This window comes from Coenobita brevimanus, chromosome 44 (assembly GCF_032717465.1).
Source record: "Coenobita brevimanus isolate Jiangsu-jjx chromosome 44, ASM3271746v2, whole genome shotgun sequence".
In the NCBI taxonomy this organism is placed as follows: domain Eukaryota; kingdom Metazoa; phylum Arthropoda; class Malacostraca; order Decapoda; family Coenobitidae; genus Coenobita; species Coenobita brevimanus.
Genome location: NC_136997.1, coordinates 5785416 through 5857504, shown reverse-complemented (window position 1 = coordinate 5857504; position 72089 = coordinate 5785416).

Below are 72089 nucleotides of genomic sequence, written 5' to 3'. Positions count from 1 at the left end.
CATATTAGCTATTAACCTTCATTTCCGAATAATTTAATGAGATACTTGCTTCACCACCACTCAAAAGTTCAGCCAATCACGTTCCACCTTTACACAGGCTCCAGGTTCTGAATAATTCATTCATAAGGATACGTGGGCTTATTACAGGGAACTGCCAGATGTCTCCATTTACTCCAATATTTTTCGCACTTTCTCCTTGCCCAACTGTACATGTGCCTAGTCTTTTCTTAGTCTGTTCGCAAGACCTTTCCCAGTCTCCCCAGCCATCATTACAAAGTATACCATAAATAACAATGTTTTCATTAACATTACTTTCACCTTTATCCTTCACTAGCTGTGTGATCTTTACCTTTGATGAAGAAGCTATTCTTAATCCCACTTGTTGTAAATAATCACCTATTACGGAAGCCTTGTCCGTGTTGGGGCGGATTTGTATCTTTGATTCTCATTATTTGCGTCTATAATATAACCCCTCTTCCTCTTCATTATCCTTTGTGCTTTATTTTTGAGACTTATAACCCAACCTTCAGGGTAAAATGACTTTTAAAATGCCCATGTTATATACTTGCAATCCCCCTTGAATAATTCTTCACAACATATCCTAGAAGTTCTCAAGAAAGAAAACTGGCACTACGCCTGATGATCACCCGCCTAATCAAGGCGAGGCAATATAGCCTTTGTCAGTGTGTGTGTGTGTGTGTGTGTGTGTGTGTGTGTGTGTGTGTGTGTGTGTGTGCGCGAGCACCTCACCTTCATTACCTCCGCCAACGAAGATGGGGGAGGCTATGTAGTATTCACCAATGTTTGTTTGTCTGTTTGTCCAGACGATATCTCCAAAAGTTCTCAATGAATTTCAATGAAATTTTGTGGTCGTGTGGGCCATGGGCCAAGGAAGAAGTGATTAAATTTGGGGGCGGAATCGGATAAGGAGTATCGTGCACAATATCTCAAAAAGTTCTCAACGCATTTCAGTGAAATTTTGTGGAACGCTGGGCCATGGGCCAAGAAAGAATTGCTTACATTTGGGGGTGGATCCCGATCCGGATCTTATCTCCACGGACCCGAATCCGGATCCTTTTTAATGGCAATGGCTCTGGCGGACGTATGCGCACTCTGAGTGCTTTGTAATTAATGTTTGAATTAGTCGGATATCACCAAGAACTGTAGTCTTGTAGCAATGTAGTCATGTTACTTAACACTTTCATTCTCCTATGAGGTAGCTGAATAAACATCATTTGGCGATACCTGGAAAGCAAAACAGAGTTTTTCCGACCATGAGAGGATTGTTGGAGACGTCATAAAAACAGGTATAGATGGATCACAAACAGGTAATTAAATTATTTGGTGCCAGCTGGAAGTCAGTACTGGAGTGGATCCATTCACGACAAGGCTGGAGTTACAAAACAGACCGAGATTTAGAATGCAACTCTAATGCTACACACCATAACAACGGCTATCTTTCTATCTACTGCCAACTTCTGTACACCCTTTATGCCAACCTTCCTCGATCTAGGCTTAAGACCAGATACCAACAACATTTATATATACATATATATATATATATATATATATATATATATATATATATATATATATATATATATATATATATATGTATATATATATATATATATATATATATATATATATATATATATATATATATATATATATATATATATATATATATATATATATATATATATGTATGTATAAACATTTGTATGAGAGTGCTTTTGATTGGTAATACGAATGGTAAAGTAGGGAATGTGAGGGTGGATGGAGTAGTTGGTGAGTGGGGTGTGTCTGCTGAGATAGATGAGAATGGCAGTGCTTTAGTGGACATTTGTGCTGGGAGGGGGTTGGTGATATCCAGTACCCTCTTCAGGCACAAAATGATCCACAGGTATACATGGCAAGCGATGAGAAGGGTGGGTGGTGAACTGACTGAAAGGAAGGCAATGATTGATTATGTGTGTGTGAATGAAAGGATGCGAAGATGTGTAATGGATGCAAGAACATACAGAGGTTGAACTAGTGGACTTTATGAACCACCACTTGGTGGCGGTCAGAATCAAGGTCCAAAGTAAAATGGAGAAATAGAAGAAGGGGAGGACGGGAGGAAGGAGTATATGCAAGGAGAGTGGGAAGGTTACAAGAGGATGAGAAAAAAGCAGAATATAAGAGAAGTGGAGAAACGATTGGGTAAATATGAACTGGAGCAGATGAGAGACGTGGAAGGTGTGTGCAAGATACTCACAGAAGAAATATCCGCAGCATGTGAGGTGGTGTTTGGGGTGCAGAGAAGACGAAAGTGGGTGCAAGGAACAGCATGGTGGAATGAACAGATGAGACAGACTGTGGCACAAAAGAAGCAAGCATATAATGAATGGGTGAGAAATAGGAGCGCGGAAGAAGTTGAGAGACGGAAGAGAAAGTTATATGTAGAAAGGAAGAGAGAGATGAAAAGATTAGTAAGAGAGAGTAAGAAGAGAGTGGGTGAGGAATTTGAAAGGATTTTGAGTGTAAAGTGGAGGGAATGTGAGAAAATGATCTGGAAAGAGGAAAAGAGAATGGCAATGAAGTTAGTATGGGAGTGAAAGATAAAAATGGTAGATTACTAGTGGAGAAGGGAGAAAAAAAGAGCAGATGGAGAGAACATTTTAAGGAATTGTTGAACATAGAAAATGAAAGTAATGCGAGTGTAAGTGGCTGGGGAATGGCTGGGAGAAGGAGGGAGGTGAGAAGACAGGAAGAAATCAGTCAGCTGGAAGTTGTGGAAGCAATGAAGAAAGTCAAAGTGTGGGAAAGCCCCAGGAATTAATGGAGTGTGTGGTGTAATGCTGAAGCATGGGGGAGAGATAGTAGTAGAATGGATGTGGAAGATGTGCAGATTGGCCTGGGAGGAAGGTAGAGTGCTGGAGTCAGGTATAATTATTCCCTTGTACAATAGTGTGGCCAGGTTGTGTCCCCCCCCCCCTGTGGCGGGGGGACACAATCTGGCCGCACTATGGGGTGGTACAACTACTCTGCGGCCAGGTTGTGTTAGGAAGAATACTGCCACCGCATTCCCTGCGTGTCGTAAAAGGCGACTAAAAGGGGCGGGGTGAGGGGACTAGGGGTCCCCTCCTCTGTTTTTTAGTTCCTAAAAAGAGACAGGCCAGAGAAAGGGATGGGGGATGGAGTTATCACCGTACCCTGAAGATTGGGTCTATGAATGTGCGTGGATGTAGTACGATTGAGGTAAAAAGAGAGGAGATTGGGAGAATATTTGTGAGAAGTTGGATGTGTTAGCTTTGAGTGAAACGAAGATGAAAGGGAAGGGGGAGTCTATGTTTGGAAGTGTGAATGGAAGATTGTCAGGTGTTGATAGAGGAAGGGCAAGAGAAGGTGTGGCCTTGTTAGTGAGTCCGGAAGTACAGCAATGTGTGATTGAATGGAAGGAGGTGTCATCGAGACTGATTTGGGTGAAAGCGAAATTTGAACGTGAGTTGTGGGTGTTTGTGAGTGCATATGGGCCTGGTAGTGAAAGGGATGAACAAGAGAGGGAGTCTTTCTGGAATGATGTTGATGAGTGTCTGCAGAGTTTTGGAGCGAATGTGAATGTGGTAATGATGGGAGATCTGAATGCTAGAGTGGGCAATGTAGCAGTTGAAGGCGTAGTTGGTATGCATGGTGTGCCTGGAAGAAATGAAAATGGGGAACGAATGATAGCGATGTGTGTTGAGAGAGAGATGGTGATTGGGAATACGCTGTTTGAGAAGAAAGATATTTATAAGTATACATGGGTGAGACAGGAGGGTGGAAGGGTTGTTGATAGAGCTTTGATGGACTATGTGGTTGTGTCTAGGAATGTAATAGGAAGATTGTTGGATGTGAGAGTTCTGAGAGGGGAGGGTGGAGGTATGTCTGACCATTACCTGGTGGAGGGAAAGTTAAGAGTAGGTAAGAGATGGGTGAGAGCTAGGAGGGTTAGGTGTGGCAGGGAGGTTTTGAAAGTGAGTGAGTTGGATAAAAGAGAGAAAAATATAGAGTGTCAGGAGAAATTGAAAGATGAGTGGAACGCAGTAAAAGATCGGGAAAATGGCAGCATGGAGGAGGAATGGCAGTTGTTTAAGAGTGCTGTGGTGGGGCATGCAGAAAAGGTGTGTGGTGTGAGACGCGTGGGTGGTGGTGTAAGAAAAGGAAGTGAATGGTGGTGCGAGGAAGTAAGTATGGCTGTGGCTGAGAAGAGACATGCATATGAAGTGTGGCTGCAGAGGAAGGATGAGATGTCATATGAAAGGTATAAGGAAGAGAGGAATAGAGCGAGAAGGGCTGTGCGTGATGCTAAAGTGGCAGCAGATGAGAGGTGGGGTAGGCGGCTGACAGAGAATTTTCAACAGAATAAGAAAATGTTTTGGAAGGAGGTGAAAAGGGTGCGAAAGGGAGAGTCTGGGAAGGAAGAACGAGTAAAAGCAGAGGATGGAAGGATGTTAATTGAGATGGATGCAGTAAGGAAGAGATGGGTGGAGTATTTTGAAAGATTGTTAAATGTAGAGGAGGAAAGGGTGGCTGAGATTGTGGCGGATGGAAGTGTGCAAGGAATAAATGTGTTGGGAGAGTTGAATGATTCTTTGATCACGAAGGAGGAAGTGGAGAAGGCAGTAAAGGAGTTGAAAACAGGGAAAGCTGCAGGTATGGATGGGTGTGCTGTGGAATGCCTGAAGGGTGGTGGAGTGACTATTGTTGACTGGTTAGTAAGATTGTTGAATGTGTGCTTTGAGAAAGATATGGTGCCAATTGACTGGGCAAGTGCTTGTGTGGTCCCGTTGTATAAAGGCAAGGGTGATAAGTATGAATGTACTAGCTTCAGAAGTATAAGTCTGTTGAGTGTTGTAGGTAAGGTGTATGGTAGAGTGTTAATTATGAGAGTTAGAGAGGGTAAAGAGAGAGTGATTGGCGATGAGCAGTGTGGCTTTAGGAGAGGGAGGGGATGCGTGGATCAGGTGTTTGCTGTGAGACAAGTGTGTGAAAAGTATTTAGCGAAAGGCAAGGATGTGTTTTGGGCATTTATGGATTTAGAGAAAGCGTATGATAGAATTGATAGGGAGGCTTTGTGGACTGTTTTAAGATTGTATGGACTTGATGGTAGGTTACTAAAAGGGGTGAAAAGTTTTTATGTAAATACGAGTAGTAGAGCGTGTGTAAGAGTGGGAAATGCTGTGAGTGATTGGTTTCCTGTGAGAGTTGGGCTGCGTCAGGGATGTGTGATGTCGCCTTGGTTGTTTAATATTTACATGGATGGTGTTGTAAGGGAGGTGAATGCAAGAGTTTTAGGTGGAGGTCTGAGTCTGGTAAATGTTGATGGTGGAGAGTGGAATCTGAAGCAGCTGCTGTTTGCAGATGATACTGCACTGGTGACTGATTCAGAGGAGAGATTGAGACAGTTGGTAGAGGAGTTTGGAAGGGTGTGTGAAAGGAGGAAATTGAAAGTAAATGAGAATAAGAGTAAAGTGATGAAGTGTACGAGGTTGATAGATGGTAGGGGGATGAATATAGTTTTGAATGGTGAGTTGCTTGAGGAGGTAGATTGTTTTAAATATCTAGGGTCACATGTTGCTGTGGATGGAAGAATAGATGCAGAAGTGAAGTTTAGAATAAATGAAATAGGAAAGGTGCTGGGAGGAATGAAAAAAGTGTTTAGATGTCGTTCGCTTAGAATGGATGTAAAGAGAAGGCTGTATGAGGGTGTTGTGGTACCGACTGCTTTATATGGAGCTGAAACATGGAATATGGGTGTAGCAGAGAGGAAAAGTTTGAATGTAATGGAGATGAGGTGTCTGAGGAGTATGTGTGGAGTGACGCATATGGATCGGGTGCGAAATGATGAAGTGCGAAGGAGAACTGGAGTTGTTCGGGAGATGACTGGTAGAGTTGAGCAGAGGGTGTTGCAATAGTTTGGGCATATGGAGAGAATGGATAATTAGCGATTGGTGAAAAAGATAACTAGATCTGATGTGAGAAGTGTAAAGCTGTGAGGAAGACCACAAATAGGATGGATGGACAGTGTGAAGAGAGCGCTGGATGCAAGAGGGATCTCTGTTGAGCAAGGAAGAGTGGCTGTGTGTGACAAAAATGGGTGGAGAGAAATTGTGAATGAATAAGTGATGACGCAGCCCTGAGGAGATATTCTCCCGCATTTGGTCTGATCAGCTAGTCAGGTCAGGTGCGGGTAAGGGGATGAGTCTGTTATGATGTGGCAGGGGTAAACCAGTTCTGCTGTCGGGCCCTGCTGCGGATGTCACTGATTGCATTGCGCAGTTGACCCTTGTGCTGTGTGGTGCGGTGAGGATCTGTCCGTTCTCCCCTTTGGGGCTAAGATGCGAATGAATGTGTTTGAATGGATGAGTAAATGGGGAGTGTGTCGTCCCGTCTCGGCTACCTCCCTTTCATTGGGGGAAGCAGCCTAGGTATATAGATAGATAGATAGATACAAAAGGAAAGAAGAAAAAGAAGTGTGTGATAATCCTATGGGTATTTGTCTTCTCAGTGTAATAGGAAAAGTATATGGTAGGATACTTATTGACAGAGTTAGGGAAATAGCAAAGGAATTAGTTGGAGAAGAACAGGGAGGCTTTAGGAAGGGAAGAGGTTGTGTAGATCAGATGTTCATTCTTTGATCTTTAGTGGAAAAGTTTCTAGAGAAGGGAAAGAAGTTGTATGTGGACTTCATGGATTTGGAGCAAGCATATGATAGGGTGGATAGACGAGGATTGAGGAAAGTATTAAGAATATATGGAGTAGAGAAGTTGTTGAATGCTGTGAAGAGTATGTATGAGGGATGCTAAGGCTGCAGTGCGTATGGATAGTGAACTGAGTGAATTAGGATGAAACAGGGATGTGTCATGTCTCCATGGTTGTTCAATCTGTACATGGATGGGGTTATAAAAGAGATACAAGGCAGGGCAATGGAAGTTGGGGTGGCCCTAATGAGAGAGGGCAGTGTTTGGAATCTCCCTGTTTGCAGATGATACTGTGTTGTTAAGTGAAGGCGAAGGGTAGCTGCAAGGCTTGGTGGATGAGTTTGGGAGAGTGTGTAAGAAACGGAATCTAAAGAATGTAGGGAAGAGTAAAGTTATTGTCTTCGAGAGAAGTGAAGTCAGTGAATGTACAGTGAGGCTGGATGAGGGGGAAATGGAATATGTGAGTACTTTTAAGTACTTGGGTTGTGTGATGAGTAAGGATGGAAGTTTAGAGTGTGAAGTGCTTAAACGGGTACAACAAAGAAAAAAGGTTGCTGGTTCCTTGAAAGCAGTGATAAGAAACAGAGAAGTGAACATGGAACAGAAAATGTTACTACATGACAGTATTGTGATACCAACTCTAACGTATGGAAGTGAAGCTTGGACGTTGTTGGAAGGACACAAGTCAAGAGTGAGAGCAGTGGAAATGAGTTATTTGAGAGGAGCCTGTGGAGTCCAATGGAGACACAGACTGAATATTGAGCATGTGAAGAAGCGTTGTGTGTGGATGTGGATGTGATAGGAAGCGTTAGGAGATACACACTGGGGTGGTTTGGCCATGTGGAGAGGATGGAGAGTGAGAGACTGACGAGGAGAGTATATGTGAGTGAGGTGGAGGGGGAGAGAGGGAGGGGGAGGCCAAGGATGAGATGGAGGGATGGAGTGGAGAGGTATATGAGAGAGAGGTGTGTGAATTGGGAGCAGGGGAGTGAAATAGCGGGGGACAAGGCGACGTGGAGGTGATTTGTTTGTGGCCACCCCGTATGGGATTAAGGCGTCTGGCAATAGATAGATAGATTTGTATCACCTTTTTTCCCACCTGTTGTAAATTTGACCAGTATCAGGTTTCATATTTAGTTGCCGGTTTAAATATCGAGAGAGAGAGAGAGAGAGAGAGAGAGAGAGAGAGAGAGAGAGAGAGAGAGAGAGAGAGAGAGAGAGAGAGAATTTTGTAATTTTTCAACAATACAGAAACAGTGAACAAATTTGTCAAATTCCTACATGCATAAACCAACAAGTTTAACTTGTATACATTTGCAGAATGCGCTTAAAGCTAATAAGACGAAGGTTGTTTCTATATTCCTTTTGAGGTAGTATTGGAACATGAAAATGCCAACGTTCCCAATTTGGGAACACTTCAGAATTACATACAAATTAATTCTTTTCCTTTAAATTCTGCTTGTAGTCTGAATAGTTTTTCAATATGAGCTTACATTCTAAAATACAAGACATCTGGATCATTTTATCATAGGTCAGTCATTAAAGGGTTAACCCCACCAGTCCATCAATTGTCATTTGAGCTGAAACTGCTGATACCACGAATGAAATCAAGAGCTGTTATCGTACTGAAGAGGATAATGTGGATAATATCATCTTAGTTGTTACTGATAGGGACGTCTTTACATGGTGATACCGATATAAGCTGGCAGTTATGCTGCCGTTTCATACAGTACTTACCGGTAGGTCACTGAGTTCCTTATCTCCCCCACCTCCTCGAAAAGATGATGGTGACTGCAGGAGGAGGACAGTTTCAGCCTTCAGTCCACTGGTTTGAGGTTAATGAGTCTGAGACCACAACAGCTGCAACATATTGTTAATATCTTTTTCACTAGCTGTATTCTACGATTTCAGACTCGTGGACTACCGTGTATTGTAGTCGGCATTGTTTATCTGCTTTGCAAAGGTTAATCTTGTATTTTTTCTTACTTCTCATCTACAGCAAGTACTGATTCATCTGTAGAGGTCTTGACTGATCCTGATATTACAAAATACGGAATAACTGTAGTGACTGAGCCTCCAACCGTCGTGATTATAAGGTATAACATTCTGCCACTTGAAGACCATATCCACACATGCATATATACTCCTGCTTTATTCACAATACCATCTTCACCGTCACACCCACCCGCCAGACATTCACTCCCATACTTAGCACACCGTCACACACTACATCCTGACACCCGCCAGATACTCTCTGACGCCCACCACAACCTCATACGCATGATATACACACTCATATCACACCCAACACATCCTCATTCACCACACCGTCACATCCATCACATCCTCACACACTCACAACACCTTCACACCCACCACACCCTCACATCCATCACACAACCAACACCCTCGAACCCACCACACTCACCACACCCTTACACCCACCACATCCTCACATCCACCACACCCTCACAATCACCACTCCCTCACGTTCACCACTCCCTCACATCCGCCATACCCTCATAATCACCATAACCTCACATCCACCACACCCTCACAATCACCATTCCCTCACGTTCACCACTCCCTCACGTTCACCACACCCTCACAATCACCATACCTTCACATTCACCACACCTTCACACTCACCACACCCTCACATCCACCACACCCTCACACCCACCACACCCTCACATCCACCACACCCTCACATCCACCACACCTTCACACTCACCACACCCTCACACCCACCACACCCTCACACCCACCACACCCTCACACACACACACACACACCAGACCTTCACAATCACCACAGCCTTACAATAGCCACAACCTCACATTCACTTCACCCTCTCAGCCACCACATCCTCACAATCACCACACCCTCACATCCACCACAACCTCACACCTTGTCTGTGTATTCTCCCTAACCACTGTGAAGATGGGCTAGCCTTTATGCTTACTGACTACACGAAACATTAAGGCAACAATTAGTTTTTGCACAGTCCTAGTCTACCTCTGATACATAAGCCTCAATAGCCGATGATAAATGTAGGTCCCCAATTATTCTTCTAGGTGAATGGAGGCACGGTGTATACAAAAATTTGCTAAATGCTTGACCGACCTGAGAACTGACTCGAATTCTTCCAGTTACGAGCAGGATTTAGTGACAAATGCAGTACCAACTCCCCTTTAATTCCCACCCATAGCACTTACCCACTCACTCTGTCCTAACCAGTTGTGTATTGGTTAGCATATCCTGCACATACTTTCAAGAACCTGTGTTCGATGTGCTCTTCAGCTTTATAACTGGATAATTGGATATAACATCTGCTGTAGAAGGCCAGTGGAAGATGACAACTAACCCAAACTGACTGTCTGCCCTAATATCCCCTGTACATCAGTAGGCACAAAACATAAGCCTTCTTCTGCTCCAGCTTAACTAACCACACTCAAATTTCATTAACCCTTTTCTGTGGATTCTCTCTCTCTCTCTCTCTCTCTCTCTCTCTCTCTCTCTCTCTCTCTCTCTCTCTCTCTCTCTCTCTCTCTCTCTCTCCATTTTAATCAGGCTGTCATCAGACGATTCTACTCAACGTTAACAGGGACCTCTGTCAAGGAAATGGTCAATAAGCTTCTAACTGTCCCCTCCAGCTTAGAAAGTTTGCCTTATCTGAATGACATCGTCTGTAGGGTAGCAATAGGAATAAATGCGTCCTTGGCCAGAAGGGGTAAAGAGAGCCTTGAGGTAGAGGGGGTGATGCTGGTATTGATTGCTGGAAGGGAGCCTGGGAAAAAAATGTGTTCGGAAAATAGAATACTTCCCTGTGACTTTTCTTGGACTTAACCAAGAAAAATCCTAACCTTTTAGAAAATGTAAAGCCAGACATTGATCTGGCAGGGATATACCTTGATCACACGGGACTCAATGAATACTTGCTGTATGTGTCATGGCTCCTGCTTCTTTAATCCAATGACGTAATCTCCAGAAGATTTCATGCAAGTAAGGAAGGACCGCTTGTACTGATGGAGATAATGTAGGCATTAACTACCATGTTCCGACAAATCAGTCCTAAAGTAAACAAAATTTGTAAATACCAAGGACAACATGGAATTTACGTCGTCCGACTGAAGGAATTAAAGATACTGTTCATCACGTCTTAACTCGCGTTAACAATATATATATATATATATATATATATATATATATATATATATATATATATATATATATATATATATATATATATATATATATATATAATTCTCTTATCATATATATAATTCTCTTATCATAATTATCAAAGAATCGTTATATATATGACGTGAAAGGTGTGTGCATGGTATTCACACAAAAAATCTGTGCAGTATACATGTGTGGGATAAAGAGAAGACGAAAGGGGGTGCAAGGAACAGTATGGTGCAATGAAGAGTTGAGACAAGCTGTGGCACAAAAGAAGAAAACATATAGTGAGTGAATGAGAAGCGGGGACATGGAGGAAGTTGTGAGACGGAATAGAGAGATATAAGCAGAAATGAGGAGAGAGGTGAAAAAATTAGTAAGACAGAGTAAGAAGAGAGTGGATGAGTAGTTTGGAAGGAATCTCAGTGTAAAGTGGAGGGAAGTGAAAAATATAAAAAAATGGCAGATTGCTGGTGGAGAAAGGAGAAAAAGTTAGCAGATGGAGAGCACACTCTAAGACACTGTTAAACATAAAGAATGAAAGAAAGGCTAATATAAGTGGTTGGGGAAGGTCTGGGAGAAGGTGGGAGATGAGCAGGGAGGAAGAAATCAGTGGGACGGATATAGTGGAAGCAATGAAGAAAGTCATAATGGGGAAAGTACCTATTGGAGTGTGTGGTGAAATGTTGATGCATGGGGACGAGGAAGTAGAATGAATGTGGAAGATGTGCAAGGTAGATGATAGGAAAGCAGAGTCTCGGAGGATTGGAAGTCAGGTGTAGTTGTTCCCCTGTACAATGGAAAAGAGGAAAAAGAAGTGTGCGGTAATCATGGAGGCATTCGTCTTTTTAGTTTCATTCGTAAAGCATATGGTAAGTTACTTAAAGAGTTAGGGAAATAACAGATGAATTAGTTGGAGAAGAACTGGGAGTTTCAGGAAGGGAAGAGGTTGTGTAGATCAGATATTCATCCTAAGGTTTTTTGTGGAAGAGAAGGGAGGGAAGTTGTATGCTGCCTTCATGAATCTGAGGAAAGCATATGATAGAGTGGATAGAGAAGGAATGTGGAAAATATAAAAATATATTTAGAGGAAATGGGAAGCTGTTGAATGCCGTAAAGAGTATGTATGTGAGTGTTAAGGCTGCAGTGTGTGTGGATGGTGATCTGAATTAATTTTTCTCTCTGAATAACTGGACTAAAACCGAGATGTGTCATGGCTCCATTGTTGTTCAGTCTGTATATTGATGAAGTTATAAGGAGATACAAGGTAAGGCAGAGGATGCTGGAGCGGAACAATTAAAAAGGGCAGCTTTTGGAAACTTCCTGTTATGCTCCTTCAGATGATACTGTATTGTCAAGTGAAAATGAAAGAACACTGCAAGTCATGGTGAATGAGCTGGGGAGAGTATATAAGAAACGAAACCTAAATATGAATGTACGGACGAGTAAAGTTGTGATGTTCGAGAGAAATTTAGTCACTGAATGCAGTGAGGCTGGATAGTGAGGAAATCGAAAATGTGACTCCATTAAAGAACCTGGAGGGAAAAGGTTGAGTATGAAGTGCTTGAAAGGGTACATCAGGGAAGAAAGCTCGCTGGTTCACTGAAAGCAGTGATAAGAAATAGGGAAGTGAGCACGGGAGTAAAAAAGACGTTGCATGACAATACTGTGATATCTACTCTAACGTATGGAACCGAAGCTTGAACCTTATTGGAAGGACACACATCAAGAGTGAGAACAGTGGATATGAGTTATCTGAGAGTGGTGTGTGGAGTTACATGGTGAAACAGACTGACAAATGAGGAAGTGAAGAATCGTTGTGATGTGGATGTGGATGTGATTGAAAGCGTTAGAATAATTACATGTAGGCAATTTGGCCTTGTGGAGAGGACGGAGAGTGAGAGACTAATAAAGTATATGTGAATATGGTGGAGGGGGGAGGGGGAGAGAGATCGAGAATGAGATAGAGAGATTGAGTAGAGAGAGAGGGCGGTGTAAGCTGAGTTGAGGGAAGTGAAATGGCAGGGGACAGGGGGACATGAAATCGATTTGCTGGTGTCCACCCCTTACAGGATTAAGCCGTTTGGCTATAGATAGATAGATCGAAAGATAGATAGATAGACATGCGAGCCCTCATATTCAGATGGTCATTGATGGAGTAACTGTGGTCAATAGATACCCTGCATTCCTACTTACAAAGTGCATTACAAAAAAGTAAAAAAGAAAAAAAATACACCAAACTCTCACAGTGGACCTCATATAGGACAGTCAGGAACTGGGTGGTTGTCTATCCCTTGACGCACTCAGTTTTATTATAAGACTTTCTTTGTATATATTCCCATTCACTTGTAAATGGAATGTAGAATTTTCTGGTACAGAGCTTTGAACTCTTTGTAACTGTAGCATCAATGAATTGCATCATGTAAGTCTGACAAAAGTAGGTAGATCAGTCTGTTACGCTATGACTTACAGAAACCACTAATTGTTGTCATATCCTATTTAATGTTCCATTCATTGTTCCACAAACCTGACACCAGCGCTCGCGAGGCGAAGCAGGTTTTATGCGCGCTCGCACATGCTTGCGTGTGTGTGTGTGTGTGTGTGTGTGTGTGTGTGTGTGTGTGTGTGTGTGTGTGTGTGTGTGTGTGTGTGTGTGTGTGTGTGTGTGTGTGTGTGTGTGTGTGTGTGTGTGTGTGTGTGTGTGTGTGTGTGTGTCTGTGTTTGTGGGTGTGGGTGTGGGTGTGGGTGTGGGTGTGTGTGGGTGTGGGTGTGTTTCATAATTAAGGATTAATCCGATTTTCACCAAACTTGTTGGATGGGTTGAGGGTCCGCCACAGGGTTGACCTACCGTTTTTGTAGAACAATGGTCTGAAGAATACGATCACAGTTTGACCTAGCAAGGACAACATGAGTATTATTATTTTTATTATTTTTTTACAAATAAGTTCAGACTTGGTGGAATGGTTTAAAATAAAGCAGTAAAGAGATCTGATTATCAGAAGAATCACCTGCAAGTCAAAGTCCCAGGGCAATGCCAGAGTTAGACCCGCGTGTGTGCGTGGTGCATGTATTGAATGGAATAACAATAATAGTTTTGAGCTCATATGGACCAAAAATGTTGGACGGTTTTATGCTCATTCAAGGGGTTGATCTATTGTCTTCAAAGCTCAGGGTCACATGACAAAACCATTTTAAGCAATATTTATTCCATTCTTATCAGACTTTGTGGAATATTTGAAGGTATAGCAAGAAATAAGGATCAGGTGTCAAAGTCGCATGGAAAGGTTAGTTCAAACAGTTTAGATCCTATCTGGAACAAGCCTGGTGGAAATAATGTGGGCCAGACAAGAATGAAGTAATTCGATATTTAGAGAAATCGGTTGAAAGTCAAGGTCTAAATGTAAACTCAAGTGTTTGGTGAGCGGGGTCTAGCATTCTATTTGTTATTGTTGTTGTTGTTGGCAATGGTGGTGATGGTGATGGAGTTGCCTTATGTACATCTAGACGTGAACACAGTGGACAGCTGGCTGAAACTGTACATTCCCTGCAATCCACTATCTAAGAGAGGGAGTTGAAGGATGGTTGTATAACCGGGCAGCCAAGTTGCCCAGTTACATCAGGGCCACAGCTCGAAGGCAACTCTCACCATGAGTTTAGGAAGTAGCCTGTAGTACCAGGCGGACAGAGCGTTACTCCCATTCTGGACAGAAAGCTGATGATAGGGAGAGCTGGAGCTCAGGTTTCATCAGCCCTTGGGACTGGATTCTAACCTTTCTCCATTGCTGAACTTTGTCCTTGTTTCAGTAACACAGAGAGTAGGCCAGCATGCATTCCAGTACAATTTCCTCTAACTCTCAACACCAAACTTCATGCACATTACACGCTATACTTCCTATTCAAAATTTTACTAAAATGGCATCCTATCACAAAGCCTCAGTCTCCATGGGGTTAGGGGAGACAATGAAAGACCCCACCATCCGCCCCTCTACCAATGACGACCAAGCGAGATGCCTGGAACCACTGTTTGACTTACTTTTTCGTCATTTCTGCAACATTCGCGGCCTTTCCTTTAACTTTCTCTCTGTTGAGCACCACTTCTTCTCCACTAAACCTCACAATTCTCTTCCTCACTAAGACTCAATTGTCTGAGACGACTGATAGCAAGCCCCTCTCTGCATCCTCCTACTTTCTCTAAACACATTTAAAAGCCAAAGATGGCTGTTGTGTTTATATGTACGCAATGACATATCTTGCTCTCGTGTTCCTGAACTTGAATTTTCTGTATTCTCTACTCTCTGGCTTCGATTTTCCTGTCATTCTATGACTAAATATATATGTGTCACTGACTTATCCCCCTATTCTACTGACTATGAAAAATTCTTCGACTATCTTCCTTCTAAGATAGAACACATCCTATCACCTTTTCCTTTCCATGAAATCTCCATTCATGGAGATCTAAATGTTCACCACCACCTTTGGCTCTCCTCTCCTGTCACTGATCCATCTGGTGAATAAGCCTATATCTTTTCTATCTTTAATGATCTCGAGCAGCTTGAACAGCACCCTACCAGTGTCCCTGACCGCCTTGGAGAGATTTCCAACTTACTTGACCTCATCTTTACCTACAATCCTTCTGCTTCAGCTGTTAATCTTTCCTCCCGATTGGGCTCCTCCGATCGCATACCTCCTTAACCTGTCTTATGACTCCAGTAAGGCCTGTGGACCCACCGAAGAATCGACAGTTGTGGCATTTTGGAGCTGCTGATTGGGAGCAAGTCAGGCAGTACTTCTCTGATTTTCCCAGGAATGATTATTACTTCTATGGCCGAGAACCATCTGAGTGTGCCTTGCTCATTCTGGAGGTCACTCTCTCGGGCATGGAAGCATACATTCCTTTCTCATAACGTATGATTAATGCAATAATAAATTGGTTTAATCACGCTTGTTCTGATGCTGTCCACAACAAGGAGAATGCCTACAAAAGGTACCGGGGCCAACCCACCCCTGAATCTCGTCTCTTACATTTCTTCCTAGAATTGTGCTAAGTCGGCTATTCGCTGTGCCACAAAAAATATCATTCGTATCAAATGCTCTCAACTCTCCAGCTAGAATTCTTCCCGCTCCTTAGGCACCCTACCAAAAACCTTTCTAAGAACTTTACCTCATCATCCTTCCCCCCTCTTTTCCACTGATGGCACTGTGGCTATTTCTTCTACTGATAAAGCATAACTCTTCTCTCAGACTTTCTCTTCCAGTTCCACCTTAGACGATTCCCGTGCTGTTCCTCCATCACTTCCCCCCTCTGACTTCCTCTTGACTGACACTGAATTTTCTTCAGTTGATGTATTTTCTGCCATATCTGGCCTCAATACTAACAAGGCAAATGGGTCTAATGGGGTCCCTCCTGTTGTCCTCAAGAACTGTGCTTCTGCGCTTACACCTTGCCTAGGTAAACCCTTTCGCCTTTCCCTGTGAAGTTGTACAGTACCTGCTGGATGTTTGCTCTCAGTAAGTCTGTCCCAAAGAAGAGGGACCATTCCTATCGCTCTTACTATCGCCCAATTGCATTAACATTCTGTGTTTCAAAAGTTTTTGAGTCTATTCTTAGCCAAAAATAAGTAAATTAAATCAAAGCACCTTTCCTATTACAACCTTCTTTCTGATCGTCAGTGTGGGTTCCGCCACGGACACTTTGCTGGCGGTCTTCTCACCTACCTTTCAGACTCCTGGTCATCCTCCTTTCGGGACTTTGGCGACATTTTGCCATTGCACTTGACATCTCAAAGGCTTTCGATCGAGTCTGCCATAAATCTTTAATTTCCAAGCTACCCGTTTACGGTTTCTATCGTTCTCTCTGTGCCTTCATCCCTAGCTTCCTTTCTGGTCGTTCTATAGCTCCTGTTGTAGCTGGCCATCCTTCTTCACCTAGAGCTATCAATAACGGTGTTCCTCGGGGCTCTGTGCTATCACCAACTCTCTTCCTTTAATTCATCAGTGACCTTCTGAGCTGCACATCTAACACTATCTACTTATACTCTGATGAATCCACCCTTCACCTTTTCTTTCTCTTCCCGCAGCGTCCATCTCAACCGTTCTTCAAGAAATAAGGGATGAGGCTATCGCACACTTAATGTCTGACTTGGCTCATATCTCCGACTGAGATAAAAGTAATCTTGTTTTTAATGCATCAAAAACTGAGTTCTTACATCCATGAAGCCTACATAATCTTCCATAGGAGTATCCTCTATTTTATTTATTTATTTTTTTAACTCAGTCCTGCATAATCTTTAAACATACGTGGGATTTCATTCTCTCGGGATTTATATTGGAAAGATCATATTACCTCTCTTGTAAAATCTGCTTCCAAGATATTATTTTTGATAAGCCAATTCCGTGCGTCCTTTACCCCTGCCTAGCTGTTGACATTAAACACGGATTTTATTCGCCCCTGTGTCGTGTACAACTCTCACGTGTGAAGAGGCTTCCCACATACAGCTCTTTTCAAGAAGGTGAAGTCAAAGTCTTTTCGTCTATTTAGCTCTCCTTCTCTTACTGGCTTTCTTCAACCTCTGTCTCTTCACTGCACTGTTGCAACTTTATCTCTTTTTTTTTTTCGTTAGTTCAATGATCACTGCTCCTCTGAACTGTGTGTTTGCATCCCTCCACCTCTACGACGGGCACGTAGCAACCTTCTACCAATAAACTCTTATCCCTTTTCTGTCCAGCTCTCCAACACAATAGTTAGCCGTTACTCCCAGTCCTTCATGTATGCAACAGGTCAGCTCTGGAACTGTCTCCTTCTGTCTGTATTTCCTACTGCCTATGATCTCCAGTCTTTCAAACGGAGTGTGTCTAGGCATCTCGAAATGAACGGATCTTGGGTTTGGCTCTCAGTTATCTTGTTTTAGTTTTTTCTTGGAAGGTACAGTTTGCGGGCTCCTAGCCTTTGGGTCCTTCTTCCTTGCATTTTAAAAAAATCATATCACCGAACCGGTTGGGCACAGTTTGTGTACACCTTGTCCTTGTTCACCCAGCATCATCTTGATAAGGATGTAACGAAGGAGCTGACGTAAATAATGTTTTATTCTTGAAACCACCAGAGGATTAACATAGCTTCTGAGAGACGTCTCGAACTTTGCTTATTTTGTTAATACAAGCGGTGATAGTCATTATCTTTCACTCTGCTTAAAGAAAATTGTCCAAACTATTCTCCATATGATGATTGAGTTAATGTATAATGATAACTGAATGTTTTGTTATGAGTAGAGAAATGAATCCCCCTTGTAGGAGTTCGAACATATAAAACAGAATACTTAAGTCTACGCACAACAGTTAGTGTGTTTCATTCTAGCCACACGTTGCCTCTTACAACATAAGCACTGCCTGCAGGCGCTGCCTCCCATTGTTGTGATTATTTCCTGATCATGTAGTCGTGTGGTGACTGTTCTGCATTGTGCCCTCCTCCCAAAATCACCTAATCCACAGTTCTACGGTTCTGCTTACACCAAATGTACTATCAGTTCGGGATCCTCCCCCTTACATAAAGATAGAATCTGTCCTCTCTTATCTCGCTAGTAGTCTGATGCATGTTGCATTCGCTCTTCATACCAAGGTTCTGTATATACTAGGATTGCTTGACGTTATTTAGTAAGGAGTAATATAATACGGGAAGGCGATTATCACCTGACCAAATATGAATCACATTTCGGCTATCAGTTGCTAGATTATTCCTGAATCAATGTTAATGCTTCGGAGTTTCCTGGATTTATTTATATCGTCATCCCAGCACCAGCAAATATGAAACTTGGGGAAGTCAGGTTAGCCAACCATGAATATGTACCTGTAGTAGAACTCTCAAAATGTTTCACGTGTTTCACGTAATCTTCAGACAAAACAGCAACACGACTTCTGTTTTTGATTGTACTATAGCGTTCACTAATTTCGAGGGACGTCCAAGCCAGGGCTGAAACAGTCAGGCATGTGGACACGGTTAGCCTAGTAGTCCGACAATGATTCATGAACTGCTTCATAACTGTGCTCATGTGTTTCGTTCGTGAGAGTGAGTTGTGGTTCAGGTGAGTGAAACTCTTACAATGAAGTGGCCTGTGTCCACTCGCCTGGCTTCGACCTCCCACGAGCCAGGGAGGTAAAGAGATTAACCTTCGCGATAGTACATGGACGCTAAAAAATAACGACTTTAAGGAAATTAACATTAAATTAGTCTCTTCACCACCAAATCTAAGTATGCCGATACAAATATATGTCAGTACAAATATCAGAAGACAAAATATCGTTTAATGTTTTCATTATTACTCACAGATCAAATAGTGCACTATCTCGACTGAAGAAAGATGATGAACCATACAAATACATAATATACATTTATTAGCATGTCATAAACAGACTAAATGTCATAAAAGACTTTGTGGTTCCTTTGTGGTTGAGTTATATATATATTAGACTTGTGGACGAGCGGTTTTTATATCTTGGAGTAGCTTCCCATTTGTCATGTGGTGACAGGAGAGGTAAAGAATAGTATGGGACTATTTTTATTTGTCTTGGAAATATTAACAAGTCTCTCACACAGAGCAAAGTATAGAGTCCCGCTAGCTATCTCTCTGTCTCGCTCTGGCTCCCTTTCTCTCTCTCTCTCAAGTTCCTAAGCCCTTTCTTTTTCTGACCTGCCTGTTCTAAGGCTTGTGTCCTTCTGAGCTCTCTTTCCTAAATTCTGGTGAAACAGGAGATGTATCACGTGTGTTCCTTGTGGATGGAAAGTTTAAGAAGCCTGTGTGTGAGTATGTGTGTATGTGTGTGTATGGTCACCAGGGCTTTGATCATGAGAGGACTGCTGACAACTAACTGCATCATCTCCTGACTGGCTACTTCGTAATCTGTCGTCAGCTTTTCCTCAGTGTAACTTGCAAGCTCATTTCCTTTTCCCAGGCTTGCATAGGGCTGTCTATATATCTATTTATCTATCTATCTATTATGATTTGTAATTATAATACATTGCTCGGTCACGCGAAAATGGCGTACCATCGACAGTTAATAGTCCTAACATATTAATACACATTATATATACATTATAATGAACTTATAAGCTAATTAAGTGAATACATAATATTGTAAAAGTAACATAATTGTATGAATATTGTATACATATAATATTCATAGTAAATAGTGATTATTCAGTAATATTACATTTTAAACAAGTTGTATACATATTTGAATAAATGCATTAAAGTAAATTATTTAACTGTAATACAGTATGTACTTGGGTTATTATAGTGAAATGCATACATGCAAGAATAAAAAATAGTTTAAAATGAAGATTATGGTAAGAGTTATTAATATTTCATTTAAAGATAATGGTACTGGTCTGCCATATATGGGTCATTCTTCTTTGTATTTTTTTTTTATATATATAATTAACACTATATACAAAATATATACACTTCATTCAGGGTGGTTAACTGTGATGTTAACTCTCCCCCCACTAAATAATGACTCCAAATTAGCAATTCTTGCATGCATTCTGTGCATTGCGAACAGCAGTACCGCAACTACAATGCAGACGATTATAAAGACAGTAGGTGCTGGGCTATACACATAATATGGGTTGAACATACTCAAACTCAAATCTTCCCAGGGCTTCATTGTTTCATTGATCAGCTGCATAGTTTCAAACTTAGGTGAAGTCAGCTTAATACTTGTGCCCATGTTTAAGTCCATATCAGGCAGTGGGTGGAAATGTTTGTGTGTATGATTGAGAATGGCGTAGTGATTGATGGTGGATAAAGTAGACATGGCTGGTGTAAATACCGCACAGTAGTCTGGTGCTATGTATAATCCTGATCCTGATGTATGAGATGGTGGTATATCTGGACAGACTATGTAAACTGATGTGTTATGAGGGAAATAAAAAAACTGTGAGTGTCCAATGAGTTGATGGGGTACAAGTTTATCTGGAGCAAAAGTGAAGTTGCAATGATGATGAATATTGTCATTTCTGATGATAGCCATTTCACAAGGGACTGTATCAGTAGGCTGAAACGTGAAAATGTACGCAGGACAAAGATGAACAGCATGTAAGGATGTGCGGCACTTTCGTTCAATCGTTGACTCACTTGTGAAAGTGACAGTGTCCCGTCTCTTGGAGACCATGATGAGTTCGGTGTCTGTTGATGTTGATGATGACCAAAGTGTTGTTATTTTTATAGGGGAAGGGGTGTATTTGGTATACTGTGAACAGGTCTTCAGTGATGAATGGTACATGAACTACCACTGATGTTGGTGTTAGTGTTGCTTCTAAATACGGGTAGTATTGCATAAATTCCCTACTGCGGAACAACGGCTTCAATTTATGTTTATGTATGCCTTGACTAACTATCTGACATAGCTCATGAACTGGGAGTAAGTCAATTGTGATCTTGCCATCACCAGCATTCGAAATTCCTTGCATGAGTGCCCTGAAACGATCTCTAGTGTTCTCTAATTGTAGCAGAATCGTGTCAATATGTTCTGTGATGATGGAGAAGTGCTGGAAAAGAGTAACGTTTCCCTCTAATTCATTTATTTTATCTACACTCTCGAGAGCTACGTTTTCTGCGTGTTTCAGATTTTTCACAATTGTCTTCATTGCTGAGTTCTGTCCTGTGATGAATTTATCTTGGTATGTTAGTACCTGAGCTATCTTATTAAATTTGTTGTTTATTTCTTTAAGGTCATCCTCTGTTGCCAATCCAAAGATGTTCCCAAGAACCGCGCCACCCAGGTCGAACAAACCGCGCTTTTGGCGAGTACAGGTGATGTTGTTCCTGTCGCTCAGTACCTCCGTTCCATAAGATGGGAGATCTTGGATCATGATGAGCATAGTTGACTTCGCCTGTTCTAGTTTCCATTTCGCTAACTTTACCATTTCATTCACTTCCTTGGTGTTATGTGCTTGTGAAACATAATTTACTATCATGAAGTCCAGAGTTCGCATCGGCGTCGCAAGTCTGTCTAGATAAGTAGGTAAGTCATACAAGTAATCTAGACTTATTTCAGTACTCATGACGTCCTTAACGATTGTAGTCGTGGCCGTTGGAGCTATGAGGCATCCTTGTCGTACTATATGTTTGGGGTCTAAGTGCGCATATCCTCTTGCTATGTAGAGGAGAATCCATAGCATAAGTCCCTTCATCGTAACCTACCGAAAAAAAAATCTATTAATTTCTTATAATGCTGTGGTAGATGATAGTGATGATGTGCGTTACGGTTGATTGTTATTTCATTTATAGAAGGAGTTTAAATCGATATTTAATTCTCGTCAATGATGTACTGTAGATTTTATTGGAACAGTTGTACCTATGTTCGATTGTTTGGTATATGACCTAAATTTCTTTTTGTAATCATTGTTGTGTTCTTGCTTGGTTTCTTGAGGTACGTTCACCTGTTCGGTTATATCCGAGGGTGAATAATTATGTGATAATTCCCTCGAAACTCGTTTTAAATGGTCAATATGAACTTGTTTCTCCTCGCCACTTGAAAGTGACTTAATTAAAACTTTGTTTGCTTTTATGTTAATTACTCTGTATGGGCCCTCAAATTTTGGGGATAATTTATTGTCTCTCGTATGAATGACACCGTAAACAATGTCTCCTAAGCTGATAGGTGAATCTTTTGCCTTCTTGTTAAATGCCTCCGTCATTTCTTCCTTGGACATCGTTAATTGTTTTTTGACTCTTTTGTGAATGTCCTGGAATTCACGTAAACGGAGTTTTGAGTAATCATCGTAATTGTATATAGGCATGCTGTCACCTTCTAGGAGCTCATATGGTAATTTTTTATCTGTGCCATATATAATGAAATGTGGTGTGTCACCGATGGATTCATTTATAGACCCATTAATTGAGGCCTCTACTCTGGGAATCCAATCATCCCAGCTTGCATAATTTTCACTGAGAATGTATCGTAGCACATCTAATACCTTTTTATTTTGTCTCTCTACCAACCCCTTCGATGCTGGGTGATAGGCCAAAACGTTAACCTTTTTGATGTTGTATTGTTTACATATTTCTTGTAAGATCTCAGAATTACATTCTCCTCCATTATCACTTATTAATACCTTTGGGGTAGTAAAGCGACATATTACATTATCTGTTATTGCCTTTGCTACTGTCTCTGCTGTCTTATCTTTAATTGGAGCTAAAATGACATAAAAGGAAAAATGATCCGTTGCAACGAATAAGTATAGGTTATTATTGTATGATAATGGCATCTTGAGTAAATCAACAGCGACAACGTCCCATGGTTGATGTGGTACAGGGTAATTACCCGTCGGTGCAGGTGTGATTGGGTATCCTTTGTGTTTCGCACATGATTCACATCTGTCTATATGATTGTTTATATCTTTTCGTAATGAAGGCCAGTAATATAATAGCTGGGCTTGGTTGACTGTCTTATCCTTTCCAGGATGTCCTGCATGTGGGCTGCTCGTGTATCAATCGTAATACTTGGGGTATCATGTCATTCGGTACTACCAACTGGTTAGTATTTCTTTGGCGCTTTGGTTGTTTAGAGTTAATTTTGTATAATGTATTATTGACCACTGTGAATTGTTCAAGTGGGACATGCAGGTTGCCTCCTATGTGAAGTTTAGCCTTGTTCTTCTTTACGTTTGTTCGTTTTTTGTCATGACTTGGTCTTCCCCCGATTTGAACATAGACACAATTTTTTCTACTGTTTTGCAATCACTAGTCCAGTGCCCTTGGTATCTATGATGCCTACAGTAAGGACCAAATCTTTGTGTCTTTTGTTTGTCCTCTTTTTCCTTGATAAAGCATTCATACCTTGTGTACCCTGGTTTTGCACAATAATGACATAGAATGGACCTATCCCTTGACTGTGACCTACGAGGTGATTTCCCATAAGAAGTGTTGTTTATGGCGTGAGACCTGCTCGGGCTGCGCGAAAACTTATGAAACTGCCTGTAGGAAGGCGTCTGGGAACGAGGTCTAGGCGTTTTTGTTTGTTTGGCCTGCCTCATTTCTGGTCGCGATCGATTTTGTTCTCTGTTTGGGGTCGGTGTAGATGTTTTCACAGCTGAGACTGTCTCAGGTACCCTGATTCTACCAGAATGTGCATGTGTGTCGACCACACCTGCTTTACTGCACTGCATCTCTACCTCGTTCATTAAGTCTAGCAAGCACATTCCTGGGGTGTATGCGATCGTCTTGGCGATCTTAAGGGTCCTATCAGGTAATTTACACAAGGCAGCTACATAACCAATGATGTCCACGACGAGGTCTGGGGACATCTTTCCATCATCTGTTATCCAATTAGAATTCTCCAATGTAGCTAATAATGTTCTCTTGATTGTGGAGACATCAGCAGTTATTTCACTCAGCACATGGTTTGTAGTGTGCTCCCTTACAAGATCTACAATTTTATGTAATTCTGGAATCATACCTGGCAAGAAGTTCATACCTCCAGAAAATTTCTTCAGAAATTCAGTTTTAAGTTCACCATATGTCCTAGCACGATGGAGCTTATCTGAGCGCAATAAATTGCTTGCTGGACATCTTTCCTGGCTTATGCAAGATGAAAAAATAGCAATTTTCTCTTGTTCATCTAGTATATGGTGCTTGATGAACATTTGTTCGCACTGACTGACTAATGAAATGACATCAATGCGATCTTTGTCTGTGCCAGAGAATTTTGGAGCAGTTTTATCCTCATGATACACAAACACGTGAGGTGTGGTTGTTAGATCCGCGGTATTTGTTTCTTGATCCATTTTAACTGATTGCCCTGTTAATTCAACTTGGACGTGTTTATCGTTGTGTGAGGGAATGGTGGAATATGTATGACCGGACCGGTGAACCCTGTTAAGTATATTGGCATACGTGTGCAAGGCAGCGGCAAAGTCCACACTCTCTATGTCATAGGGGGTTTCCCACTCATCATCTGAAACTCCCGTATTTGTTTCTTTATCTTTAGTGTGTGGTGAGGTTTGTACAAGGGGTGGGCTGCCTTGAGGCTCTCTTAATTGTGAGTCTGATGTTGTGGCAATTTGTGTGTCATCTGGTGTGTTGCCTTGAGGCTCTCTTAATTGTGAGTCTGTTGTTGTGGCAAATTGTGTGTCATCTGGTATTAACGTGGGTGGTGGCGAAAATATCCCTGTCATTAAGATATGGTGTTATGAAATATGCCTCTTGTTTATTTATGTCCTAGCAAAATAGATGAGTAAATAAGTTGGATATAGCTAGTTTTAGCACTGAAAAGAAATGAGTAAGTATAATTTTACCCACTTGATACAGATCATAGAGGTGTGTCGATACAAAAGTCGATCTCGGAAGAAAAATACAGGTTTGATTGAAGATCTCTTGATAATTCTAGTTGTGTGTTGATGGACGATATTACTCAGGAATTTCCATGGCCTGGTGTCTGTGGTGGTTAATGGCTGTCCCAGGCAAACCTCAGCATAGAACGTCGAATTTCCAACTAAACTGTGAAAATAAATGAGTATGAGTAGGAGCTATGTGAATAATGAGTAATGAGTAGTGGGTGAGAAGTGCCTGGTGTCAGTCACACGTTGCTTGGCATGGCAGACTCGCGTTGTGATGTCATCTCAGCACATGGTGACGTCGGCTTCCCACACTGGTAGCTATGGTGAGTGAATGAGTAGCGATGAGTAACTTGAGTGAAGACGGGTGAGTAAGATGAGTTGTGAATATGGACTTGGTGTTTTGCTGCATGTCTTGACCTCTGCATCAGTGATGGCTTGTGTGCTTGTTGCTTTGGTTTTTCCTCTTCTTTACTTGCTTTGTTTTATATTCTTCTTGTTGCTGCTTGATGTTATGTGAAGATTATAGAGTTGTTTTGTAGACTTGTAGGCTATTTGCATTGTAGGCTGTATTTTGTAGGAATTCACTTGTAGAACTGAAGCTAATCTTGTAGAGTTTCGCCTGCTTTTGTAGAAATTTGCTTTTAATTGGGAGACGATGTCCGTAGATTCGCTGGTTCGTCGTAGAAGTTGCAAGATCGTATCAATATTTTGTTAAACTACTTGCAAGGCGTCGTGTGATCTCTTCACCTCTGCATCAGCATGATGATCGGGGAGACGGAGGGGGCTGGGTGGAGAGAATACTGTCAGGAGCTGGTTGTGTTGTTGGTTGTGAGAGGTATTCTTTTTGTTTTCAATCTTGATATTTTGTAGGAATTCAATGTTGATTCGTAGACGAGGTTCGTATACGTTCGCTGCTACCAAATGTCATAAACAGACTAAATGTCATAAAAGACTTTGTGGTTCCTTTGTGATTGAGTTATATATATATATTAGACTTGTGGACGAGCGGTTTTTATATCTTGGAGTAGCATCCCATTTGTCATGTGGTGACAGGAGAGGTAAAGAATAGTATGGGACTATTTTTATTTGTCTTGGAAATATTAACAAGTCTCTCACACAGAGCGAAGTATAGAGTCCCGCTAGCTATCTCTCTGTCTCGCTCTGGCTCCCTTTCTCTCTCTCTCTCAAGTTCCTAAGCCCTTTCTTTTTCTGACCTGCCTGTTCTAAGGCTTGTCTCCTTCTGAGCTCTCTTTCCTAAATTCTGGTGAAACAGGAGACGTATCACGTGTGTTCCTTGTGGTTGGAAAGTTTAAGAAGCCTGTGTGTGAGTATGTGTGTATGTGTGTGTATGGTCACCAGGGCTTTGTTCATGAGAGGACTGCTGACAACTAACTGCATCATCTCCTGACTGGCTACTTCGTAATCTGTCGTCAGCTTTTCCTCAGTGTAACTTGCAAGCTCATTTCCTTTTCCCAGGCTCGCATAGGGCTGTCTATCTATCTATTTATCTATCTATCTATTATGATTTGTAATTATAATACAAGCAAATTAAAGGTTAATACCAAATCATGTTGCTTTATTACAAAAGAAATTTTTCATTACTATGTTTGCCACAGTTCTGCGCTGAATGATACCAGATGGCAACCCCATCGACAGTCCATTGATGTCTAAAGCTCCCCCAAAACAGACTTGTTCAAACACGATCACAACTTAACCCGAGGTGTCCCGTTGACGTATGAGCACGTCGCAACATTTTGTCATAGCTAGTCCCATCGACGTACCAGTACGTTGCGCAGTTGCAAGGTTCATAATCTGCACAATTTTTAATTTTCGTGTGTGATTTTTGGTAGGTATACACGGGACACCTTCTTCTACAAGATGCCAGGCAGGGACAATGCTTTACCCTGCATGACCTCCCCCCCCACATGCCATTGTCTTGGCAATTCACCTGTTATCAAGGACCTGGCCAATAAAGACATTCAGGGCCAAAGTGATTCTCCAATCGATGACAACATGGAGGACAAAGTTTACGTAGCATTAGAAGAAGAAACAGTCAGAAATAATGATAAGGTAATGTCACCAAAAAAGGTCAGGTATGTTGATGTGCTCATATTGCCTATATTACTGTGTGAAAACCAATATACTCTCGTACTACATATAAATTCGTACCAAATAAATTAATAAATAAATACTGTTTATGAGTGGTGTGGAATAGTTTCCCTCCCATAGAACTCGTTTTCTTTGGAGCAAGCCTGATATAAAACCCAGTAAGGTAAGGAGTACTGCTAGCTGTATCGAGTATTTTAAACCTCAGGTGAGCGATTTGTCTATGATTTTTCGATGTTTCTCACCAAAAGCGGATGTTTGAGCCAAAAAAAAAAAAATCCAAAATTGGTTGGGACTGGGGGGAGTTAGTGGTGGAGAATCGGTCGGGATGGGGCGGGTTAAAGGAGAGGGTAAAGAGCAGAGTTTGGAATACCTCACAAGTGTAAGGTGCAACTGTTTCACTACTTTTATTGAAATGTAGCGCGCCTCAGCTCCTCGCAACCAAAAAAGTAGTGTTAATACATATAGGTCCGCTACTGCTCCCTGCCTACTAAAGTAAATTTCTCCCTGTCTTCCTCCATAAAGTTCTACCTGCTTACCTCAGTTGCTACCTACCCCACAGGTTGCTTCCCTGCCTGCCTTCCATTCTGCCAATCTACCCACGTACCTTCTACCCACGTGATTCCATACCTGCCTCCCTACATCTGTATTTAACTAACCTCGTTGCCGACTTTCCTGGATACCCCCATCTATGCTTATCTATCTCCCAAACCACCTTCCTGTGTATCCACCTGTCTACTTCCCTTTCTGCTAACCTCCCTCCCTACTTACATTTCTACCTTCTGTACCCCCCTGCCTATCATCTTACCTATATACCTACCTCCCTGGTTACTTCTCTATCTCTTTGTCTATCTTCCTTCCTTTTTTCCTACCTACCTACCTTCCTACCACCGGACTCTTTACCTGCTTCCATACCTACCTGCCACCCAGCCGACCTCCCTCTGCACCTCCCTGCCAGCCAACTCTATTATTATCTTCCAAAGAAGTTAGTTGGGGAGTGAAGCATAAAAATGGTAGATTACTGGTGGAGAAGGGAGAAAAAGTGAGTAGATGGAGAGAACAGTTTAACGAACTTTTGAATATAGAGAATGAAAGTAATGTGAGTATAAGTGGCTGGCGGCTGGGAGACGGAGGGATGTGAGAAGAGAGGAAGAAATCAGTAGGATGGAAGTTGTGGAAGCGATGAAGAAAGTTAAACTGGGGAAAGTCTCAGGAATTAATGGAATGTGTGGTAAAATGCTGAAGTATGGGGGAGAGATAGTAGTGAATGGATGTGGAAGATGTGCAGATTGGCCTGGGAGGAAGGTAGAGTCCCGGAGGATTGGAAGTCAGGTATAAGTATTCCCGTGTACAAAGGAAAAGGGGGGGGGGAAGTATGTGGTAATCATAGGGGCATTTGTCTTCTTACTATAATGGGAAAAGTATATGGTAGGATACTTATTGACAAAGTGAGGGAAATAACAGAGGAATTAGTTGGAGAAGAACAGCGAGGTTTTAGGAAGGGAAGAGGTTGTGTAAATCAGATATTCATTCTTAGATCTTTAGTGGAAAAGTTTCTAGAGAAGGGAAAGAAGTTTTATGCAGCCTTCATGTATTTGGAGAAAGCATATGACTGGGTGGATAGGCAAGAATTGTGCAAAGTATTAAGAATATATGAAGTAGATGGGAAGTTGCTGAATGCCATGAAGAGTATGTATGAGGGTGCTAGGGCTGCAGTGCATGTGAACAGTGAACTGAGTTTTTCTATTTGAAGGCTGGATTGAAACAGGGATGTGTCATGTATCCATGGTTGTTTAACCTGTATATGGCTGGGGTTATAAAAGAGATACAAAGTAGGGCAGTGGATGTTGGAGCAGCCCTAGTGAGAGAGGGCAGTGTTTGGAAAGTCTGTACTGTTGTTTGCAAATGATACTGTGTTGTTAAGTGAAGAAGAAGGGAAGCTGCAAGGCTTGGTGGATAAGTTTGGGAGTGCATGTAAGAAACGAAATCTAAAGGGGAATGTAAGAAAAGGTAAAGTTATGGTCTCCGAGAGAGGTGAAGTCAGTGAATGTCCAGTAAGGCTGGATGAGGAGGAAATGGAAAATGTGAGTTCGTTTAAGTACTTGGGTAGTGTGATAAGTAAGGATTGAAGTTTAGAGAGTGAAATGCTTGAAAGGGTACAACAAGGAAGAAAGGTTGCTGGTTCCTTGAAAGCAGTGATTAGAAACAAGGAAGTGAGCATGGAAGTGAAAAAGTTACATGACAGTATTGTGATACCAACTCTAACGTATGGAAATGAAGCTTGGACTTTGTTGGAGGGACAGAAGTCAAGAGTGAGAGCTGTGGAAGTAAGTTATTTGAGAGGAGCATGTGGAGTCACATGGAGAGACAGATTGACAAATGAGGAAGTGAAGGATCATTGTGGTGTGGATGTGGATGTGATAGGAAGCGTTAGGAGAAACAGACTGAGGTGGTTTGGCCATATGGAGAGGATGGAGAATGAGACACTAAAGAGGAGAGTGTATGTGAGTGAGGTGGAGGGAGGTAGAGGGAGGGGGAGGCCAAGGATGAGATGGAGGGATGGAATGGAGAGGTATATGAAAGAGTGGGGGAGTGAGCTGGGAGCTGGGCAGTGAAATGGCGGGAAACAGGGCGACATGGAGGCGATTTGTTTGTGGCCACCCCTTACGGGATTAAGGCGTCTGGCAATAGATAGATAGATCTTCCTACCTGCCTGCTTCCTAGAACCCTGCTCATTTCCGTTACCTATCTGCCTACCAACATACCTCCCTGTTCATTTAACCACATACCTCCGTGGCTACCTCCCTGCCTGCCTCCACGACATAAAGAGACATAAACAGCGACGCTGGCTCGTATTCAGATATATCTGCAATTTGCCATTTTCTAGTGAGATGACCAAAATTGTGATGAGGGGATAAATTACTCTATAACAACGCCCTTTCCACTGATATCCATGTTATGTATATACTCTGATAAACTGAGACTTTTTAGTAATTGTTACCTTAGGACTACTCTGAATGTGCTGACCACTCGGACGAAGGCACACTGCCAAGTGACAGCACCTCAGTTGTCAAAAGCCGTAAGAACGCACGGCTGGCCGGACGGACGGAAAACTGTTCTCCCGATTCAACCGTGAGAAGGCCTTCGACTTTGTCTCCGGAAATAATATTAACTAGCCCCGGGCTCCTACGCTTCTCATGGGGCAATGGAGGATTGGATGATGGATGAATAATAACAGTAATCATCATCATCATCATCATCATCCATCTGGATCCATCCGTCATCTACAATAACAACAACAATAATAATAATAATAATAATAATAATAATAATGATAACAACAACAGCAACAACAATAATACTAATACTAATAATAATAACAATAATAATAATAAAAATAATAATAATAGTAATAATAATAATAATAGTAATAATAATAATAATTAAAAAATAATAATTTTATTATTATTACTACTACTACTACTACTACTATTGCTACCACTACTATTGCTACTACTACTACTACCAAAGAGTATAGAGACAGATAAGAGGAGACAGTCGGGCGAGTCTCCTGGAACGGTGGCGCCGCCCGACGGCGGGCGAGGAAATTGTGATAGCAGTTGTTTGTGCTGGCTCACACCACACCAGTGTTTAAGGCGAATGTTAGCACTTATGTGGGTAGTAACAATATCTTCTGCTTCATTATAGCCTATATATATAAAAAGATGCACTAATTTGGAAATCTTACTAAATATTCTGCAGGAAAAAAATAGTAAATATATACAAATGAGTGTGGCGCTCATCACTGACAGCTCATAGCCTACCTCACGACTTGACACACTGGCCTCTGACTGTGGTTTACATCTTCATTTAAAATTCCTGGCACTAAATCAGGTGTCTTTCAAAAGGTTGAGACGTAGGGAGCAAATAAATGAGATTTATCAGGCCAATCTATCTCTATACTCTTTGCTACTACTACTACTATTCTGGGGGGGTAGGTGGGACACCATCCATTTGCTGACTCGATGTAATGCTGCCGACAGGTGACTCTGCACTGAATGACAAGCCAAGAAGTTTCTTATAACCCAGGAAACCACACTTACAACGAGTGTAACGATAAAGGCAAATGACGGTTGTTGATCTAGTAGGGAGAAGGCGCTCCACCTGGATGCGACCGGAAGGGATTCAGTCCGAGGAATGGTTCGAGTTGACTGGTCACATAACGACACTTGGCGGCGAACGAGGCTGATCACCCTCGCCTTAAATGATGGAGCTGAATTTCCTGGCCCAGAGGCCCCCTACGATCATGATGGGGTAAAGAAGGATTCGATTATTATTATTACTCTTATTATTATTATTGTCATTATTATTATTACTTTTATTATTATTATTATTATTATTATTATTATTATCATCATCATCATCATCATCATCATCATCATAATCCGGACCTCCTTTCCCACCCTAGGGCAGGGTGAGGACTAGCAATGTCCAGACAGCCCAAATTTGCCCAATCCAATTGGTCACGCTTCCATTCACTCATCATTCAAGCCCCCAGAATCCTGGCTCAATCAGGTACGCCAAACACATTCACCACGTTCTGCAGCTTCACATAAACGTATCAGATGAAGTCAGTCTGGATGCTGCCACATTAAAATAGGGATGCCAAATCCCTGATCATGCACTTCTCCTCACAACATTCATCCAGCCAGCTCGATCTCTTGTCAGTTCCCTAGCCTCACCGACTTCCAAACCTCTCTTCTTCGTACACTCATCCACCATATCTCTCCAACTTCCCCTTGGCCTACCTCGCCTCCTCCCTCCTTCAGATTTGCTCAGATATACCTTTTTCACCACTCTATTGTTATCCATTCTCTCCACATGACCATACCATCTCAGTACATTCTCTTAGATTCTAGTGTCCACAGACTTCCTCACCCCACATCTTTCACGAATCACAGTATTTCGTATCCTATCCACTCTCTGTACTCCACATACATTCCTCAGCAGTCCCATCTCCACTGCTCCCACTCTTAATTTTCATTTTCATGCAACACCACAGTCTCACATCCATATGTTACAGTTGGCACTAACACTCCTTCACGTAACCCTTGTGCAGCTGCAACACGCAAGCCTTTGTTTCTTATCAAGGCCTTCATCGCACCAGCTACTTTTCTTCCTTGTATCATTCTACTTTCCACTTCTATTGCACATTTTCCTCTCTTTTTTACCACTGTCTGCAGGTATTTGAACTCTTTCGCCAATTCCAGTCTCTCTCCATTCACTGCAACATCGCACTGGGAGTCACCTTCTCTCTCAATAACCATCACTTTACTCTTTTCTACATTTACTCTCAAGACACGACGCTTACAGACATCAGCAAAACTCTGCACTAGCCTACCAAGTTCTTGTCCGGTATTTTCAAGCAGTACTGGATCATCAGCATACAGCAAATTTGAGATATTCCATCCATCTCAACTCACTACCAACGCCATCCCTCTCTCCATTACTCATGTTTTAACTCTCTCATCATCCCATCCATATATATATTGAACAACCATGGGGACATCACACAAACTTGTCGTACGCCCACACCGATCGTGAACCATTCTCTCAGATGCCCATTAACCCTTACACATGCGTCACCTCCATCATAAAAACTCTTGGCGGCACCCAATAGCTTTCCATCTACACCGTACATGCGCAAAACTTTCTACAATCTTTCTCTGTACAGTTTGTCGTATGCCTTTTCCAGATCCATGAATGCCATAAACACATTTTGGTCCTTCTGACAAGCCTTCCCTGCTATCTGTCCCACTGCAAATACTTGATCAACACATCCTCTGCCACTTCCACTCAAACTAGGACTACTGATAACTCCTTTGGATTATTATTATTATTATTATTATTATTATTTTTTTTTTTATTATTATTATTATTATTATTATTATTATTTTTATTATTATTATTATTACTATCTATTGCCAGACTCTTTAGTCCAGTAAAAGGTGGCCACAAACAAATCGCCTCCATGTCGCATTGTCCCCCGCCATTTCACTGCCCTTCCCCCAGCCCACACACCCCTCTCACATATACCTCTCCATTCCATTCCTTCATCTTATCATCGGCCTCCCCATCTCCCCCCCCCCCACCTTCACCTCACTCACACACCCTCCTCATTAGTCTCGCTCTCCATCCTCTCCCCATGGCTAAATCACCTCAGTGTATTTCTCCCAACGCTTTCTGTCACATCCACATCTACACCACAACGCTCCTTCACTTTCTCATTTGTCAGTCTGTCTCTCCACGTAACTCCACATGTTCCTCTCAAATAACTCAGTTCCACTGCTCTCACTCTTGACTTGTGTCCTTCCAACAAGGTCCAAGCTTCGCGTCCTTATGTTTGAGTTCGTATCACAATATTATCATGCAGCTACTTTTTTTTACTTGCAGGCTCACTTCAATATATTTTATCGCTGCTTTGAAAGAACCAGCAACCTTTCTTCTTGTTGTACTCTTTCAAGCATATCATCTTCCAAACTTCCGTCCATACTCATCACACTACCCAGGTACTGAAATGCACGCACATTTTCCATTTCCTCATCATCCAGTTTCACTTTACATTCAGTGACTTCATTTCTCGCGAGGACCATATCTTTACTCTTCCTTACATTCACCTTTAGATTCCGTTTCTTACACACTCTTTCCCATACTCATTCACCAAGTCTTGCAGTTCCCCTTCGTCTTCACTTAATACAGTATCATGTGCAAATAACGCTACAGAAGGTTTTCAAACGCCCTCACTCATTAGGGCTGCTCCAGCATCCACTTTCCTGCCTTGGATCTCTTATATATCTCCATCTATATACATTATATATTGTTATGATGATGATGATGATGATGATGATAATGATGATGGTGATGGTGATGGTGATGGTGATGGCGATGGTGATGATGATGACTGTTGTTGTTGTTATATGAAATACAGACATGACTTAGTAGGATTTGTATCGGTTATTTAGTGCCGAATGAAAAGATCAAGGCTGAGCCTGACTTGGGAGTTGACCTGGTGTAAAGTTGAATGTGACACCCGCCCGCCAGTAACCCGTAGGCAGAGATGTGGTTTCACAGGTCGAGCCGCAGCTTCCAAGCTCCAATGCAACCATCATTAAGTGGGTTTGAGTCGAACTTGAGTGTTGTGGACATGATACTCCAAGAATCTGTTGGTATTGTTGTTAACGACGAAAAACTGATAAACAGCGTTCATTGCAATAAAAGGCTGTGGTTGCACAAAATCCTAACAAAAAAATACTTGAAATCTGTGCAAAATAGTTGGCTGTCTAAATTATACGGTAGTTTAGTGGACCACGTATTGTGGCGCCTGTATATATATATATATATATATATATATATATATATGTAGGTAGATAGATAGATACTAGGTAGATAGATAGATAGATAGATAGATAGATTTCAGCTAGATTAACATCATATGATGATACTATAAATATTGCCCGGCTGTGCATTTTGATATATTTTACACTACGATGGCATCAGTATGATACAGGTTACTAGGCTATGACCCTTGTACACATTTCTGTACCAATGCAGTAATTAATAAGTAGATTATTATAGTGTACAACTTTTATATTGTCTAATGCAGCTTACATTATATTACTGTGCAAGTTTGCATACTTAAAACCTCATATTCAACTCACTATTAGGAGTACTATATAATACTATACTATATAATGTACATCCTGCTATGGAATTTTCATTGCACTCCAGCACGTATTGCAATAAAAATGAAGACTGCATTGCACAATTCGTATACGGTATAATTTGTTCAAGAGTACTGTAATTTTTACTACTGGAATCATTATATTGGCCATTTCACGCATATTCTTAATCTGTTCGCACTTTTAAGATAATCATGATGTGGGTTTTTAGTTCCTTTTTATGTAAAATATATAGGCTATCATCCATCGCTACTTTACACACATACTGACAATGTTGACTCTGTAATACAGTCCTACACTTGCCTTCGGATTACAATGCAGGTTATGTTATTCATTTCTAATGATAACCGTCCAACGCTACTGTAATGATAACAGTACCTGTCTTAAAAGGCGATTTTTATATTTTGGAAGTCATCTAATCTACTATTCGTTAATTCTTGAAAATTTAAGCATAGGCTGTTTTTCGGTTCTCATATTGCACCACAGTTCACAGTATTATATTAAAAACTATTCTCAAGCAATTGAGTTTCTGTCCATATTATTCTTACATTGATCAAGACTACAGTAATCACAGACTAAAATACTTGTCGTATAATATTTGAGAAGGAAGATACGTGACCTGATCAAGTCCCGGTAGGGAATATATTCACCCATTTATTGGCGTAGACGCGATGGGAGGCGCGGGTAGAGATGACTCCGCCTACACCTGGGTCGAGGGGGGTGGAGGGAAGTCTATGCACGGAAATCATCCCTTTTCCTATATTTCATGTAAACTTCAAAAGAAATCAGTGATACCTATAATTAGGCTTCTCTCAAAACACGGTCGTTGTATTGAAAATGCAGTTGTTTTAACCCGCGGCGTCCCGTCGACGTTCTTTAACGTCCACACGTTTTGTCACTGCCAATCCCGTCGACGTACATAAACGCGAAAAAATTGCAAGGTCCCTAATTTGCACAATTTTTCAAATTTCGCGAGTCATTTTTGGTACGTATACAAGTGACACCTTCCTCAACACGATGCCAGGCAGGGACAATGCCTTACCCAGCATGACCTCCTCCCCCCCCTGCATGCCATTGTCTCAGCAATTCACCTGTTATCAGTGACCTGGCCAGTATAGCCATGTCATGCCACGGTATGAAATTCAGGGCCAGAGTGATTCCCCAATCAATGACAATGTGGAGGCAAACTTTACATAGCATTAGAGGAAGAAACAGTTAGAAATGATGATCAGGTAATGTGGCAAAAAAAGGTCAGGTATTAGTGAGTGAAACAATGCTTATAATGCCTATATTACTGCTTGAAAACCAATATACTCTTGTACTACATATAAATTCGTATCAAGTAAATAAATAAATACCGTTTATGAGTGGTGTGAAATAGTTATCCTCCCATAGAACTCGTTTCCTTTGGTGCCAGCCTGATAGAAAACCCAGTAAGGTAAGGAGGTACTCCTACCTGTAATGAGTATTTTAAACCTCAGGAGAGCGATTTCTCTATGAAATTTCGATGTTTCTCACCAAAAGCGAATGTTTGAGCCAAAAAAATTTTTTCCCTAAAATGATCGGGATTGGGGGGAGTCAGTGGTGGAAAAGTGGTCGGGATGGGGCGGGTTAAAAAGAGAGAAATTGATTCTAGAAAATATCACTTAAGAAAATGTTGCACAATGTGACAGGGCAAGCTAAGCTTTTAAAATGATTGCCTGTATGATGACGCTGCGGTGCCACACGCTTCCTTCAATTTGATATTTTGTTCCCTTTGAAAAATTTTCTATGCAAGCAACAGCATCAGTTCACTTCCCTGAACAGTGCTCCTCTCTTCATGCTACATTTAAATACTCTTTAGTCTTAGGAAACATCTCCCCACAAGTCAAAATAAATCTGTCGCAATGCACACAGCTGGCGACAAGTGATTGTGGACAACAATTAACTAACGCTTTTATAAGGGATCGTTGGTTTATCTCTCCTTATTTGCTAAATTTAATTACTACAATTTAACGCTACGATTGGCTGCTTTGAAAATCGTCGAAGGTTTGTCTGAAGTCCGCGACTTGAACCCGACTTTGTAAAGTCAGACTGGAGGCTCTGTTCGTCACCATATTCCTCAGTCAAGCTGGCTGCACCCAGCTTGAGAAAGTCTTGAGCATGGGCTTGGGACCTTCTCAAGCCCAACTGCCCAGTCAGATTCAAGCCTCGTTCTATCATATGGATCTTACCTCTCTCACGAGTCAGACAAGTCACCGTGCTATACACAGTCTTTGCTGTCCGACAGAGGATATTGTGATATTACAAATTATTGAATTTGCGTTAGGTAAACGCAGGAATAACATGCCTCTAATCTGTAAATATTTTTCGTTTCTTTAGATGAAGTGTAGTGTTATATATTGAAAGACATAATTTGTGCGACTCTTCATAGAATGACAACCCAAATAATTTCTTGTAGCCCAAGAAACCATTTAATATGTTGAGTGGTAACCATTTAATGAAATAGACGCCTAGAGATCTGGTCGGTTAAGTCTTCCAAAGGGAGGTTGGTGTTTATTGCTCACGTAATACTGTTCAAGGAAGAACCCCTAATCACTCACATTAAATGTCTGGAAAAAAGTAGCTAAGCCCCGGGCACCTAAGTTCCTGATGGTGCAACGGAATATTGGATCACAGAATAAGAACATAAAGTGTGGATACAAATGTGAATGAGCTGCATGAAAAATATATGTTGGAAGGCAACAGAATCCAAATATGGAGTCCGAAATCACCGACCCTGTTTGGAAGTCGGCAGTTCACAGAGAACCACCTTTACCAGTAAACTAGCCCTAGATATTTGTCGATGATTTATCAGCTTCCAAGGCTTCACTGATATAATTAATAAATGTCTTACCTACTTCGCTGGATATTGTCGATAGTACGCCACATTATTATCCTTCTGTTTGTGGATCCTATCAACATTGTTCCGCATCAGTGACATAAGATGATGACAAATGATAAGCAGCGGCACTTGGCATGAAAGTTAATATTATTCATGCAGATTAAATATACATAAAAGATGATGTTGTGACAGAAGAGTAGCGTTATATTAAATGTCAGAAGAGACTAATGTGTCGTAAGAGTTGTAACATAAAAATTATGATAAAGGTGATGCAAACCAGTAGCCTGAAATGGTCTGGGCATGTTGAGGGGAGGGAGGAGGATGGCTGACCGAGGGTCACAGGTGAAAATGTGAAGGGAAGATTGCCCAATGGCAGAACGAAGACGAAGTTAAGTCCTGAGCAGAAGACTAGGGAATTGAGCAAAGAAATTACTCAAATGGCATAATATGGAGTGAATGAACCTACATCGAGCACGGAAAATGGTCTCCGGTTGCAGTACTAAACTAACAAAACAAAAATATGCTATCAGTCTTCTGTTGCAACTTGGTAGGTGGTTAATGGTGGAGTCCATCATCCATTCACTTGATGTAGTGTTGCCTACTTCCCCCTTCATGTCTATAATTCTTTTCCAGTGGCTATCCTCCTGTCTTCTTATTTCGTCATCCTTCCTGTCACTCTTTCTTACTATTCTTTCCTATTCAAATGGCTCTACTCTGGGAGAAAAGCCAAATGGTTTTCTGTAGCTCAGGAGGCCATGTACACCATTAGGTGGTAACCATATATTCAAATAATGGGCTGACGTGGATCCTAGTATATCACCCCTGCTAACTGGATGGAGAGACGCAACACCACCCACGAACCAAGCTTCAACATTAATCCCCGCGGTCTGCCGCATAGGAACATCAAAACATTGCACGGGGCGGCCTTGGAGGGGCAGTTACTTGCCTGCAGTTGATAGGTCTGCTCGATCAGGCAGACTGGGGTAGCACAACAACAACAACTGTCAGAGGGTTTACAGAGATAATTACCGAGTGAGTCATACAATCAGTCTTGCAAAGAGAATGTAATATCACAAAAAATTTTGCTTATGATGCCGATTGCTCTCTCATATTTTAGTAGCTTCATCTCACGAGAGATTACTTTTTGAATGCTGCATCAGGACGTGCGCCATGATGAAAATAGAAATGTCAAGGTGGCTTTAAAATTGTAGGAGTAATAAGATGAGAACATGACTGCGATGCCTCACTCACCATGATGTTGTCCAGTAGGCAAATCTGTCTCCTCGTCCTCCTTCTCGCCATAGTCCCCGCCGCGGCTACCTCCGTCACCCAGTCATCATTAATATCAGGTGAGCTGTACAAGCCCCTGAAGCTTAAACTACTCAAGAGATTTGTGTTGCATAATATTGATGCAAAGACAGAAGGTAAAGAAACATGAGTTGACTAGGACAGCAGACAAACATTATGATGACAGAAGACAAAGAGCCAGGTGCAGCAGACAGCAAACAAATATGGTGACAAAAGACAAGGGACCAGATGCACTAGACAAACATTATAAAGACATTTAACAGACAAGGCTTCGGGTGTTTCAAGTACTAAGGCAGTGGTGTTCTTCCCCAGAGGGCGGGCTCCTCGCTCAAGACGCTCTCATCACGCTGGTGTCGGGTGCCCTGCATGGCCATGACCTCCTGTTTGTTACAGATGACCACAATCAGAGCCTGCTGGACATGGGCCGAGTAATGGCGGCGGCCGAAGCCTCCCAGATGGCCGTCCTCCTCGCCACCCAACACTCACTCCTCCATACCGCCCATCACGCCCACCACACCCAAGGCTCCCTCCTCACTGCCATCCTCCTCTTCCACCATGACCCCACCGCCTTCCTTTACCACCTGGCAGGCAACAAACACTGGAACCCCAGCTACCTTGTCCTCTTCTGCCTGGACTCGCACCTCAACAGCACCACCATCCTCACCCAGCCAGTCGTCCAGCGCTCCAGGTTTATCCTGCTCCTCCAGCCAGCTGCCAAAGCCAGCCAACCTCGCCTGCTAGCCTACACCTCCAGGCCAATTAAGACCTCAGACCAGAGGGAACATTATACTATGACGCTGCTGGGAGCTTGGAGTTCTGACATATATCAAAATCGTCATTCACTTTTTCCTTCTCGTTTCGAAGACTTTGGAGGTCAGGTGCTGGAAGTGACAGTAATGTGCTATGATGAACCTTTCATGTACTTTGATAAAAATGGTCGCTGTATTGGAGGGAACAGAGACGGTCTGGAATTAATTGCAGATAAACACAATTTTCGGATATCAATCGTTTTACTAGATGTCATAGTTTGGGGAGTCAAAGAAAATGGTACTTGGAAAGGAATGTTTGGTGAGCTGATGTACAGAGGAAAGCAATTCATGATCAGCTCTCAAAACATAAATCTAGATGCAGTGAACGACTTTGACTGGACGTATCCATACAGGGACAACGGATTCGCAATCATACTGAAAGTACCACCACCACTACCACAGTGGCAAAATATCTTGTATCCATTCTCTAAGCTTATGTGGGGTTTAGTGTTCGCCACCATGCTTACAGTCGCCTCTCTCTTGTCCATCATCCTTCTCTGCCTTCACCACACCACTGACCCCGTCGGCATCACGCTCAAGGTTGTGTAGATATCACGGGTATTATTTTGGGTTTCATGGGAGAGAGAGAGGTGTGTGGGTGTGTGGGTGTAATCCATTCCACTCCCTGAACCTTCCCTGATCCCCAGCGTCTATAATGAATACACAGTAAGGCTGACTCATTCAATTCTGACGTGATGGCTGTAGCGAGGGTGTTTTTATGACATGTCACGGGTTCTCGCGGAAGTCTAGTAAAGACTGTTTTAACGGAATTCAAGTGATCACGCAGTTCCCTGCCTCATCCTAGGATCATACTCCCGTCCTTTCATAGAATGAATCTCTTCTCTACCCACTTAGCTTATCTCTTCTCCATCATCCAGAATACCATCCGACTGTTTTGCTTCAGCATCGAAAAGAGTAAATCAATCCTTTCGGGACTGCGTCTTTTCGTATTTGATTCTAGATAACATCTCACGATTTTATTTATTTGATAAACGAATAACAGCCTGAGAGTGTTTATATTGGTGTTATTAATATTTTCGTGATTGGGACAGAGTTAGTATTCTATTCCAGGTAGAGCCACAAGAATGTATTCAGCTGAGACTGAATTGTAGGAGCCCGTGAGTGTTAATACTACCACCATTTTCACGTTATAGTCAGAAGAACTCTAGTACTCAGAAGATAGTGTATAGCTGAAAGTGAATAATTAGAGACTGAGAGTGTTAATACTGGTACCATTAATACTCTCGTGGCCGGGAAAACTTTAGTATTCGATTCGATTTAACGTCAGACGATTTTAATCAACTGAGAATGAGAATAGTAGCCTGGGACGCTAGCACTTGTTGACAGTGATTCCCATTGCTCCTCCAAGTAAATTGTTTCATCATTAATTTTCTACAGTAGTGTGTCTCTTCGGCCCTTACACTTGTTGGATAACCTTACAGTCCGATAAAGTATTTTTTAGCTCGAACTAGCTACCTCCAGACGACTTTATTGAGGTTTGGAGAGACTTTTCAAACTGTATTGTCTTTATTGATCTCTTCAATAGGCGTACTTGAGGTCTGTCATAAATCGAACAATATCGTCTTATTAGGAAGAACAAAATCCTAACATACTGTAGGATGCCACATTGGAGTGCACAAGTTTTCTAGCACCTCTACCTCACTAGACTATTTCTGCCGCTCACAGGTAAATATTAACTTCAATATTTTTACATTACCTAAGTCTACATCCAAAAATGAATAAATACAGGGTGATTTACTGCTCTGAGTTCCCAGATTTATGTACATTTTTGTTACTGAATCGATTTAAATGAAATTTGGTACTTTTTTATATTCCTTTTTTGTACTTAGTTCCAATGTATGTGCACATTCACGAAGTTTTGACAATGGTGTTCCAGATTAACTCTTTTTTTTTCTTTAAGCATAAAGTTTATCTTCTGGGCTGACTGCAATCTCTTTCGTAATGATTGATTTGAAGAATCAAATTTTGAAATTCATAGCTGTAAATCCTTTTCTCTTATAATGTCTCCCCAGCCAAGATAAAACTTTGAGTTCAATCGGGAAAATTAATAATACACGGTTAGTTACTGCATATCGCTTGATCACTGGATCAGTGCAGTTGCTCAACGGATGCCTTCTCAGTTCCGACATCTATTTCTAAAGATCGGTGACTTTCTCAAAATGCAGTATAAGGGTGACATAGACTGAAGTGTGTAAGCACAGAGATTCATTTAAGTCTGTTACCTGATGACCGATATATTGGCGTTGCCCTGGGGCGTTTGAGTATTGAATCACACTGACAAAAACTGAGTTACAGTTTACTGTAAATCGAAAGATACATAGCTAAGAAAAATGTGCTAGAAATCCTCTTAAGCCGACAAGAACACGAACCTAAAAGTATATAGTTGATATTTATCGGATGACTGTTATCCCAAGCAGCAGAGGGTGTGATCAAATTGCTAGAGAAATGAACCGCCCTCTGAAAGAACGCGAGTTCTATCACAGGCTTACACAGGAAAGTCTGATGATCTGAATTCCATCAAAGAACACTTTACTGATCTTCCACAAAATACGCTGACATGTCCTTTTTTTTTTTTTTTTTTTTTTTTCCCGCACTATAGTGGAGAGACTATTTTGCATTTCCTCGGTTTCCTAAATCTTTCCTTCTTCCAAACACTTTCTGATTCGGTGCCGCTCCTTCATCATTTCCCTTCAGACTCTGTATACATATTTTGGGGATAAATACCTTCGACACTTATTGACTTTTTTTTTTTTTTCCCCTTTTCGCCTTTTCAAGGGTTTTACGGGGTCGAAGGCCGAACCAAACAAACACAAATAATATTTCAAGAATACTCCCCCAGTATCCCTGCTGGTTGTGCGAGGCGACTAAAAGGGTTGGTGGTGGGTTAGTGCCCCACCCCGTAAAAAGAACTAACTAAAAAAGCAAATAAAGCGCCTCGGACCCGGACGGACCATACGTTGACGACTAAGGAACGGACAAAGGACATTCTTAGGGTGGGAACATGGAATGTGAGAGGAGTGAATGATGAAGTGAAAGAAAGAGAGATTGTTCAGGTGCTTGAGGATGCAAAAGTGGATATATGTGGATTGACTGAAACTAAATGAGAAGATGAAAGGGTGAGAGAATGGGAATGTGGTTTAGGTATATGTGCGGGAGTCAATGAAAATGAGAGGGCAAGAGAGGGAGTATGTCTGATGATAAGCAAGAAGTGGAAGGGGAATATAAGAGAGTATGGAACAGTCGGTGCAAGGATTGTATGGTTGAGGATGAAAGTAGTTATACAAACGTGGGCGATTGTGTGTGTGTATGCTCCAACAGAGGATCGAGTGGCAGGAGTGAAAGATGAGTTTTGGGCGAGAGTAGAAGCATGTATGGACAAATTTGAGAGGAGCGAGAGAGTGCTTTTGATTGGAGACATGAATGGCAAAGTTGGGAATGTACGAGTGGATGGAGTGGTTGGTCAGTGGGGTGTGCCAGCTGAAGTAGATGGGAATGGTAGTGCTTTGGTGGACATCTGTGCTTGTAAGGGGTTGGCAATAGCCAACACCTACTTTCATCATAAGATGATCCACCGGTATACCTGGAGAGTAATGAGGAGGATGGATGGTGAACTTGTTGAACGAAAGGCAATGATAGACTACATGCGTGCGGATGAATGAATGAGAAGACAAGTACTGGATGCAAGAATGTGGAGAGTGTGGGGGAATGAAGTCTCGGACCATCACTTAGTGATGGCCAAGGTATAGCTGCAAAGAAAGTGGCTGAGGAGACGAAGGGGAAGACAGGAGGAAGCAGCTCCTGTGAGAAGAGTGGAGAAATTGCAAGATAGTGAGAAAATGACAGAGTATAAAAGCATAGTGGAAGAAAGATTGGGAAGGTATGAGCTAGAGAAGATGGAAGGGGTGGAAGACGTATGTAATATATTCACAGAAGAGATAGGTGCAGCGTGTGAGGCAGTTTGTGGAGCGAGGAGGAGATTCAAGGGTATGCAAGGGACAGCATGGTGGAATGATGAGGTGAAACGAGCTGTGGAACAGAAGAAGAAGGCATATAGTGAATGGTTAGCGAGTAGAGGTAGGGGAGATGAAAGAGAGAAGAGAGAGGTATATGTGAGCAGGAGAAGGGAGGTTAAGAGACTGGTGAAGGAGAGTAAGAAGAAAGTGGATGAAGAGTTTGGCAGGAATATGAGTGTGAAATGGAGGGAGAGTAAGAAATTTTTTTGGAAGGAGGTAAGGAAAGTAAGGCAGTGTGAAAGAGGAAATAGTAGGGGAGTGAAAGATAGGAATAATAGATTGTTGGTGGAGAAGAGAGAGAAATTGAGGAGATGGAGGAGCACTTTGAGGATTTGTTGAATGTAGAGAGTGAGAGCAGTGTGAGTATAAGTGGTTGGGGAATGGCTGGGAGAAGAAGAGATGAGAGGAGGGAGGAAGAGATCAGTGGGGCGGAAGTAGTGGAAGCGATGAAGAAGATTAAGTTGGGAAAGGCCCCAGGAATTGATGGAGTGTGTGGTGAAATGCTGAGGTATGGGGGAGAGATTGTTGTGGAGTGGATATGGAAGTTGTGTAGATTGGCTTGGGAAGAGGGAAGGGTTCCAGAGGACTGGAAATCAGGTATAACTGTTCCTTTATACAAAGGGAAAAGGGAGAGAGAAATATGTGGTAACCATAGGGGTATTTCCTTTCTTAGTGTGACTGGTAAAATATATGGTAGAATACTCATTGATAGGGTTAGGCATATGACAGAGGAGCTAGTTGGAGAAGAACAAGGGGGTTTTAGAAGGGGAAAGGGTGTGTAGATCAGATATTTGTTCTAAGATGTTTAGTGGAGAAGTATCTAGAGAAGGGAGGGAAAGTGTATGCTGCCTTCATGGACTTGGAGAAAGCTTATGACAGAAGAGATAGGCAAGGTATTTGGAAGGTATTAAGAATATATGGAGTGGAGGGGAAATTGTTGAGTGCTGTGAAAAGTATGCATGAAGGAGCTAGGGCTACGGTGCGTGGATGGTGAGCTGAGTGAGTTCTTTGATCTCAATGTGGGACTGAAACAAGGGTGTGTGATGTCTCCATGGCTGTTTAATATGTACATGGATGGGGTTGTAAAGGAGGTGCAAGGTAGGGCCGTGGATGTGGGGGTGGCTCTAATGAGTGAAGGTGAGATTTGGAGGATTCCGGTGTTGCTGTTTGCTGATGATACAGTATTGTTGAGTGAAGATGAATGAGAGTTGCAATGTTTGGTGAATGAATTTGGGACAGTGTGTAGGAGGAGGAAGCTGAAAGTTAATGTAAACAAAAGTAAAGTTATGGTGTTTGAGAGGAATGAAGTCACAGAGTGTGCAGTGAGGTTGGATGGTGAGGATATGGAGAATGTGAGTGCATTCAAGTACTTGGGTAGTGTGATGAGTAAGGATGGAACTTTAGGGATGAAGTACGTGAAAGGGTACAGCAGGGAAGGAAGGTTGTTGGTACACTGAAAGCAGTGATGAGAAATAGGGAGGTGAGTATGGAAGTTAAGAAGTCACTGCATGATAGTATTGTGATCCCTACCCTGACGTATGGAAGCGAGGCGTGGACCTTGCAAGAGGGGAACAAGTCAAGAGTGAGAGCAGTGGAAATGAGTTACTTGAGAGGAGCATGTGGCGTGACGTGGAGGGACAGGTTGACGAATGAAGAAGTGAAGGAACGTTGTGGGGTGGATCTGGATGTGGTTGAGAAGTTTAGGAGAAATACACTGAGGTGGTTTGGACATGTGAAGAGAATGGAGAATGAAAGACTGACTAAGAGGGTGTATGTAGGTGAGGTGGAGGGAGGGAGAGGGAGGGGTAGATCGAGGATGAGGTGGAGGGATAGTGTAGAGAGGTATATGAGGGAGGAGGGGTGAGTTGGGGGGAGGGTAGTCAAATGGTGGGTGACAGAGCGACTTGGAGGCGTTTTGTCTGTGGCCACTCTTTGTTGGATTAGGGCGTCGGGCTGTAGATAGATCGATAAATAGTATGTTCTTGTATATCATCATGGAAATATGCAAAGAAGTACGTCACTGTAGCGCAGTTGTGCGAAGACCATCCTGCATTCCTTTGAGAATATTGGAAATATTTAATCATTGTTATCATCAACAATATGATGAAGGCCTCTCCCCTCTTTCTTCGCTCTAAACTGTTTTATTAGGTCCTTGTAAATACTGTATTCGAATGCCATCCCAGTAGTCCTGAATGAGACAATCCTAACATGAATTCAGTATCGACGGTAACTATTACAGCAGAAGTGGTGAGATCAGAAAGTGTGGCACGTAGGAGGACTGCTGGCGATCAAAGAATAGGTTGCCACATCTATGTCCAGAACCGACGATATACTGTGTATATATATATATATATATAATGTTTTTTTTTTCCTTCATTCTTTCCTCGTCCTTCTGCCTACGGGTGACTTTACACTCCCTCATCTGTCTTTCATTCCTTCATTCTTTCCTCTTCCTTCTGCTTGTGGGTGACTCTACACTGAGTGACAAGACAAATGGTTTCCTGTGCCCAGGAAACCTTTTACTATGCTGGGTGGTAACCATATAACCAAATTTTGGAGCCTGGTTGTTTAGTGGGTAATTACTGTATTGTGCTCCAGTCAGATTGAGCCGGTGAAGGTTTATATCCAAGGAGTGGTTGGGGTTTATTGCTCAAGTATTGCCACTCAGGGATGAGTGAGGCTGGTCACTCTCATCTTAAATGTCAGGACCAACTGCCTAGCCCCGGGCTCCTACGCTTCTCATGGGGCAACGTAGGATTGGATGATGGATGGAATATATGAAACGTAAACTGGGCCAGAGAACCCAAAAGGGTATGGTGGAATAAACAAATACTGTAGGTTGGAAAGGAACACCACATAGGAAGAGAAGCAGCAGCACACTGTGATCTCGATAAAAGCATCATTTTTTTGCCACATTCCTAGACTTCTTTCACTTTAATTTGGCTCAGTTGTGTGTGTGTGTGTGTGTGTGTGTGTGTGTGTGTGTGTGTGTGTGTGTGTGTGTGTGTGTGTGTGTGTGTGTGTCTGCGTGTGTTTAGCTTATTTCTCGTTGCTCGATGGTAGAATAAAAAAAAACACGGTTGTCCGTCCTTCCGTTATTACACCTTCATGACAAGCGCAAGCACTATGTTTTGTGTCATAGCCCAGCATTCACAGCTAACAGACGTCAATTTTAATCCAAGTTAAAGTGTGTAGACGAGTTCTGGTTCTGTCGTTATTGTGCATATCGTTCTATGCCGTGCCCTTCTTCCGTATCTCCAGTTCCCTTGAGTCTCACTCCACACTATCTCTCCACTGAATCTTTATTTGCTCTCAAGTTCTCATTCTACACCATCTCTCCATCTGAATAAATATCTCCCTCTAGTTCTGATTCCTTTCACCTGCTCCTTCCATGCTGTCTTAACCCTGGAACACTAATCCCCGATCCGACTTACACCATCACTAACGTGGGGTTGACTGAACCCCATTTTCGAGAAATGAAAAAAAAAACTAATCAGAATTAGAATTTATTCAATTCCTTGGCATACATAGAAAATATGGCCTTTGTACTTCAATCTGAGTGAAAAACCAATGACTTGAAACTGAATCTTAACATTAAGGTTAATAACAAAAAAAAAAAAAAAATTAAAAATACTAAGATTAAGTAATGGCTATGCTGAAGACCATGCTATACAGAGACGATTGCAGCTGCGGGCTTGGCTGTGTGCACACAAACACCCTGGTCGTGGAAGCCTTTGCTAACATACCCACAGCCTTGGGGCAGCACTAGGAACTGTGTGGGAGAGAGGCAAAAAAGATTTTTTTTTCTCTTTTAGTCAGAGAATGACTAGTGTGCATTGGATTTTTTTACCTATATTTACCCCTGTAAATGAACAACAACAGCATGGCTATAGCCATTGATTACAAAAGAATTCTTACGGATTATTATATTTTTTTCTTCGTAAAACGAAATGTATTCTATATGCAAAATGAAGACTATAATCTTATGTCACACCATATATCCTGTACTTGAACTAATAAGTACAAGTGTACATAGGAGTGTACACTGTATGTACTGGTGTACAGATGTACTAATCTCAAAATAACTATATTCCTGCCAATTATTTCCCCCCAAAACACTAACACCTATAAACACTAACGTGGGGTTGAGCAAACCCTAAGTATACTTTTCAGCATACAAAATACAAGCGAGTTGCACCACACTACCTCCTTTCAAGAGCGGTTGTAGTGGCATGAAGGTACTGGGAGACCCAGCACCCTGGGCCCCTTATCTCCCTACGATCACATTATCACCTCCTGGGGTAGGGGTCACCTCTACCCCACAATAGTGTTCTAGGGTTAAAAACTTCCTTGTCAGTTCTCACTGGTTACCTGTACCAATGCAATCTGGTGTCTTTAACTCTCCAGTACTGCATTTCTTCTGTTTTCCTTCTTTCCTAGTCTTTCTCTCAGTTAAATTTCTGTTATCCACCTAAACATCTTCAAAAACCTTAAAAAGTAAAAAAATCTATCTACCTATATACCTAGGCTGCTTCCCCTCCAAATGGGGGTTGTTGAGACAGGACTGTACACTCCCAATTTACTCATCTACACACACACATTTACTCGTATCTTACCCACAAGGGGAGAAGGGACAGATGTTCACCGCACCACACCACACGAGGGTTAATTGCGCAGTGCAATCAGTGAATCCACAGCTGGGCTTGACAGTATAACTGGTTTATCCATGCTACATCATAATGGACCCATTCCCTTACCCACGCCTGTCCTGATCAGCTGATCAGACCAAATGTGGGAGAATATCTTTTCATGGCCACGTCATCATTCATTCATTCACAATTTCTCTCCAGTCGTCATTATCACACGCAGCCACTCCTCTTCGCTCTTCAGACATCCGTCTCGCATCTAACGCTCTCTTCACACTGTCCATCCATCCTATCTGTGTGTGTGTGTGTGTGTGTGTTTTTTTTTTTTCTCAGCCTTGCACCTCTCACATCCGATCCAGTTTTCTTTTTTATCAATCGCTCTTCATCCATTCTCTCCATATGCCCAAACCATCGCAACATTCTCTGCTCAGCTCGATCAGCCATCTTCTGCATAACTCCAGTTCTCCTTTGCATTTCATCATTTCTCACTCGATCCATACACGTCACTACATACATACTCTTCAGACACCTTATCTCCATTACATTCAAACTCTTCCTCACTGATACACCCATATTCCATGTTTCAGCCCCATATAACGCAGTCGGCATCACTACACCCTCATGCCCTTCTTTTTACATCCATTCCAAGCGTACGACATCTAAACACTTTTTACATTCCTTCCAACACCTTTCCTACTTCATTTTAAACTTCATCTCTACATCTATCCTTGCATCCACAGCAACATGTGACCCTAAACATGAAAACACTCCACCTCCTCAAGCAACTCACTATTCACTGTTCTAATAAAAATTTCAGAGTGACATACTTCGTAAAATATAAACAGAGAACAATATGGTTAAAGAGACGCTGGAGAAGAATATCATTTCTCTGTTGTACTGACTTTTTCAGTCCAGAGATGTACAGTCTGCTTAGTGATGTAAATGTCACATAAATTTATTCAGCCTGGGGTGGGGTCTTAGAAATGCATGGGACAATAATAGCCTTCAGTAACTCCTTTCTCAGTGCCGAGTCCTTCTAAGCTAAATACTGTAATCTCATTTGGTAGCAGCGACACTTATTTGAACATGGCGACTCGGGTTGTTGTCGTTGTTGTTAGGTTCAGGGACGTATGTCTAACTGTTGGCTTCCATGTTACTTTTAATTTGCTTGTGTACATCACAGGTGGCCGCCGGACTGCCCAGCTAAATTATGGAAAGCAAAGCGTTGAATCTTGTCTATACGCACGAAAGAACAGCGAGGTAAAGATGCGTTGGCGGTAAAATTGTTGTTGTCCACATATCGTGTATCGATTTTTCTGTGCATACAACAGGTTGCCGGCGGATTGTTCAACCAACCCATGGAGAGCAAAGTACTGAGATTGTGGTGGGCGCGGGTGTGGCTGGTGTTCTGGTGGCTAGCGGTGGACATCCTGGCTGTGGTTTATACAGGCAGCCTGGTGTCAGTGCTCACTGTACCCGTCTACCCCGTCCGTATCAACACCATAGAAGAACTGGCTGCATCCGACATCATGTGAGGAACTGTTTGATAAAAGTCGGTCAAGCATTCTTATGAGCTGTTTGATTTGAGTCCGTCAATTAGATTTTTTAAACCTTAACCTGGCCTTCATTTTCGAATCGTTGTAGCTTGATATCATATAAGTCAGTGGCTGAAAAAGACAGTACTACATTGCCACATTCTTTCCATAGCATTTCTTCATAACCGGCCTAATATTCTTGTGCAAATATTTTGCTATAACTAAGCTCTGAGGGTAGAGAGATTGCAATTTTAGGTCAAGGTAGCGCTTAAAATAAGAATGAATAGTTTGTAAAACATTTTTCCCACACTCACAGTCGGCCACCGTGAATGAAAGTATACCGTCTACGTCAGTTAGTTTACAGATTTCTTCCCCACCCTCATCAACACCATAGGAGACAAAGCTCATTCTGAGGATGACAAACTTTAATTCAGTCTGTCATTTACTTATTATTTACTTAGATTACATTCCTGAACTCACCCAAAATCGGGCGTGGATGGTTGTCAGTTCCTTACCCTTTTTATTATTATTATTATTATTATTATTATTATTATTATTATTATTATTAAAATTTTCATTATTATTATTATTATTATTATTATTATTAAAATTAATATTATTATTATTTAAATTATTATTATTATTATTATTATTATTATTATTATTCCATCAAGAAACTGAGCACAATACATTCTCGTCCTTCCGTACAGTTTGCAACATATGAACCTGTGACAGCATCAGTGTGTATTATAGGTCTAGCATTTGGTACACTTGACAATGTCGACATCATCACATATTTGTTGGTTGCAATGGAGGGGTCAAATATTAGATGAAATTACCAAGTGACTGAGACGCGTGAAGGTCGGAAAGTGTAGCATTATAGCTAGCTGCTAGACCCCCGCATCACACAGACACTGTATCAGGTTCATGTGTACAGTTGGCTTTGCTGTAGGAGTGCAGTATCCCTCCGATATCCCTAATTCATTCCTGAGAATTGATAAGTTACTGGAACTCTGGTAGTAATGCAATTGGGCCAAGATGTGGAAAGTGCTCATAAATGCTAGATAATATAGGTAAGCACAAGGAAATTTATGTTTGAAGGTTATTTGAGCTACTTGGCAGTTACAACAACAGTGGTATTCATGTCCTGCACTAATAATATCATCGTAAATGAAACTAAAGGACACACGTCAATATGCAGCAAGGAGTCCTTGTGAAATTTACCTCAGCCCTGTACTTTAGGTAGCTGCACTGTCCTTATCATTAAGGCAATACCAGCTGAATGTAGTGTATGTTGTCTAGTCTGATATTAAGGGCAGTTCTATAGGGAAGAACACCTCTCCCTCTTCATTTGATCTTGTTTCACTCCCCGCTTGTCTACTTAGCCAAAAAGCTTTGTTTTCTCCTTGACAAAGAATTAACGAAATATTAATGTAAATGTTCAACAAAGGTAAGAATACTTAATCATTTTGTGGGCTGCGTTTGAGCTGCAATGTGCTCAATTTTCCTCCGAAACTCTGAATTTAGTGCACTAGTGTTACCGACATAACACAGAGTAACACAGTCAGGACAATAACTTACTAACCTGGTGCTCATGACCAAACAGAACAAAGATAAGAACAACAAAACTGATGATGTTGAAGTATATATATATATATATATGTGTGTGTGTGTGTGTGTGTGTGTACTGTATATTTATATTATATAAGGTGTTTATGGCATTTATGGATCTGGAAAAAGCATACGACAAAGTAGACAGAGAAGGACTTTGGAAGGTTTTGCTCATGTACGGTGTAGATGGTAAGCTGCTAGGTGCCGTCATGAGCTTTTACGGTGGTAGTGAAGCATGTGTAAGGGTAAATGGTCATATAAGTGATTGGTTCACGATCAGAGTTAGCGTGCGACAAGGTTAAGTGGTGTCCCCATGGTTGTTCAATAAATATATGTGGATGGAAGAGATGAGAAGCAAAAACCCGAGTAATGGAGAGATGGATGGCATTGATAATGAATGGAGTACCTCAAATTTATTGTATGCCCATGATGCAGTACTGCTTGCAAATACCGGACAAGAGCTTGGTAGACTAGTGCAGGGTTTTGTAGATGTCTATGAGCGTCATGCCTTGAGAGTAAATGTAGAAAAGAGTAAAGTGATGCTTATTGAAAGAGAAGGTGCCTCCCAGTATGATATTACAGTGAATAGAAAGAGACTGGAACTGGTAAGAGAGTTCAAATACCTGGGCACAGTGATAGAAAACAGAGGAAAATGTGCAAAAGAAGTGGAAAGTAGAGTGACAAGGAAGGAAAGTAGCTCGTGCAATGAAGGCTTTGATAAGAAACAGAGGCTTGAATGTTGCGGATGCGTGAGGCTTACATGAAGGAGTGTTGGTGACAGCTTTTACATACGGATGTAAGACTATGATGTGGCTTGAAAATTAAGTCAAGAATTAGAGCAGTAGAGATGGGACTACTGAGGAATGTATGTAGAGTACAGACAGTGGATAGGATTCGGAATAATGAGATTCGTGAAAGATGCGGAGTGAGGAAGTCTGTGGACACCAGAATCGAAGAGAGCGTACTGTGATTGTTTGGTCATGTGGAAAGAACGGATGACAATAGAGTGCTGATAAACGTATACGAGAATGTGAGCGAATTCGAAGGAGAGAGGAGGCGAGGTAGGAGAAGGGGAAGGTGGAGGGGCATGGTTGATGAGTGTGTGAGGAAGAAAGGTATGGAAGTTGGTCTGGCTAAGTGACTAAGAGGAGACCGAGCTGGCTGCATGAATTATGTGTGGAGAAGCGCATGACCAGGGATTTTACCACTCCTTTTTAACGTGACGGCGTTCGGATTGACTTTATCAGATGGGTATATGTGGAGCTACAGAACGCGCGCGTGTGCGTGCGTGTGTGTGTGTGTGTGTGTGTGTGTGTGTGTGTGTGTTTTGGCCTATCTGAAGGAGCCAAAATTCAGCGGGCTTGAATTACGAGTGAATGGAAGTGTGGCCCATTGAGCTGGGTAAACATAGGCTGTCTGGACGTTGCGACTCCTCACCCTGTCTAGGGTGGGAAAGGAGGTCTGGACGATAATATATATATATATATATATATATATATATATATATATATATATATATATATATATATATATATATATATATATGTATATATATATGTATATATATATATATATATATATATATATATATATATATATATATATATATATATATATACATATATATATATATATATATATATATATATATATATATATATATATATATATATATATATATATATATATATATATATATATATATCCAGCATAACTGACATTGAGTCATTGATAAAAATAGCATTAATGACCAGGATTAGTTATTGCCTCCGCCAACGAAGTTGGGCTGAGTTTATGTAATCACTCGTGTCTGTCTGTCTGTCTGTCTGTCTGCCCATAAAGTATTTCGATAAAGTTACCATCGAATTTCGGTGACATTTTCTGGAGAGGTAGAACATTGGCCAAGGAAGAGCTAATTAGATTTTGAGTCGGATTCGGATCCACATGAAGATCGAGGATTTTTTTTTTTTTTTTTACATTGCAAATTAAGGCAATTTTGTGGACTGGCTGATACAGTCGTGTTTTTTTTTTTTTTTTCCATGGCATAGCCTGAAAACTAGAGCCTGATTTTGAAAGTTTCAATGGCATTGGCTGTGGCCGAGGTATGCTCTCTATGGGTGCTTTCTAATTAGCATTGCGATGAAAGTTAATAGTTCACTGAATCATTCTTTAAACTACTGATATGGAACCCATTTCCGTTAATATGATAAATGGTTATCATAAATGCTGATAGTGTTTAGTTAAAAATTGTAATTACCCGGTATTTAAAATAGTGTAAATTATTCTGCACATAAGGAAGGAAGCTTGTATATAAAAAAATTTGTGCCGAAGTCATTCACTTTTAAGGAAGGTGGTGTGATCCACTTTCAGCTATTCTGACTGCTGACGTAATTATAATCTGTTACTGTTATTGCTACACAAGTCATATTTGAAGGGATTTTTAAACTTGGGAAACTCTATGAATATATCCTTCATTAGAGCCTTTACTGCTAGAAACCTGTTCTCATTTACGCGCATTCGTCCGATAGTACTAAGAGTAAAAAGTACGTTGTCGCCGTAAAGTGGTAAATGTTAGATGCTTCAGTCCTTCTACGACTGAAGTTGCTTTTAAGCATAAACATTTATAATATTAACATACCTTTTGCAGAACTTTCCTTAATATTAGGGTGTTCATAAAAGCCTTTGGATTAAGCTACGTTGAGGATAGTTAAAATGAAAAAAAAAGAAAAAAAAAAAAGATTGTTTCTCATAGCAGGCTGCGCAGTTACTGGGAACTTTGAAAATTCAGAAAAAAGCTATAAGAATAATCAATAACCCAAGAATAACAAATAATCTCCCTCATCTCCAGGCATGAAGGAATATTGCCTCCCTTGCATTGATTTACAGATATTTTTATGGCTAATGCCCAGACGAAATTGCAATCATTGTGTCACCTCTCCACGCTTTTCCCCGTGCCACACCATGGTAGCGCTCGTGACTCGCATGGCACACTGGCATATTGCAGAACTTCTACGGATCAGAGTACCTTTATTCCCCGACCTTCTTGTCTTTGGAGTTGCTTCTCCAGACAAATTTCCTCAAACTTCAACCCACAGAAGTTAGAGACCAACTTGCAGTTAGAGACCAACTGTTACCGATTTTTTATGAATGGAGGACGTTTGTAATTTGGTGCACTGGCTTTTTTTTTTTTTCCTTCCTCTGTTCATCTGTTAAAAAAACAGCAACAACAGTGTGCAATACAGTATTAGTCTATTACTCAACCCTTTCATGGCATGCACCACTCGAATATTCTATTTGTATAACATAAAACTATTTTATTCTTTCGGGAGTGCATCTGAGCAGTCTCCTTGATTTAATACTGTTACCATAACCCCATCATCGTCGACATAACTTCAGCATCATTTCCAGTTGATGTAAAATAATTTCATTCAGCTGAGAATGTGTCATACGAATCCGAATTGTTAGTAGCCAATACAGTAAGTTAGTGACATCTGTCAAGTTTCAGGCTCAAATACTTCAGTCGAAAGCCTATAATCGTAGTCGAGTTACCCTAAAATGTAAATACACAAGATAAAAAAAAGAAAAAAGAAGTCCTTGCAAAAAATGCTGAATTTCTAGTTGTTTTCGCACGTCATAACCAAGTATGCACGATGTAAGGTTACTATAAAGGTTGGGAGAGCAGAGGACCTGGGACCGCCCAGACCCTCTCCCGTTAAGTTTTTTGTGCTCCCCAGTTAGACTGTTGCCCATGTGTAGTGTCATGTAGGGAGGCTGCGGCCAAGGTCGTCCCCTCAGTGTATCTGTCTGGTTACAGCCAGACGGGTTAATCCCGGAATAGGTGGCCAAAAACAAATTGCCACCATATAACTCTACTCTCCGTCAAGTTGACTTTCCTCCAACTCGCCATTCTTTTGTTCATATACCTATCCTTCCCACCTTCCATCTCTCTATCCCTCTCCCTTTCCACCTCAGTCATATATACTCTACTCTTCTAGTCAATCTTATTTTCCATTTTCTCAACATGGGAGAACCATCTCAGGACATTTCTTCCTAACAGCAACCAGCACGTCCAGATCAGTGTCGCAACACTCTATAATTTGTTCATTTGTCAGTGGAAGTATTTTACAGCATGTTTTGTTGCTACCAGATTAACTAGTTCAGGTTAGGAGATACTCTCCCCGTTAGTGCAGGACTCAATGACGGCTAAATCTCTCCCCTCTAGATGGAAAATTCTCTCTAAAGGTAAACAAAATTGTTTGCAGGTAGCAAGAATAAATAAGATATCATCCAAATGTAGGAATTAATGATCTGGTGTCACCTGGAATATTATTTGGAGCAGAACCCTAGAGCTGTCTCCACCATGATGGGAGCTAATAGTAATCGTTGTAATACAGAGGCTTATATGCCTCGTTCTAAAATGAATGAAATCGTCTTATATTCGCTGGAATGGAACATGAATTGACACCATTCTCTCTCTCTCTCTCTCTCTCTCTCTCTCTCTCTCTCTCTCTCTCTCTCTCCACCAAGACCGTCCATGTCCGACTACGGAAGTTTTGTACCCGACGCCCTGAGAACATCCAAGAACCCCACTCTGGCAACATTAGGGAGAAAACTGTTCCTGGACCCTGAATTAGTGAGGGAGGATCCGTATGGAGGCCTTCTGAGGAGAGTTCTTGCCGGGAAACACGGCCTCATAGTGTCCATCGACTACCTCACCTTCACCCAGCATAAGAAGAAGCTCACTCGTTCCACCTATATCATGGAAGAAAAGGTTGGTGTCGTATCTCTCTCAGTGAGATTTTTTTTTTTTTATTAACTTCATTAACAGTGAGTCATTGCCGGCAAACATGGTCTAACTGTTTCCATTATCTCAGGTTCACCCAACAGATGAAAACGCTCACTCGTTACACCTACAGTACATCATGTATCGCGTCTCATATAATCAGACTTGCTTTCGTACTAAGTACGTTAACCTGACACTCTAAAGGAAAGTTCTGGCTAGGAAACAAGACTTCATCGTCTTCATCGAATATCTGACTTTCATACACAAAAAAAGAGAAAACTAACTCGTTCGAAATACATTCGGAGGAAAAGGTGTCATGTATTTGGTATTTGTGTGGAAACCTTTAATAGAGTGTCATGATTGTCTCTACCGCCTGACTTTTACTCTGCACAAGAAAAAGTTCATCGTTTCACCTATACTTGTCATTCATCATCCAATCCTACGTTGATCCATGAGGAGCGTAGGAGTCCGTGGCTAGGCAACTTGGTCCTGACATTTAAGATGAGACTGACCAGCCTCACTCATCCCTGAGTGGAATTATGTGAGCAATAAACCCAACCACCCCTTGGATATAAACCTACACAGGCTCAATTCGATTGAAGCACCTGTTTACCCTCTAAACCACCAGGCGCCAAAATCTGGTTATATGGTTGCCACCCAGCACAGTTAATGGTTTCCTGGTGTACAGGAAACCATTTGGCTTGTCACTCAGTGTAGAGTCGCCCATAGGCAGAAGGAAGAGCAAGGAATGAAGGAAAGAAGAGGGAGTGTAGAGTCACCCGTAGGCAGAAGAAGAAGGAAAGAATGAAGGAAAGAAACGAGGAAGAAAAGAAGAGAGGAAAGGGCAGGCACCAGAAAGCAGCATCATATCGAATGAATGGATGGTGAGCGCCCCCACGAACCACAATTATGGAGGAAAAGGTAGGTATCGAATCAGAGTGAGGGAGGGGAGAGATTACACACCACATGATTTTGACTAGAAGTCGTTTCATGCAGATGACATTTTTAATTATCATATTGCTGGCTACAAGCTGTTGTACTCTACTATGGACAGATCTCTAAAGGTGAAAATGATAAAGGAGGTTATTTCTAACTCCCCCGGTTCGGCAAATCTCTTCATAATTGAATAAAATCCTTTGGTGGCGGGAGTAATATAAAGTACATCATCGGAGTGAACTGGTTAACTCATTCATTCAGACGACGTATTTGCTATTTCACTGTATGTTTTTGCATTTTTTAATGCGCTGTAGAGGCTAGATAAAACCTTCACTAACACTTTCAAAACAAAAGGTTGTGAATAAAATTGCCTGGTAGCAGCAAAAAATAAACATATAAATGTATAAATAAAATAAAAATACAGACAGGCATCACTTGAATGCAATGGATAAATCGACTTAGGAGAGATATTTAATCAGTCTTTGAGATGATGTGGTACCTTCAAGTTTAAAATAAAGTTCTCAAGGTGACGCAGGACCAAAGGCACAAACTTCAGAACTCGATTTCCGGTCATTATAATGCATATACAGCATGTCGTCTGCACTTATGTCCGACTCCCAGGTATAGACAACAGACTATCTTTAATATGAACTCATGTGTTGCTGTTGCTGACCATCCCCAGCTTGTTTGGCCGAGCAAACCCATCAACAACAGGCAAGCAGCCGCCCCTGCAGGGCCATCCTGTGCAGTGAACCGATGTTCCCTTGCGGTTGACAGTGTCTTGCCACAGCGAGGCACGGGGAAAAGTGTGGAACTTTGGTTCCGCATATCCGTCTCTCAGACAGAGTTGCCAGACCGCAGAGATCCCTCACGGCCAGGTTCTGTTCATTTCACGGCCAATTCGGCCAAGCTGGTTTTGGTTTACGGTCAGATTTCGGCCAAAATTAATTATTTTTGTGGAAACATGTAAGCATACATAAATATGCTTGGTACGTTAATAAAACGAATTTGAACCATTCACATACATACATAGTCATTTGAGCCTACACACAATTGTCAGTATATAGATAAAATTGGAAATAAAGTGTGCTTACCTAAATTACCCATCCCCCTCCCGGAGGGGCTCAAGGACAGGTATTCTCTCGGTTTGTCGGTTTGTCTGTGTCTGTATCTGTCTGTCTGTCCGTTAACAACTTTACGTGAAAACTACTTTTGCGATTTTGACTAAAATTACTGGGATGATGGGCTATGTCTTTCTGATCACCTGATTAAATTTTGGGTCAAACTGGGCCAAGGCCCAAGCAGTAGGCCCAAAAAATGTAAAAAAAAAAATATATGTATCATTTTTTTTTGCCAAAAGTCCATTCAGATTCGTCATATTGACATGAAACCAACACCTAAAGGTGCATCTTTCAAATCTGCATCGTATAACATGCCTCTTTACATCAAAGGGGTCACCCCCAAGTTAGTGGCAGAGGGGTCAGTGTCAGGTGGGTCAGGCTTAAAATTTCAATTGGGCATAAAATCGTAAATTTTTATCCGATTTACTCCATATTTGATATGTGACATCTTTGAATAGATATCCTGTTGTGTTTAAAAGTTAACACTGAAATGACTCCCTGGTACGGGTTTGTTCTACCTTGATGTCTTCACCCAAAAAAATTTCTCTTCCCACGTTTTATTATATGTTCTCCCACTGTCATAACTTCCTTTCCTTTTAGATATACTTGTTGCCATTATGAATAACTTATTTATAAAATCTGTGTCAGAAATTAAGATTAGGTCGAGGAATAGGTAATCGTAACACCAAATGAAGTACTATATCAGCAGTGATGTTGCCAGTACCGAGTTCAAATTCAGACTGTCGGCCCGGGTCTCTGTCATCAATGTTTCGATCAACTCTTCCTAGATAAAATTCAATTGAATCCTAGAAACTTCCAAACCTAAGGTAAATGTCTATTAAGTGTCATGAAAAATGTGGGATATTGCAATTGCAAGATGATTTAAGTTATAAGTTATGTGAGAGATAAAATCATTTTATAATAAAATCCGGACAAAATTCGGCCTAATTGTTTGGCCGTGGATGTCTACTTTATTTTTATGGCCAGTCATTTAGGTGTTCGACCAATATTGAGGAATTTGGCCGCAAAAACAGCCATCTGGTAACCCTACTTAACAGGAGCACCATAGTACGCTCCGCCTCATCCCATGATTTGGTTTTGTGATTACTACCCAACGTCGTAAATGGTTTCCTGAGTAAGAGGACACCATTAGACTTGTCACTCAGTGTAGGGCCACCTGAGGTGGAAGGAGGAATGATAAAAAGTGACAGGAAGGAAAGGAAGAAGAAGGAAGAGAGGAGTGCTGACACTGAAACAAAGGGATAAAGGTTAGGGAAGAAGTAGGCAGCACTACATCAAGTGAGTGTGTAAGTGTCACCACTAGCAACCACATGAACTCCCATGTAAATATAAATAACAATAATTTTAATGTCAGTGACTACTAGACCCGGATTCATCAACTATTTATAGCTGATAAAGGCCTATAAACAACTTCAGCTGTGCTGTAAACTGTCTCACAAACACACACACACACACACACACACACACACACACTGCAGATGATAGGAGGTTGAAGGCAGTGGCATCTCCTGTCACTACCACTGTCATTATCCTGCCGCGTGCCAGTGTCATTTTAAAACGGTCTGACGTGATACTGTGGCCAGTGCCAGTGCCGTTTTAAAACGGCTTAATTTTCAAAAATTCATTGTGACTGCATTTTTCAAGCTACGCACACAAAAATTGGTGTGCTTGTAGGGCAACCCTTCCTCTATTTGCCCTCAGGCAGCCAGGCCCATACACCATCGCACTCCTGCCTCATGCTCGCCCAGCCTCACTCTGCTTGTGTCAGTCAGACAGTACAGTGATGTCTCCCCTCGGTCTCTTTGACGAGGAGATTCATGAGCTCCTGAGGGTCCCTTACATTGGGGAAAGCGATGTGGAGGATGACGACAAGCAGGATGATGACTATGTCCAGCCTGAGAAGGAAAGTAGAAGTGATGAGGAAATTCTCTGACCATGAAAATCAAGGTATGTGGACTACATTAGGGCAACACGTGGAAGGAGGCCACCTGCATGTCGTTGTCTTGCATGTCATGACGATGAGGAGGAAAGGGAGGGGGAAGGTAGTCCAGCAGTTCAGGGGTCGTTGGGGAAGCCTAGGATTTCCCTACATGGGGAGGAAATTGTGAGGAGGAAGATGACCCGATTTGGGAATATTCCATTGTTGGGGGAGAGTGAGTCATCTTGCCCACACTCTCCCTTGCCCCCACGTGACCCAGCTCAGCCCAGCACCTCAGGACAAAGTCCTCTTGCCTTCCCCACACCCAGCACCTCACATGAAACTCTTTCCCCATTCCCCACACTTCCCCACGCTTCCCCATGGCCCGAGGACGACAGAGGTGATGATGATGAGGAGGAGGAGGAAACGACGTGGGAGTGGGAGGATGGGAGTGACTTTGTCCCCCACATTCATCCATTCACCCATGAGAATCAGGTCGGGTGTACTGTTCCTGAGCTAAACCATAGTTGAAGTAGGCTGGACTTTTTAAGGAACTACTTCCCTGTTGAGTCTGTGTTGATAATTGTTGCACAAACAAACGCCTTTGCAGCATTTGAGTGTGGGGGAACGACATAGACATCACGCAGCCAATTGTTCGAGCCTGACGTGACTAAGAATGAATTGTATGTGTTCCTAGCACTTGTGCTTTTGTTGGGGATATTGAATAAAAATCAGCTTCCTTCCTATTGGACTGTTGATCCAGTAATGGTGACACCATTTTTTGGCAAGGTGATGGGGAGGAATAGATTTCAGTACATCCTGAGCCGCCTACATTTTTTTGACACCCTTGACCCAGCTAACGCTAACAACATGGACAGGATGAGGAGGATACGCCTAGTTTTTGATCACCTTTGAGAGAAATTCAGTACCTTCTTCTCTCCATACCGAGACCTCATCATAGACATGCGTCTCATGCTATGGAGAGTTAATATCACTCTCCGTCAGTATATCCCCAGCAAAAGACCCGTTTGGCCTCATAATCTTCGTGATGTGCAACTGTAAGACTGGGCATGTGCATGACATAGTCCTGTACACAGGTGTTCAGACAGATATCACAGAAGATAGACGCTTGGGACTTTCAGGGGTTGTGGTAAAGACGATGATCGAGGAATACCTTCATCATGGGCACGTCCTCTAGTTGGATAATTGGTACACAAGCCCCCTTCTCGCCAGGTACCTTCATCTGCAGGAAACTGGTCTGTGCGGCACCATAAAGAAGAACCGTCAGCACATGGTGATGGTGGGGAGGAAGCTTCAGAGAAACGAGGTTGTTTTTTACAAGGCTAATAGTATCCTCGCCACAGCATGGCACCACAACCGCGAAGTCTTTCTCCTCTTGTCTGTTCATCGGCCCCTTGTACACTGCACAGACAGTATAGATTACAGGGCAGAAGGGCGTTGCCATATCTGGAAACCAGAACCTATCTTAGCCTACAATGTGTATATGCGACAGGTGGATCATTTGGATGCCATGATTTCCAGCGTGGACTGTTTCAGGCCCACAATGAAGCAGTATAAGAAATTATTCTTCCACCTCCTCGATATCACCGTCCTCAATGCTCACTATCTCCACACACTTACCACTGGCATCCAGGAGACCTTCAAGGGCTATATTCATGCCTGGTGAGGGAGATAGTGGGGGAATATGGGAAGATGGAAGTGCCGCTCACCACCGCCACGCAGCTGCCACACCTATCTGCCTCACCGCTAGACACTTCCCCAGGATCGTCCCTTCAAGTGCAATGCATCAAAATCCCCAGCGGAGGTGTCACGTTTGTGCAAACAGCACTGTCAGGCCAAGTACTCAGCAGAATGACTCAAGGTATATGTGTTTAGAGTGTGCTGTAGGGCTATGTATATTTCCATGCTTTGAGGAATACCACACCCTCGCTAACTATTGAGTAACAACAGTGTGGTAATCTATCTATCTATCTATCTATCTATCTATTGCCAAACGCCTCAATCCCGTTTGGGGTGGCCACAAACAAATCGCCTCCAAGTCGCCCTGTCCCCCGCCATTTCACTGCCCCGCTCCCAACTCACACCCTCCTCTCTCATATACCTCTCCACCCCATCCCTCCATCTCATCCTCGGCCTCCCCCTTCCTCTTCCCCTTTCCACCTCACTCACATACACTCTCTTCGTCAGTCTTTCACCCTCCATCCTCTCCACATGGCCAAACCACCTCAGTGTGTTTCTCATAACGCTTCCTCTCACATCCACATCCACACCACAACGCTCCTTTATATCCTCATTTGTCATCCTGTCTCTCCACATGACTCCACAGGCTCCTCTTAAATAACTCATTTCCACTGCTCTCACTCTTGACTTGTGTCCTTCCAACAACGTCCAAGCTTCACTTCCGTACGTTAGAGTTGGTATCACAATACTGTCATGTAGTAACTTTTTCACTTCCATGCTCACTTCCTTGTTTCTTATCACTGCTTTCAAAGAACCAGCAACCTTTCTTCCCGGCTGTACCCTTTCAAGCACTTCACCCTCCAAACCTCCATCCTTACTCATCACACTACCCAAGTACCTAAACGTACTCACATTTTCCAATTCCTCACCATCCAACCTCACTGTACATTCACTGACTTCACCTCTCTCAAAGACCATCACTTTACTCTTCCCTACATTCACCTTTAGATTCCGTTTCTTACACTCTCCCAAACTCATCCACCAAGCCTTGCAGCTCCCCTTCGTCTTCACTCAACAACACAGTATCATCTGCAAACAACAGTACAGGGAGTTTCCAAACACTATCCTCTCTCACCAGGGCCACTCCAACATCCACTACTCTTCTACCTTGTACCTCTTTTATTACCTCATCCATGTACAGATTGAACAACTATGGAGACATGACACATCCCTTTTTCAACCCAACTTTCAAAGAGAAAAATTCACTTAGTTCACCATTCACACGCACTGCAGCCTTCACGCCATCGTACATACTCTTCACAGCATTCAACAACTGCCCATCTACGCCATATATTCTTAACACTTTCCACTATCCTTGTCTATACACCCTGTCATATTCTTTCTCCAAATCCATGAAAGCCGCATACAACTTCTTTCGCTCCTCTAGAAACTTTTCCACTAAAGATCTAAGAATGAATATCTGATCTACAAAACCTCTTCCCTTCCTAAAGCCTCCCTGTTCTTCTCCAACTAATTTCTCTGTTCTTTCTCTAACTCTGTCTTTAAGTATCCTACCATACACTTTTCCTATTATACTAAGAAGACAAATGCGCCTATGATCACGAGCGACAATATGACGCTCAAAAAGCGTTGTAAGTATGGAAAAAGATGCTCAAAGTGTTATAAGTACTGCATACAGTGAAGGCATGTTGTAAATATTTTCTTGTAAGTGTAAGGACTGAACGTAGTGGAGTAAAGTTTTACGTATGTTCTCGTAAATGTTAGACGATGTATTCACAGTAAAATGCTCAAAAATACTCTTGTAATGTCTGTGTATACTGAAGGCATGTTGTAAATAATTTATTGTAAGTGAAAGGGCTGTACATTGTGAAGTCAAGTTGTGCATATTTTCTCGTAACTGTAAGACAATGCATTCACAGTGATATGTATAGTGTTGTTGCAGTAAGTGATTTATTGCGAAAAAAAGATGCTTTCTTTATGAAAAACTAATAAAAAAAGATTTGTGAGTGTGAAGTGGACAGAAAAGTGTACAGAACATTCCTATACCTTCCCTCTCACGTTGGCGAGAATACCTGAGTTTGCCTTGCATAGAAAAAGGGTTTTTCTCTCACCTCTGCTAGGGATTCCCCGCTTGCACACACCTGCGGGCAGGCGGAGGGACTACAGAATATGCACTTCTGACCTCCGGTGAGTTCTTTCATGGTGATATTCGTTTTTTTCACATCAAAATTTATTATTTTAGCCCCCAAAAATCAAAAATTGGCCAGCATGGGGGTGAAACATAGGACTAAAAGTGTCCGGCATGCGGCAGGTTATGCAGTGCATAATGTCTTAGAGCGACATCGGAAATCATCTTCAGGTTGGTATCTTATGCCCTTTATTGCAGGTGAGGGCGCTCACCATCCACCCACTCGATGTAGTGCTGCTCTTGGGTGTCTGCCATTTCCTCTCCTCCATCCTTCTTTCCTTCCATCCACTCCTTTCTTTAATTCTTTTCTCGGTCTTCTGCCTATGGATGACTTTACACTCCCTATTCTGTCTTTTTTTCCTCTATTCCTTCCTCTTCCTTCTGCCTGTGGGTGACTCTACACTGAGTGGCAAGCCAAATGATTTCCTGTACACCAGGAAACCATTTACTATGCTAGGTGGTAACCATATAACCAAATTTAGGCGCCTGGGGGTTTTAGTTGGTAATTATTTCACTCCAATCGGATTGGGCCGATGAAGGTTTATATCCAAGGGGTGGTTGGGGTTTATTGCTCACGTAATGCCACTCAGGGAAGAGTAAGGCTGGTCACTATTGTCTTAACCCGCCCCATCCCGACTTTTTCTGAGCAGTGGTACGCCCCAGTCCCGACATTTTTGGACCTTTTTTTTTTTTTGGCTCAAACATCCGCTTTTGGTGAGAAACATCGAAAATTCATAGAGAAATCACTCACCTGAGGTTTAAAATACTCGATACAGGTAGGAGTACCTCCTTACCTTACAGGGTTTCCTATCAGGCTGGCTGCAAAGAAAACAAGTTCTATGGGAGGATAACTATTCCACACCACTCATAAACAGTATTTATTTATTTATTTGGTACGAATTTATATGTAGTACGAGAGTATATTGGTTTTCAAATGGTAATATAGGCATTATAAGCATTGTTTCACTCACTCATCACCATTCCTGACCTTTTTTTTCCCACATTACCTGATCATCATTTCTGACTGTTTCTTCCTCTAATGTTTGTCCTCCACATTGTCATCGACTGTGGAATCACTCTGGCCCTGAATTTCGTACTGTGGCATGACATGGCTTTACTGGCCAGGTCACTGATAACAGGTGAATTGCTGAGAAAATGTCATGCAGGGGGGGGAGGAGGTCATGCTGGGTAAGGCATTGTCCCTGCCTGGCATCTTGTAGAGGAAGGTGTCCCGTTTATACGTGCCAAAAATTACTCGCGAAAATTGAAAATTGTGCAAATTAGGGACCTTGCAATGTTGCCGCGTTAATTTATGTCTCCGGGATATGAGTGCACATCATGTGAGGACGTGAATTCACATCTCCAGGATGGGACGGGTTAAACGTCAGGACCAACTTGCCTAGCCCTGGGCTCCTACACTCCTCAAGGGGCAATGTAGGATTGGATGATGGATGGATGTTTAACCCACTGGAGCCCAGTGTCCCCAGTACTGGACAGAAATGGGAATTTTCAAATCTTTGTAAAGTAGGGAACCCCTTGGTAGGGACCTATGAGCTTTGCGACTAGGAGCCAATAGGCGGAGGGTGGTACGCTTAGTACCCTCCCAGTGCATGGCTCGCCCTGCTGCTCTTGGATCCAATGGGATATATATATATATTTATATATATATATATATATATATATATTATACAGATAAATAGATGGATATATAGATAAACAGACAGACAGATAGACAGTTATAGCTATGTTTTACAATAAGTGCCATAAATAACAGTACTAAACAATTTAGTTCAATTATACTTAACCCCTTAAACGCGGATCGTCTCATTTGCGACGCTCGGCCAAAAGAACATAACGGCGGATCATCGCGTTTGCGATTCTAGTAAATTTTGAATAACCGTGGGCAAGCAGGCTCCAGTTGGTATTGTCTATCAGTACCACCACCCTCTAGCTACAACTAGCATACTTTACCTTTGTACTACTGACCTCAGTTGTTGCCAAATATCGCGTTTTCCCCCCGTCCCCCCCCACCACGGCCCGGCCAGCCTGGCTGTGATACATGGCAGCGCTCTGAGCGCTCAGAACTGTAAATCTGCACTCTCCTCTCACAAGCAGTTTATGCTACTAGGAAATGCTTGTTTCCCCAGTTGTAACACTAGCTTTTTTTCTCACGGTTTGCCCCTGTTTAACGTCAGTTTACTGCAGGCTTTCAAAGTGACATTATGGCGAGTTCTAGCTCTTCCCAGTCAGTGCAAGCGGCCGACAGGAACGAGAATAAAGTGGCGGGCGTAAGGCAGACTAAAAAGCGCGCCGTGGTGACCTTTTGGGAAGTAATATGATTGAAAATAATGTAGTATACATGTTTTTAGCTGTGAAAATGGAAATGTTTGTTGAGTGACAGGAAGACCGCTGCCACAGTGCATGTCGGTTGTACGTTCCGTTGATTTTAGCCTTATTTTCAGTGCTTGTTGTACAAATACGGATTCCAAACTACCTGTACGTTGTTGTATAAAGTGTACTGTGACAGATTGAGGCTGTGGTAGAGGGGAAACCGGGTTGCTGGAGGTGTGAAAGTGAAGACTTTGTTACCCAACTTTGCAAGTCTTCACAAGTCCTTTGGTAGTCCACAAAGGCTCAACACCTGTCTCAGGAGAAAGCTGAATGTAAGTACTATACACCATAAAAATTTTAATGTTCTAGGGTTAATCTCTGATTTTTGGCAAATATTTTCCCACAGGTACTCAGACCCCGCTACAACCCCGCCACACGGGGGGGATCGGCCGTACACGGCCGCGTTTAAGGGTTGTTGTACTTGCGGGACCGAGCAGAGCTCGTTTAAGCTGTAAAACACACAGAGGTAAAACTTACCTTTTGTTTATGGTAATGATGGCTATATAATTTCCTGTACCCTGACTGGAACCAGACTTCAGTCTTTCAAATTGAAATTCAGAGTTTTATTTAGCACAAAATAAACGATTTACCAACTCATCGATAATAAGAAAACAAAGCCAAGTCCGCTGACTTGAGTTATCAAGGAGACTCCACATTATATAATCAATGTCAGTTGATGTTAGTTATAAAAGAAAGTAAGTTATAAATACACTAACATATATCCATTTACAACATTGACATAAAATGTTTATAATGAGTAAAAAGTGCAAAAGGAAAAAAAGAAAAAAATAGGTTTGATGACATTCTATTGATACTGTTGTAGGAAATTGATTTACATTTTTCTTAAAACTGTATACGCAAGAATCTTCTTTCAGTTCAGTTGGCAGTAAACTCAGCAATTTTTATAATGAAATAAAAGCTGTGCTTGTCTCGAAGTTGCTCGGGGTATTTGTAGCATACTTTGGTTTCTTAACCCCTTAACCGCGGGTTGTCACTTTCGTGACGCTCGCTCACAATGGATCATACCGCCAGGCATCATTTTTGTGATTCTGTGTTATTTTGAATTCGCCTGGGCTTTCAAGTTGTGACTTGTATCATGTATCAGTACTGCCAGTGTCCAGCTATAGTCAGCGCTGCTAATGTCATCTGTACTCCCATCCGTTGTTGACAATTTAGCCATTTTTCCCCGTTCTTGACTTCCCTCCCTACCTCCCCTCCATTACCCTCTCCTCTCGCCTGCCCAGCAGTGCCGTGCTATGCAAATCTTGCCCGGATTATTCCACTGATTTCCTTCATTGAAATGAGCCCTATGCCCAATTCTTATACAAAATAATATATATAAAAAAGAAAAAAGGTGATTCATAGTGTCATACACCTGGAATTGGCTAATTGTCACCTGGCAACACCCCACATGCACTCGTTCGTTAATTTTCCCTGCTTATTTCCCGTTGAAATATGCCGTATACCTATTCTCGTAATAAAAATATGTATAAGAAAGGAAGGGAGAAGCCTAAGTGATATTTACATTCACCTGGAACTACCTAATTTATTATGTATTATCTAGATTTCCTGCCAATCATTTAAGAGCATATAAATTAGCAGCTGTCACCACACTGACATTGTCAACCCTTGCCTGCCCATATACACCACATCATTCAGTTTAGTGTCGTCTTTCGAGGTGAAACCATGTCAGATTCGTGTCCCTCCATTTCCGCCACTTCTGTGCCCACTGCAAAGGGCCCTGTGACCTCTACCCCTACTAAACCTCGTGTGGGAAGAGGTAAAGGACTAATTGATTCTGCTGTGGAACGTGAACTGGCTGATTTATCGACGATAATGATGGAGAGTGACTTTGATCTTTTGGGTGAATCGTGTGATGAGCCTGGGGAGGAAATGGACAGAAACTGCCAGTACGAGTGCTTCAGTGTCCCAAGTTCAACCTGGCTCCAAAGGAAAGGAGCCCTTAGTGTAGCAAGGGAAGGAATTTGGGAAGGGAGTGAAGAGGAGGTGGGTTAGCCCCGGAACAATGGCCCCATGTGACTCAGCCCGCCATGAGTCCCAAGGTGAATCACCTCACCGCTCTCCCAGCCCCACTTCACTAATATCTTCCACCTCTTCAGCCAAAATTTCTCCTGAATCTTCATCATCGGAGTCTCCACCAGCACCTACAGTGAAGGCAGGGCGTAGGGGACGAGGTAAATCCCTTACTTGTTGTAAAAGTAGACTGGCTTCTAGAGTAAGCGCTGCTAGTGGTACACGGCAACCTAGGGTCAGTCAGAGTGACTTTGAAACGGTCTGGTCTGCCTCACAGCCACCCTCATCCAGCCAACACCGCCACGAGAGGGAACCCTGGACGCCTTCATGTGGAGGGAAAGTTCCGATTTTATCCCAAAACAACTCCACTTCGACGAGAGTTCCTCTGGGATACAGCCTGCCTTCACTCTTGACGAGGATGCTGAGTGTGTGGACTTCCTTTTGGCCTTCCTTGATGACGAAGTCATGCAGCAAATACGTGATGAGACCAACAGGTGCTAGTCACAACGTGCTGCAAGTGGTGCAGCTGCAGTGAAAATGCAACAGTGGACGGTGCTGGGAGTGCAGGAACTGTATGTGTTCTTGGCCCTCATGCTTCTCATGCTCCATTCAAGGAAGCATGAGTTGGAAGATTACTGGTCCATGGACCTTTTACTACCCTCACCCACCTTCAATAAGTACATGGCCAGATATTGCTTCCGTAACATCATGGGAAACCTGCACTTCACCAGCAACTATGTTCCATTCCAGACTGACCCACTCTGGAAGATTCGGGAGATTCTGAACAGAATGAAGGATAAATTTAAGTCATTCTTCCACCCATTTCAGAAGGTTGTCATAGATGTATCCTTGGTTCTGTTCAGAGGACGTCTGAGGCTCGTACAGTACATTCCAAGCAAACATCATCGGTTTGGAATCAAGTTCTTTGTACTGTGCGACTGTAAGGAGGGGTACAGCCTTGATTTCGTCATCTATTCAGCCATCACTGTTGATCTGGACAAAACACACCCTCTTGGCTTCTCAGGCTGTGTAGTGAAAGTGCTGCTTGAAAGGTATTTTGGTGGGAATCATGAGCTGTATACTGACAACTATTATACAGCACCAAAACTTGCTAAATACCTTTCAGAGCACAGCATCAGCTCCTGCGGCACTGTCAAGAGTAATCGTGCCCACTTCCCCAAAATCCCCGAGGCAGGAAATTTGCAGAGGAGACGTGCACCTACGCAAGTCTGAGAAGATGCTGGCAATATGGTGGCATGACAAGAGAGTCGTGCACATGCTCACCACTGTACACAAGGGGGAACTAAAAGACAGTGGGAAGGTCGACTGTAGGACAGGCGAACCTGTTATGAAACCTGATGCTGTCATTGATTACAATATCAACATGCGGCTGGTGGACAAGTCCGACATGATGATTGGGGAGATCGACTGCCTCTGGAAGAATACTAGGTGGTACGGGAAAGATTTTCTGCATCTCACTGACATGACGATACTGAACGCCTTCATCCTGTACAAGACGAAGGTAAAGCCACCTAAGTCCTTCTCCCTGAGGTTGTTCGCCAGGACTTGTGTTCAGCAGCTGCTTGAGAGGTATGGTAGGGTGACAGCAACAACTCCAAGGCACCATTCTGTTAGACTTCCTGACAGACTTAAGAAGAGGGCATACATGGATCGGCACAGACTGGTGCAAATACCTGCCACAACGAAGAGGAATGCTGCGATCTGCAGGTGCCAGGTGTGCGCACATACCACCAGACGTACACCTGAGCACAAATGCACCTCTTGGCAGTGCACTAAGTGCCAGGTTCCCCTCTGTGTAACTTGCTTTTTTGATTACCACAGCCTGAAGCATTTCTATAACAGTGCAAGTGGAAATGTAAATAATGTGTAAATAGCAAGTGAAAGCAATGGATGTAAATATGATTGAACAGTGGAAAATAGTTTTATAAGTTACTGCAAGCGACAGTGCATAACATAGTGTAAATAAAACAGAAATGTAAATAATGTAAATACAATAAAAAATGTACATAGAAATGTAAATAATTAGTAATATAAGAATATGAGTACAAATACTTGGAGTAATGACAGTGAAAGTGAAAGCTTCGCTTTCTACATAGTTTACTGAGCGAGAAAGTGAATGCCTGGAGTGAAAATAAACTACTATTACTGAAGGAAACTTATGGATAAATATTGTACATATATATAAGTATAATAAAGTACTAGGAATATAAAGTGTGAGTGTGTTTATGAATAATAAATGACAGAATACCAGCAGGGAATGAGCGCAGGTGGGAAGCTGGTATGAGGTCGAAATTTACATTGCTTTAACGGTGTTTTTTTTTTTTGGAGTATGGATTCCAAACTACTTCAGATTCATAGAATAGTGTTTCTAGTGATAATATCAGCCTGTGGTAATCATATTACGGGGTGTCAGGAAGTGTAAAGTGGAGACTTCGTTACCCAACTTCAGAAGTCTCCACAAGTCTTACGGTAGACGATGAAGGCTCACCAAACATCCCAGGAGAAAGCTGAAGGAATGTGCCATAAACATATGTGACTACAATATTCTAGGACTAATAACCGATTTTTGGCAAATTATTTTTAAAAGTCAGTCAGAGCGCGATTATCGCCGCGGGACGTGCAGGGACCGCTTCTGACATCCCCGCAGTTAAGGGGTTAATAGACAGAGATTGTTTACTCTTGTTTGAAATGAAATTTCAGAAAATATTAAGCCACTCCTAATCTAATAAACAAGTAAAGCCAAACAAGAGTTACCTGTGCCATTAAAATAAAGAATTTTTAGTTCTCTAAACATAGATTGGGCATATGAAAATTTATTGTTAAAAGTCATGATTCATACAAGATTCTTTTGCATCAATTCAACAGGGTGATGAACAGTTCTCTAAGCAAATATTTCCATACAGTAGGTAAGGAAAAACAAGGCAAAAATATAGGTGACATAGTGTATGTTGAGTAAGCTTACCATGCAACATAACCCGATAAGGCGAGACAATTTGCTTCTTAAGCAATTTACATGCGATTTCCAAACTAGTTTGCCATCAATTATCAGTCATAAAAATTT